General features: G+C 36.8%; 3 protein-coding genes across 4 annotated transcripts; all 3 read left to right on the top strand.

The window, feature by feature from the left end:
- Positions 1-16,488: 16,488 nt before the first annotated feature.
- gjc4b (gap junction protein gamma 4b) lies at positions 16,489-26,408 on the top strand. The gene is made up of 3 exons (XM_056465897.1): positions 16,489-16,685; positions 22,107-23,265; positions 25,376-26,408. Exons 2-3 carry the CDS (start codon positions 22,137-22,139, stop codon positions 25,387-25,389), a joined length of 1,143 nt encoding a protein of 380 aa, XP_056321872.1. The 5' UTR covers positions 16,489-16,685; positions 22,107-22,136; the 3' UTR covers positions 25,390-26,408.
- Positions 26,409-29,543: 3,135 nt separating this feature from the next.
- Positions 29,544-40,641, top strand: LOC130235331 (lactase/phlorizin hydrolase-like). The gene is made up of 17 exons (XM_056465895.1): positions 29,544-30,120; positions 32,626-32,696; positions 32,879-32,962; positions 33,142-33,241; positions 33,324-33,405; positions 33,485-34,166; positions 34,917-35,562; positions 35,975-37,531; positions 37,615-37,883; positions 37,971-38,261; positions 38,339-38,537; positions 38,637-38,839; positions 38,932-39,038; positions 39,108-39,239; positions 39,350-39,573; positions 39,701-39,949; positions 40,208-40,641. The coding sequence occupies exons 1-17, from the start codon at positions 29,544-29,546 to the stop codon at positions 40,429-40,431; spliced, it is 5,697 nt and encodes a 1,898-aa protein (XP_056321870.1). The 3' UTR covers positions 40,432-40,641.
- Positions 40,642-44,446: 3,805 nt separating this feature from the next.
- LOC130235330 (lactase/phlorizin hydrolase) lies at positions 44,447-56,400 on the top strand. 2 transcript variants are annotated; one of them, XM_056465893.1, is made up of 17 exons: positions 44,447-45,026; positions 46,391-46,461; positions 46,544-46,627; positions 46,811-46,910; positions 47,003-47,087; positions 47,191-47,872; positions 47,962-48,607; positions 48,732-50,288; positions 50,483-50,751; positions 50,841-51,131; positions 51,215-51,413; positions 51,513-51,715; positions 54,060-54,166; positions 54,243-54,374; positions 54,457-54,680; positions 54,806-55,054; positions 55,652-56,400. In XM_056465893.1, exons 1-17 carry the CDS (start codon positions 44,447-44,449, stop codon positions 55,873-55,875), a joined length of 5,703 nt encoding a protein of 1,900 aa, XP_056321868.1. In that variant the 3' UTR covers positions 55,876-56,400. The 2 variants fall into 2 exon arrangements, with proteins under 2 accessions (XP_056321868.1, XP_056321869.1); XM_056465894.1 differs by having other exon boundaries at positions 44,785-45,026; positions 46,544-46,621; positions 55,652-56,398.
- The last annotated feature ends 15,689 nt before the right edge of the window (positions 56,401-72,089 follow it).

Genomic DNA, 72,089 nt, shown 5'->3' with positions numbered 1-72,089 from the left:
GAACAAGAAAAACTCAAAACAAGAAAGAGTGAAAAAAGAAAGAAAAAAAGTTCTGATTTTATATAAAACAAGACAACCTTGAATAAAACAGATCAGCAAAAGAGGAAAATTTGTTGTTAATTGTCCAGACAATTTGTAATTACTGATTCTTTCTGTATGATAAAGAAAAAGACTAGGCAGCACAGTGGTAAGCACTGTTGCCTCACAGCAAAAAGGTTGGCATTTCTGTGTGGAGTTTGCATGTTCACCCCATGTTCGCGTGGGTTTCCTTCGGGTATTCTGGTTTCCCCCCCACAGTCCAAAGACATGAGCTATAGGTGAATTAGGTAAACAAAATTGTATGAGTGTGTGTGTGAATGCGAGTGTGTATGGGTGTTTCCCAGTACTGGGTTGTGGCTGGAAGGGGATCCACTGTGAATTGTGTGGAACCCTGCATATTTTTACAGTGTAGTGTAAACAACACCTGTATCTCAAAGGCTTGCAGCTGTATGGATAAATACACTTGAAGAATGAAAGGCATACAGCTTTGGAATTACATTAGGGTGAGTAAATAATTACCCAGTTTGAATTGTTTGGGGGCGGCACAGTGGCTCAGTGGTTACCACTGTCGCCTCACAACAAGAAGGTCACTGGCTCCCGGCTGGGTCAGTTGGCATTTCCTTGTGGAGTTTGCATGTTCTCCTTATGTTGAAAAAACATGCACCAGTTCAAAAACATGCACTGCATTGAATTGGATGAACTAAACTGGCTGTAGTGTATGAGTGTGTGTAAATGCGAGAGTGTATGGTTGTTTCCCAGTACTGGGCTGGAAGGGCATTCAGTGTGTAAAACAAATGTAGGAATAGTTGGCGGTTCATTCTGCTGTGGTGACCCATGATACATAAGAGATTAAGCCAAAGAAAAATGAATGAATTATTTGGGTTTAACTATCACTACAATTTTTGAACACTGTGATATTTTAATCATATTTTCATTATTAAATATGATGTGCATAATTCTTAAGGTGAACCACAGCTACAATTTAAAAAACCCATCTAGCACTTTACCTTTATTTGTTTTGTTTTAGGTTTTTTTAAACCATTTTTTTTTAATAACTTACTCTTAAAACATGTATCAACAATTTTGTAAATGCTACAATAAATAAATTGTGATGTTCTTATTTGTATATATCTTTATAATGTATATTTCTAAATGAAAGTAAATTCATTGCACACTTCCACACTGCCCTGCTGATCTTCTGAGATGTGAACATAAAAAGTATGATGCATCATCCTCATTACTGTAAGCCACATAATCACATTGGGCTGGGACACTTTGAAGTGCCCTTGAAAATAGTAGACCTTTACTTAGGGATTAAACAAAACTGCACGACATCCAAAATAATGACAATTAACATATTATCCCAGAGTACACCCATATTTTCTGCAATTTGGGCAGGATTAAACATGATTACATTTCTACATTACAGCATTTAAAGGAATAAATAACAATATTGCAGGTGTTGTTGTGTTCTAAATTATGCCATTTCTCTATATCATTAAAGCAATTTATCCAAATTAAAATAATAATATTAGCACATAACTATCTATCTATTTCTAGATGTATTTAGGTTAATAGTTGGGCCTAACTAACTAAATTGGGTAAATCACTACAAATATATACAGTAGTCAACATTCAATGTGAATCAAATAAGTTTTTCTAAATTATTGAAACAAGAATGGGTGTTGTTTACTAGTTTTAGGACAATTATGATAAAAGGTGACGATCCACTCCAAATGTTGACTACTATATACAGTACTGTGTAAAAGTCCTAAGCACTATACCAGCTTTGTTGGCCTAAGACTTTTGCACTATATAAACAGAACATATAGGGAATATGTACAAAAAAACAACACCAGCACATTTCCTCTTCAAGAAATGGTCTATGTTCAATGCGGCTTCCCTTGGCACCAAGCACAGCTAAACTGTTTTGTTCTTATTGTCCTGTCATTTTCTGAAATAATGTGTAATATCAGGCTTTTTTAGCACTTTTCAGAGTCCTTCTTTAGGTTTAGAGTGTCATATCTTTCTTTTTCTGTCCATGTGATCTCAAACAGCATCTATAATATTCAGGTCTGGATTCTGTGGAGGCCATTTCATGACTGTCTGTGTTTTAGCAGCTGTTTTCTTTCTCCAAATAGGATTTCACTGCAATTAGCAGATCATTATCATGCTAAAAAATGAAAACTATTACCACTGAAGTCCTTTCCAGAAGGAATGGCTTAATGGATTAAAAACTATCTGTACTTTTCAACATTGACACTTTCATCAATTCAGACAATATTGCTAACAACCAAGACCAACAGCCTCTCCCCGGCATTGTCTTTCACAATCAATGCAAAATAATCCAAACTCTAACCTAACTCCTATCGTAACAAACCATACATCAACTGAAAGTGCTAATCTGAGAGAAGAACAAAATATTAGGAGGTTGAAAACAAGGAAAACTTTAAAAAGTTTGTGTATGTCTGTCTGTGATGTGAAATTATGGAAGAGTCTAGATCAGGCTCTCAAACAATGTCAGGATAATAATCAATTTAAAAAGTTGTATAAATATATACTATTAAAGGAATATAATGATGAAGGTGATTGAAAAAGGATAAAATGAGAAAGGTATGATGAAATTTTAATTAATGGCTATTTGCAGTATTATGTATTATTATTATTATTATTATTATTATTATTTTGGTCTATGTTACAAAATGTAAAGGTACAAATGAAATCAAACATATAATTTGTCAAAGACGCCAAAAGGATAACATATGTCTTATGTAAAAAGAAGAGATAAGTAAAAGAAGAAATAAGTTTAAGTAATAGATGAATTATGTATATGGTAATTGGGAATTGGGTGGGAAAATAACAAGCCTGTGCTTCATCCCACTCCATCTCGACCATGTTGAAATGTATTTGTTTTTTGTTATTGATATTTTGTGTATGATATTTCTGTTCGAAAGAAATAAATCAAATCAAAGATAATTTATTTACTCTGTATGAATCTCAATTCCAAAAAAATGTACACCAATGTGGTTTTGTGGTAAAGGGTGATGATATCCATTATACCATCAGTAAATCAGCAGATTTAATGTTGGCCTAAAACACAGTGCTGTATATTAAATTATGTGTACCAAATGTTATAATATTGAAACATACTTTTTATCCTCATTATCAATAGTTTGTTCCTTTCTTTTTCAGGTAACAGAGTCAGTGACACAAGAACTACACAGGAAGAAAACTTTTAATGAGGATCTTTGCGAAATTGCTGGTTTAACCCACCCCCCCAAAGAGCTCTACCTCCAACCATCTGTTACAATGGGTCGGGGGAGTTTGAGGCCAGATCTGTCTGTTTCTATGGTTATGTGCCACCCTTTTACGTAAAGAGGCTGGGGGTTTCAAATCCTGTATTTCTCACCTTGTAGCCGACAAGTACTTGTCAAACCACACTATCCAGCCTTTAACTTTATTGAAATAGGAGATTCACCACCACCACCCCCATGCGTCATCTGTAACACAAGGGTGAAACAGCACAAAGTGCCCAACCCCCATCCACTGGTTTGTACCCCAACCCCCAAATGGCTAAGCATTCCTGTTGAAAATCCCCGCCAGACAGACACCATATCATTTGCCTGGCCAACGGTCTTCGTTTCAGAGCTTAATGAGTATGTTGACACTCTTTTGTTATGTTAAAGGTATGTTTAAATTCAAGTTAAGTTATTTACGCACCCTATTTACAGTATTCATATATTTTTAATTGGAAAATCCAAGACAGAAATACACTATAAAGCAACATAAAATAAATCAATATCACTCTCACAGTTGAATAAATAGTCCTCCTGTTGAATTTACTTTCTTATTTTAAAATATTATTTTAAAAAGTGCTGTTTAATAGAGCTGTTTAATTCTTATAACCTTATTTTGTACATAATATTTGACTATTTGTTATTTTGCAAGATATTATTATTGAGCTTAAAGTGCAATTAAAAGGCTTAAAGACTTAACTAGGCAGGTAAGGATAATTAGGCCTTAAGTCACAGGATAACAGTGGTTTAGTCTGTAGACTATTATCTAAAAAAAAATATATATATATATATACATATATTTCTTATAAGGAGGCTATTGCGGCACAGTGGATCAGTGGTTAGCAGCAAGAAGGTCACTGGTTCAAGCCCTGGCTGGGTCAATTGGCATTTCTGTATGAAGTTTGCATGTTCTCCCCATGTTCACGTGTGTTTCCTCAACACAGGCTCATTCTGAAAACGTAGCCCTATATACATTTCTGGAGATGAATTATGTAGCCAGAAGTACGTATGGCTGCATTTCATCTTTAAAACTAATGCTACGGGCCGTTATGATGCCGTTCCTTTTCGTGCTTACCTCTGTGGATGGCTTTCTCTCTGTTACTAGTTTGTCTAGTTAGCTCGCCATGTACTTCAGTGGACCTGAGATGCAGAGAGGAGTTGACCACGACGACGAGGTTTGAGTCCGGCAAGAACAGTTCCAGAAAACAGGTAAGACAAAAAACATTAAAATAAACAAGTAGATAACACGGTGAGAGTGTGGTAAAATCTGAAAACGTGGTAAAAAATCAGGCAAGGGCTTTTATTTTTCTGGATTGCTTTTTGAAACTGTCGGTTGGCTTTAGGGAAGTGGGTGGGCGGGTCAATCTGTGCTTTTGAAAACACTTTCGGTTGGGTTTAGGGAATGAGGAAGGTGGGTCAGTCGATCTGTCAGTCAGTCATTTAGTCAGTCAGTCGACAGCAGCCTCTGGTGGATTTATGCGAGAGCGGCAGCCACGAATGGCACTCACAAGATAAATTTGAGATCTCAAAAAGCATACACAGCAGCCTCTGGTGGATTCGCGAAAACAAAAACTGCAAAAAAAAACGTAGCTCCATGGACGTATTTGGCACTCTCCAGAAATGTATATAGCGGTAGGTTTTCAGAATGAGCCTGGGTTGAATAATTTTGTCATTAAAATTATATATATATAATTTTTTAATATATATATATATATATATATATATATATATATATATATATATATATATATATATTATATATATATATATATATATATATATATATATAATATATAATTTTTATTTTATTTTTTTTAATTAATTTTTATTTAAAAACTGCTTTTATTTAGGCCAAAAAAAAAAATAAAATAAATAAGCCAGGTTGCAAACTAAAAATACTGTGAACATTTCCTTGTTAACATTCGTTAAACATCACTTGAGAAATATTTGAAAATGAATACAAATTTGGCAGGAGGGCTAATAATTTTGCCTTCGGCTGTATATTCAAGTACTTTTAAATAAACACATTAGAGATTCAGTTTGGCATTCAGTGTAAATCCTCTGTTTAGTTACACCTCTCTGTATTACAATCTAAAGCACTGCCAACCTAGTGTGTGTACTTAAAAGCTGAATGTGAAAGGAAGATTATCAGGGAATAAAAACTTACATTTTGGCTTGTCCTTCACACAAACGGTTCTTCGAAATATCTTCTTGTGTTCCCCTGTGGAAATAAATTAATAAATATAAATAAAAGTGCCCAATAAGTCAGAAAGACAAGTTGAGATGTCGGATTTTGGTGTCAGTCTCAAATTAAATTTACATGCATTTACAAACATAAAGATAAGTGTATATACTTAAATGTTTTGAAATATTAGGGAAAACCATGTTCGATTGTCATCTGGTATAACAGACATATTAATGTAAAAATGCAACAGCATAATTAATCGGACATGTAGTCAATAACATATTTACAGTAAATAAGAACAAGGGAAAATCTCAATTATATTTTACTTTTTAAAAATTATTAACTTCTTGGTAACAATAGGGAATAAGCAAGTGATTTGAGGCACAGTGGAAAAGTATAAATAAATAAAATATAAATAAATATAATATAAAGATTTAACATTAAGATAATTGATTATTTTGGCTTTGCTTTAAGTTTTAAAATATGAAATAATATTATGAACTTTGGAGATCTTTATATATTTTTGCTTTATAAACTATTATTACACAGAATCATATTGTCACGCAAGTCTTTTGTAAATCATACCAGCAGGCACAGGACGTCAACATGACATCAGATTGACTTTGTACCCTTAACATTGTGGTATGTTGCATTTTGTCGGGTTGACATCAAAACCCAACATCAGGCTGACATCAATGTCCAACGTCTGACAAATGTTGCATTTTGGTTACTTCCCAACATAACCTAAAACAATAAAATATCAACGCCTAATGATGTTGTGTGGAAGTTACCAATATGACGTCTATCACACATTTGATTTTGATAATCATACATGATGAATAAATGTCAGAATTTGGCGTCAATATGACGTTGGTTTAAGATGTTGGCTTGACGTTGGATTTTGGTTGCCTTCCAACACAACCTAAAATCAACAAAACATCAATGTCTTTACACGTCATTATTGGACGTCAAAATAACATTGTCCTTGGACTTTGGTGACCTTAATCTAACATCATATATTAAAGACTTATGACATTGTGTGTCTGCTGGGATGGTAAAATGTAATGATAGTCAGCGGTAATGGTAGTTTATTTAAGCATTAATAAGTACAACAATTCTTTATTTACAGCTTTATTTAACCTTTATTATTCTAAATTTGGCGGTTCATTCTGATGTGGTGACCCCAGATTAATGAAGGGACTAAGGTACGAAAAGAAAATAAATGAATGAATTTTCTTTTTAAAAAAACTTTTTGTCTTTGATCCACATCCAGGTTTATTTACCTTAATGGTGGTGTCAGCAATTGCAACCGCAATGTTAAAGTCAGCAGTACCATAAAACACACTATTAAAACACTTATTAATGAATTGAATAACTTATATAAACAGCAAATGAATTTCCTAAATTACAAACTGCCAAAACCTAAAAATCCAAGTGTTAAGTCTGAGCGAACTGTAAATGATTTTATGTTACAGTAAAGGAAGCAGTATAGTGAGCCAAGCACAAATTAACGCTCAAACAGGTGGTAAACATTACAGCAGTTGGCACTTGATTTCACTTCCCTGCAGAACTGTAAATTAAGCTCTAACAACTGTGTGTATGTTTATAGTATTAGTTAATTAACTAACACTGAATGAACGCAACTTAAGGAGTTATAGGCCATTTGTGTTTATTAAACAATAACCCCCCTCTGGAAAAACTAGTAGTGGAGGTTCACTTCAGGGTGCAAGTGATTAGATCTGCACATGTTTTGAATATGGAGGTCTGTTTTCTTGTCAAAAGCGTTGTGGGTAGCAGTAAAAATACCATGAAACAAACCACATTAGACCGTTGCATTTCTCTGAATGGCAGGCTATTGGATTCTGCTACGGCCCAGCACTATAAGAGATTTATTTGAAATAGATTTTTAAAATTGCTCTGCCAAAAATAAAACACAAAATATGTTTCCGGAGCAAAGAATATTCTGAGGAATTACTGCTGTTCTATAGTTAACATAGTTCCATAGTGTAGGGAATATTATGACAAAGGCTCAATGAATGGTTTGGATTTTTGTTTAGGGTTTATTACGTCTTGAATGTTGTAGTTTGTGATAGAAAAAAATAGTTAAGTCTCATAATTTTGTGCTAATGGTATTATAAACAGATTTCTATGGATTTTCTCCAAAATAAAAAAAAATTTAAATAATGCATTTAATGAATACAAAATACAGCTGTTCAGTAATGGCATCAGGTTAGGCCATCTTATAAAAAATGCTGGGTTCCACTGAATGTTCTCCCAACACAAATTAAGTCAACTTGATTGTTTTTACAAATTTAAGTTGATTTAACATGAAATGATTAGGTTGTCCTCCAAAAAACTCAAGAACTGTGTTGAATCAGCTCATTTTAAATATGTAGTTTAAACAAACAGGAAAAAAAACCCATTTTTGAGTACACTTGAAGTGACTTTTTCATTAGCATAATTACATAAAACTAATCCTCAAACATGGATTTATTACACTGTAAAACTCAACAGTTAACTTTATCAAATGAATGAGTGTGGTTAACTCAAAATTTACTGAAAGTTAATTCCACTCATTTGAAAAGAGTTTTGAACTCAGTGTTGAAGGTAATGAGTTAATTAAATACCTCATTACTTCAACTTGAATAAAGTAAATTCACAGTACTTATTAGGATTAGTTTTTTAACTCAAATGGTTTGTAGCAATTGGTTTCCTCAAATGGTTTGAGTTGCCTCAACTTATTGGGTTTTACAGTACTCAGCTGGTTTGAGTTCTCTTCATTTATTGGGTTTTACTGTGCTCAATTTGTGTTGTTTACTCAGATGGATTAAGTTCACAGTAGTCATTAGGATTAGTTTTTGAACTTGAATGGTTTGTTGCAATTGGTTTCCTCAAATGGTTTGAGTTACCTTAACTTTTTGGGTTTTACAGTGCATGAAAACAATTTGGTACTTCCAAACTTAAAGCTTCACAAAACACAGGGGCTTGCATTTGATTAATGACTGCAAGTAATTTGTAGGATAAAATATGAAAGTGTGTTCATTCACTCATTCCTTTTCTTTTCGGCTTAGTCCCTTTATTAATCCGGGGTCGCCACAGCGCAATGAACTGCCAAAAGTGTGTTCAATTTATTTTAAACCCACTGTAAAAAAAAAATAATTAGTTGAATTTACTTTGAAAGCGAGTAAATCCATTGCCTTAAAACTAATAAGTTAATGAACTATGAGCATAATTCTAAAAAATTAAGTTGTGTCAACTTAACACTTCCACGTTTATTCACTTTTTTAAGTAAAGTCAACTTGTTGCTTTAATCCCTTTGTACAGACATTATTATTTGAAAATGCCACTCCCCTTTGGTTTTAAGAACACTAATGGAAAAGCTCTCTAATATATACACCACACACAAGAACAACAAAGATTATCAAATGCTTTCAGTACTAAGAATTTAAATAAGCCTGTCAGCGCATTCATTCATTTCCACATAGGGCTTAATGTAGTGAACCTCCCATCCAACACTGTAAAAAATGCTGGGTTTCACACAATTCCTTCATGTTCTCCCAACACAAATCGATTAGGTTAACTTCGTAATTTTTACAAATTTAAGTAGATTCAACATACAATAATTTGGTTGTCCTCCAAAAACACAAGAATTGTGTTGATTCAGCTTGTTTTAAGTGAAGTTTCATAAACCAATTTCGAGAGGAGCACGTGATATGATTGAGCACGTCTGGCCACTCATCTGTAATCAGTAATAATCCAATCAGAGTGATCCTAGTTTACTATAAATGGATCATTTTCTCCCTAATGTTTTATCTTCGTTTGGAAGAATACCCCCTTCCACCCCTTCTCCTCCTTTTCCTCCCTTTTCTAAAAGGGGGAGCTCTCGAGACCTACCTGATCTCGGATCTCCTGATATGCTTATCGACCGGGCGGGAGCCCTGGGCTCAAATATCTCCGAGCTCAGGGTTTTCTCCCGGGACAGCATGCCAAACCTGCTTTATACGCCAAGCATATCTAAGTGGGAACCCTTGAAATAAGTAGTTTGAACAAACAGCAAAAAACATTTTTATATACTTGAAGTGACATTTTGTTTAACATAATTACATAAAACTAATTCTCAAACATGAATTTATCAGGAACACAATTTTTGCACTTCCAAACTTAAAGCTATAAGTAATTTGTAGTGTAAAATATGAAAGTATAACAATTATATAACAATTAGTTGAGTTTACTTTAAAAGAGTGAGCAAATCCATTGCATTAAAATTATTTAGTAAATGAATTAAGAGAATAATTGTAAAAATTAAGTCAAGTCAACTTATAAGTTCAGAGTTACAATGGGTTTATTCATTTAAGTAAAGTCAACTTGTCGCTTTAATCCCTTTTTACATTATTATTTGAAAATGCCACTCCACTTTGGATTTTAAGAACACTAATGGAAAAGCTCTCTAATATACACACCTCACACAACAACAACAAGAATGATCTAATGCTTTCGGTACTAAGAATTTAAATAAGCCTGTCAACGTATATTATTCCATTCATTTCCAAATAGGGCTTTATGTAGTGAACCTCCCATCCAACACAGTAAAAAATGGAGGGTGTCACACAATTCATTCATGTTTGTTCACAAATTTATAAAGCTAACTCAGTTGTTTTTACAAATTTAAGTTGTTTGAACATAACACAATTAAGTTGTCCCAATAAAAATCTCAATAATTGTGTTTTTAGCTCATTTTAAATAAGTATTTTGAATAAGCAGCAACATTTTTAAGCAAACAAAGGGTTTGCACTTATGTCAAACTTGACATGTTTTTGTTTTTTTATGGGTTGTGACCTCGCTGTGTAGACGACTTTTAGTTTGAACAGAAATAGAGTGCAAGTGAACACAATTATTCCTTCCTTTTACTCAGTACTAATAGCACAAAATATAAACATTAATTCCTTCATCTTTGTTTCAGCCTCAGAAAGATGTCAATAAAATGACTTGTAAACAATGACTATGTTTATATGGACATCAGTAATCGAATTATTTATATCAATCTGAATAAAACAAAAATATGGTTAAGGCATTGAGTTGCTTTTTGAATGTTTCCTTTCATGATCCCGTTTCACATGTTATAGCACATAATTCGATTAAGGCCATTGCGTCTCCATGTTATCCACATTTCCTCTGGGAGTTTCGTGTAATTTTGAATGTTTCATTTTTAATTTGTTGACTTTAACTGCAGTTTGGCACTTTCACTTTCATTGGGGAACATTTCATGCATGCCCCCTGTACAAAAAGACATATTGGATGTGAGTATGTTTGATACTGCACGCCGTATGGGAGAAAAAAAAACTCTCTATTTCATGATGCAGGTGTTCCTTCACTGATTCGGCAGGTGCAGAGAATAGTGTCATGTCATGTGTCTATAGACTATCCTGAGGCAAAATGCGGCAAAAATCCTACATGCCGGTAATAGTTTTATTGCGGTGTTTACATGTCTGTACTGCACTTTAATACTGCGAATAAAATCAGCATACTCAACATGTAATTCGATTTCTGTTTAGTTTAATTATGACTTTAGTCAGATTAAGGTCAGTAAAAATCACTATTTACATTGTATACACTTAATCAGAGCATTGTCTTAATTGTATTGAAATCTGATTATTGGTGGCTATGTAAACATACTCAATGTCTGATACACCTTTGGTATAAAATTTAAATGAGACGATAAATTCTGTCAAGACTTATTATTGCCACATTGCTGACAAATGCAAAAACTAGACATGAAAACAGCATGCTGCAAGTTGCTTGTGGTCAAGCATTTCCAGAAGCGTTTCTCTCTGCTGGTAATAGAACTCACCCCTTGTGCAAACATGCCTGCCTTGTCACAGAAACGAATTATTGGCAATCCTGCTTCTTAAAGAGTTTTTCCTGAGCATGTAATGAAATGTTATAAAAAATAGCATTTATAACACGATCAATGATGGGTTATGTGTCAAATGTAACACCTCCCAAAACTTCCAAATTGGATATAGCTTGAAAATTTTATATACTGTCAGGGGAAAGATCACATTCCAAAAGAATCAGCATGCTAATTTTTACTGACTGACTACTGAACTAAACGAGCTGCACCTGGGTTGAATTTCAAAAGAATGTCAGACAAAAACATGATAACAGCTCCATGGGAGAATCGAATTCCAGAGCTTCAGGCAGTGCAAACTTGTGAACATCTCTCACATTGCCTTACAAATGTAAATTGTTTGCATTTGTTCATCTGATTGGATGTTGATTTTGCCAGAAGTCACAGCTGGTTTGTCTAAAGTCTTTCCAATGGCACTAAAGTTAGAAGCATTGGGTCTTTATAAAGTTTTATTTGAACATTACAACCTAGTATATGTCTAGCAAATCACACATACTAAACACGGCTCATATGTTGGCCTGTTAAGTAACATACACAGAAAAGGATGCCCCCCCTTAAAGCCTCATCCTGAGGAAAACGCAATGGAGGAAAGATCTTTAATAACAACAACTTCCGAGCACCATGCTTGGCAGGAAAAAGGAAAGCTGTTGGTTACTTATGATGAAATGTTCTGACAGTGCTTTTATTTCTTGTTCTTCCTTTTCCTTTTTAGGAGAATTCAATGCCTGTAATATACCACTCTCAGAAATAAAGGCCAAAATCTGTCACTGGGGCAGTATGTTTTCAAAAGGTGCATTAAAGGATTCATACTGGTGCCTTAAATTTATATTAGTACCTAAAGGGCCCATATTGTACCCTAAAGGTGCATATTAGTACTTTAAAAGAACAGAGGTGTACCCTTTGAAAAGGTACTCCCCCCAGGGACAGCTTTTGTACCTTTATTTCTGACAGTACTTTCTTTTTTATATTAAAAAAAGGGTCTTTAAAAGCCCTTAGAATGGGAGTTTAGGCATTCCTCAATCCAAACTTGTCTGTATGGCTCAACAATAAATGTATTGTTTGTGCACTACATGCTTTGAGAAAATGAATGTCAGCATGACTGACTTATTGTCGTTAAATTCGTCACCACATGTCAATCTGACAGAAAATTGTCACAATGAAACAAGACTATCTAGTCTCGTTTTTTCATTGTCTGAGCCACAGTAAAGGAAGCAAAAATCTAAATAACATCAACTATAAAACTTTACAGGAAAAAGGAAACATGACACACAGACAAACACACACACACACACACAAACACACACACACACACACACACACACACACACACACACACACACACACACACACATTAATTAAAGACCCTTATATTAACAATGATTCATTAAAATGGCTAAACATAATCGGTCAACCAAATTTGTACTTTTTAGTATTGTTGTCAGGGTGCGAATTGCAGGGGGGTTTGGGGGGAATTGACCCGCCTAGTTAATCTGATCCCCCCTAAAGGATGTCAGAAGAAGTTGTACGGGGAATCCCTATATGAATCTAAGAAAAAGTTCACTCTGATGTGTATTTTAAATAATAATGTTAATAATTCAAATAAGGCGGGCGGGGGTGCAGTTGGTGGCACAATCGCCTCACAGCAAGAAGGTCACTGGTTTGAGCCCTAGCTGGGTCAGTTGGCAGTTCTGTGTGGAGTTTGCATGTTCTCCCCGTGATTGCATGAGTTTCTTCTGGGTGCTCCGGTTTCCCCCACAGTCCAAAGACATGCACTATAGGTGAATTGGATAAGCTGAATTTGCCGTAGTGCAAGTGTGTGAATGGAAGAGTTTATGGGTGTTTCCCAGTGTTCACTCTCAGAAAAAAAGGTACACGGTGGTACAAATAATGTTCCTTGAGGAACAGTTTTGTACCTTTTTCAAAGTTGTACCTTATATGATACAGAAAAGACCTTATATGATACTGTTCTGTACCTTTTATGGTACACTTGAAATGAAGGTACACAATTGTTTTTATACAAAAGGTACAAAAGTGTTGAACAACCTCTTCCTTATTGCAATATCTATGAAAATAAATATGCCTGGAAAGGCAGTGATTTTACGAACAATTTCTATATTAAAACATGAATCATCATTTAAAAGCATATGTTTAAAGAAACTCATAAACATTAATTATTAAGTTCTAAAACACAAAACAACTGGTAAAACAAAACTACAGGTATTGTAAACTAAACATTTAGGGCATTTTAAATAAATGTTTTGATACTGTTAAGGTACAAAGTGTTTTGTCACTGTAGTGTTACCTTTATGGATCAGATTTTTACCTTTGATGAAGGTACAATGTTGAATCTGCAGGTTTTAAAAATCAAAGGTACATTTTGGTTTCCCATGGTACAAATCATGTCCTTAAAGGTACAAACTGCAACGGTACAAATTTGTTTCTTTGTATTGAGAGTTTGTACCTTCTTTGGTACAACATTGTACCATTTTTTCTGAGAGTGTTGGGTTGTGGCTGGAAGGGCATCCGCAGAGTAAAACATGTGCTGGATAAGTTGACGGTTCATTCGGCTGTGGTGAGCACTGAGTAATTAAGGTACTAAGCCGAAAAGAAAATGAATGAATGAATGATATCCATTTGATCCCCATACCGATTCATACAATTGTGAATGCATAATCGCGCCAGTCTATGCGAGAAAAAAGTCATTCAACAGTCTGAAACTGGCAGATTTAGAGAACCATAAGAGTTCACAAGACTGATTTCTCATAAAACCTAAAAGTTAAGTCAAAGTAGATGCATAGTTAGTATAATTTGACCTAAAAGCCAAAAATAGTTAATCAGGTCAGAATACACAAAATTGCCTAAAAAATGTATTTTATTAATAAATTAGATGTAATTTAAATGAATACATACATTTTATTCACAGAAGAATGTATTACAAAAACTAACATTACCGAAAAAGTTGACCTCACCGATCGTCAATTTTTATTTCACACACTGGTTGTTGTTGTTTACCTTAGCGTTACTGTAAAATGCATATAATCACCAGACTGCAATCATGTACTACTTTTAACAACAGATGCATTTAAAATGGATGCAAAGAAAAAAGAAAAAAGAAAGAAAGAAAGAAATTATATATATATATATATATATATATATATATATATATATATATATATATATATATATATATATATATATATATAAAGTAATCATTCACTCACCCTGATGCCATTCCAAGCCTGTAACTTCCTTTCTCACAAAAGATGTCCAAGTTGTCTAAACATTGTCTGAAATAATGTGAATAGTTAACGCTCTCTTGGCAATTTGTAACTACTTTATGTTTCGGTCCCTAATATTTGATCATATTTGGTTCTGATTTCACCCATACTTAGATTAAACTCTAACCTACTTGTGTTGGATAGAGCCTTCTGCCTACTTTGGTAAAATGCTAACTTTTTTATTAAGGCTGGAATGGAATAGTTTGTATCTTAAAATAGATGCATTGTAATCACTGCATGTTTTAAGCTGAAGTTGCACACTAGCACTTTGGCTCACAAGGAGAACCAATGGGCTATATGCACAGCTAGTGTTTTTCAGCCAATGATGAACTTCTGGTGAGAGCTTTATGTGACTGTTTTTAATTTCATGAGGTTCCTTTTACAGCATCGATTTTGTAATGTAATTTAAATATAATCAGTTAAAGATACGATACACCAATAAAACCCAGGCGCTGTCATTAGCAACAGGCTATCGCTGAAGCTCCATTGAAAATACTGGGGTAAAAGAAATTTCCATATTTTAAAGACATGGTGTAGAAAAATATAATTGAATGCAGTGCTTCTTGTTTAATCTAGTTCCCACTTTATAGTTGGCTGACTGAAATTAAAATTCCATGTGCATATACCCCATTTAAGTGCTATATAGAACCTATTTGAACCTGTATTGGTTCTCCAGTGGTTCTGTGGAGTGAAGGTGCTATCCAGCACACACTCTATAAAAGATGGTGCTTCCCCTCTGATTACAAGCAAAAGAACCACTTTTAGTGATACATAACACCTACATAGCACCTTAACCCCCCCAAAGAACTGCTGGAGAACCAAGCACTTAAAATCAATTATCTCCATAAACCATTTTAGTGTACATTTAGCACATTTATATATAACTTACTTACTTACTCCCATGGCCATTTTCATATTTAGCCACACCAGGACATACTCAAATACACTAGAGAAAAATTAATTAATTAATTAATTTAAAAAATTAATAAATTAATTAATTAATTAAAAAATAATAATAAAATACACTACGGACAATTTAGCTTACCCAATTCACATACAGCACTTGTCTTTGGACTGTGGGGGAAACTTACATGAACACGGGGAGAAAATGCAAACTCCACACAGAAATGCCAACTGACCCAACCGGGGCTCAAACCAGTGACTTTCTTGCTGTAAGGTGACATCGCTACCCACTGCTCCACTGTGTCGCCACTGTGAATATATAAACAAATAACAAATATTGTGTGTCTTCTCCACACAGCATGAAAGTATCACATCAGTGTCTATCCATCAATATGTGTTTTTTAAAAGAAGAAAGAAGGGCTAATTTTGATTAAAGATTACCTAATCAATTCTTCATTTCAATGGACTAGCTTAAACTGATAAATTGTTCACCTAAAGAATAATGTGCGCTAGCAAAATAAACATTGTAAATTTAGATTTCATGCAGACCTTAAAAACAAGTGGGCTATAAGTCTTCTCTGAAAGTATTAGTGTCTACCCGTCCATCACTGTGTTTTTTTAAAGAAGAAAGTTAACCTTTAAAAATAAACTTATAATACATTATGTTGAACAAATAGCCTGTGTTAAAACTATATATTATTTATTATATATTTGAACAGAATAATAATATTACGGGGTGCAAATCAATGATGTGACAACGATAAATGAATAAAACAAATCATAAAAAAAGGATGATCAGATTTCATACTCTAGCTTTGAGAAAGGGGGTGGGGAGCGGAGGCGGGAGGAGCAGCAGTACATTGGTAAACCCTCTCTTTGTCCTCTCGCTATATGAACCCCGACGGCGCACGGGGAGGAGAAAAACGACCCACATGCTGCCATACTCCGAATGGGTTAATGAAGAGCGTGTCTTTCATCGTCAAAGATAGCTGAGAAATGTGGTGATATTAAACGCACCAGAGCAAACTCTTGCGTAGGACGTAGCTGAGGAAAAGAGTGGAAATCTACTTAACGAGGTATGTTTTTCCCGCTTTTCAACTGACTGAAATTCGCCAGGGACGCGACCAACGGATTCTTTCGGTGACATTTCGCGCTCATACACCAAAAAATAAAAAAAAACTGCTTTAATGAATGTTTAGTCTTAGGTTTTACGCGTATTTATTTTCACAGACTACGCCGTAACAGTTGAGGCAGTGCCTTTAAGTTGTTTTATAAGGAACTGTCGCGTCTTTCTTGCGTCAGACGGAGAACAATAGTAAACTTGTACGCTTCGCGCAGCTGGATGAAACATTTTCTAGAAATATGGAGGGATAACAGACAAACCTTGCATCACTGTGTAATGAAACGCATCTTTGCTAGCAATTAAGTCGTTATCAGGTTTCTCTGTTAAGTGGCGCTGGACAGCCACGCTGCTCTTCGGAATGTTGGCTTTTTTTCTAGGAGCGAAAGAATCGCCCTGCAGGTAAAAGCGCGCCACCGATCCACATCGACACGTTGTTGATTAGAGTTCAGTGGTTATCGAAATATTTGGTTGTTTCCCTCCAAGAAGTCCCAGATACTATATTATAGTTTAATTTTGTGCTAATATTTAAGTATTATTCACAAACTAAATATTGGACAAGTTTTTGGATTTGATTTTTTTTAAGGTTATCTCCTAAAATGTATACTGAAATATTGTAAACTGCTTGGGGCTCCAGAAAACATGTGGGCCCCCAATAAATACCCAGAATAGTCTATCTATCTATGTTTATCTAACAAATAAAATTATGTAATTATTACATCCATGCAATTGTTTTCCCCTTCCTGGATCATGGATCAGTCCAGCAGTCAAATCAGGTTTACTTTTAAAAACAAAATAATTGCTTATGGCCCCCAAATCACTAAATCCACTAAACATGGACCGGTATTAGATTCTGACAATATGATAACCTGGCATAAAAATGTCATGGATTATTCCTCTAAAATATCATCTTTTTAAATGTCTGGGTAAAAAGCAAAAACTTGTTTTCACGTTGAACACAATACATTTTATTTTGTGAAACGTTTAAAATATTTTGGAGCAGTAAACATGTCAGATTAATAGTTCAAATTAATCATTGACTTCTGCTGTCTTTATTTGTTTCAAAAACACAAATTTCTTTACAATTTATAATGGCATCTTTGGATATCTTTTCTGCTGGAGAGACTGTTGTCTTAAAAAAAAACTAAAAAGTAAATAAAATCTTACACAAACCTTACGAATGGTATTACAGAAAATTTTGGCAGTTTAAAAACCTTGACTTTTAAAAACCGCGATATACCTTGAAACCCATTATCGACCCATGCCTAAAATCCGCCCTGTGTATATAATTTATTGTTAAAGTTTAAGTAACTGACGTTTTCATTGAGAAAAATGGATGTTGTTGTTGTTGTTTTTTTTTTATCAATGATTATATTGCTTGCTTTTTATAGGCAAAAATCCACACCAACCTATAAGTATATTGTACACTGCACTTACCCTCACTTAAGTTCTTTCATGGCAGTATATATATATATATATATATATATATATATATATATATATATATATATATATATATATATATATATATATATATATATATATATATATATTAGTTTAGTATTATTTTTGTAATTCGTAATTATTTTGGTATTTTGGTCAGCGTTTTAAAAGACAAAACTCAGATTTATAAGCAAATGTTTGGTGAGTTTTACTTGATATGTATAAGTGGAAAAGGTAAAAAATACAATACAAGCATGGAAGAAATGAACATTAACAGCAAATACACAGTGGATATTTATGATCATCTTTTTATTTAGCAACTCCAAAAGCCAAATAAGTGTGACTCCGCATCAAACCAAAAAAGAGATGATGATGCTTTGGGGTAAGTTCCAGTCTCCTGTCCTTCCCCCAGAGCTGAAGGAATCTGGATTGGAACGATAACTACTTTCTCAGATGTCTCCACAAAGCCACTCTGTTCTCTCTCTCCTGAAGTTAATGTCTGACGTGGTAATGGTTGCTCTGTGTGGCGTTGCTTGACTTAAGAGGAGTTCAGGGTTAGGCTTGAGGTATTTCTGAGGGTCTCCCAGTCTCTGGATAACTTTTAAGGGATAGTTGATCCATTTATGTGGTTCCATTTGTTGTTGTTTTTTTCTCTGTGGGAATGTTGATATTACAATGAAGGTCAATAGGGTCCAGTGTTGTTGATTTTCCAAGTTTATATAGACTTTTAAATTAATTCTGTTTTGATTATGTATGCTTTTAATGTAGAATTTACAAGTATGTTCCTAGTATTCATAGGTGGCATGGTAAAGGTGTATGCACTTTTGTTTTAAGATCACACCTTCATAAGATCTCCAAACTAGATGTTTTGACTGCTGTTTGGGGCCTTGCTGTTGTGTAATTTGAGGGCCAACTGGGCACCAGCTGTGGAATGTTGCAACCACACAATTGTACTGCTGCTGGCAATCGGATATAGCTCTTTGTAGAATACAAATTACAGTGATTTGATGACTTTAAATGGCACTTGCAGTCCCTGTTCTTTTACCACAACAGCGTGGCCCTCACTTCATGCAACTGTCTCTAATAAACCTTTGGTCAGAAGTTGTGGCCATTGGCAGCTCGTCACCACCATCTCCTTTGAGCTTTATTAGGCTTGGGCTGGAGTCTGAATCCAGGTTCACACAATTCTGGGATAAGTGGTTATATTAATTAATTTAAAATGTAAATTAGGCATTGAAGATGTTTTTTTTTCCTCTACTTACTGGCTGGAAATTTACATTTAAGAGTTTGACATGTCACACTTAAATGTTTATACTGAAGACATTTGTATAGCAGTGTATTTTAAAGGGTAGTTCACACAAAAATGAAATCTAATTATTTATTTACCCTTGACTTGTTCCAAACCTTTTTTTCTGTTTTGAACTATGTTTGTTTGAGAGCTGTATGTGAAGAAAAAACACATAATATGTAAAAACACACTATGACACATACTATGAATGTTAACAGAACAACAAATCTCAAACTGGTTTGAAACAAGTCAAGGGTGAGTAAATCATGACAGAATTTTCATTTATGGGTGAACTATCCCTCAAGTTAAATCCATAAATTCTCTTGGTTTTGAAAATCCACATCCAGTAATTAAAATCATGGGAAATCAGTGGTCAGTAAGGACTTGGAACCCTAGAGAATCATTGAACTTTGTGGAAAAATCAAGTCACATTCATGCCTGAAGCGTCTTTTGTTTACTTTGAGCCAGTGAGGATTGCACAGTTTGATTAGACCTGTGGATGACCCCATCCTTTTTCTACATTTTAAGCACTTGGACTCCAGTTTGTGACCAAACCATGTTGAACTGGTTGCCTGTTTTGAGTTTACTTTCTTACAGCTGCCAAATCCACAGTGTCTTTTTGGGACTTGGGTTGCAAAGTAATTTATTTTTGTGTCTCATACATTAAACACCGGCTCCATTTGCTCAAAATAACAGCAACTGACTGTTTTAATAAGTTGGTGTTATTCACCAGGGGTCTTATCACACAGAGGTGGTAAATTCCTCATGTTAATGAGATACCACCCCCCATCCCCCTTTTTTTAATTTTGATCTTGTTTAAATGTGGTCATTATCTTGCAATTTATCACTGATTTTAATTAATGGAATGCCTTCATACAAATTGAGATGATTTTTTTTTTAACTCCAGAACTTACCAAATGCTGACTTGTGAAAGTCAGTTAGAAAAATTACTATTTAGCTCCATCTAGTGGATTAATGCAGGTTCCAATTTTTTTCTGATGGGGGAAATAACCCAGCTGTTACAGATTGTCAAAACATTTTGCAAAGACGTGCATGAAATTGTAAGATTCCCTTGCCTCCATTTATTTTTATTTATTTATTTATTTTAAATCATTGAATCCAAATAGAGTGGACGAACTATGACGGCATCTTGTAGGCTAATCGGCTGCTAGCATAAAACTGATTCCCTCAATAAAATCCCTATAGGATTTTCCCTTAGGCTTTTTGAAGATGGCAAAATAATAAGCTCTGTGTTTAAACACTGTTCATTACACTTACATGTTTTGTCCAACCGGATAATCCTCACACGAAAATATAACATGGCACTTTTTTTATCTTAAATGGAAATGCAAGAATTGAAAAGCTAATATTAGGCTTTGAACAGACTACAGTGACTTCTGGGCGCTCGCCTGTGACGTCAGCACTACGCTGCTACAGACAACTTTTCAAGCTTATTTTAAGAAATATAATCTATGACAAAGATTTACTCTCTCGATTTATTATATTATAATCCAAGCTATATATTATAAATCAAATATGCAAAAACACATCTGTATATAGACCTAGATGCCTTTTGGTAGTTTTTTATTTGGGAAATGTATTACAGTTTTGCAAACGTTACAATCGTTGTGAAAGTTTTAAAACTGTATGCACAAATGTACCTGCATAGTATTACCATAAGACATTTAAATAAGTGTATCATGCCTGTGCATACAGCCCGCTTGCCTTTAGTAAAAGACGACAGAAATGAGGCATGAAGGACAAGTTTTTATGCCTGCAAGCTCCATGGATGGAGGAAAAAAAAAAAAAAGAATATTGAATGTTTTTGTCACAAAATACAGTGAAATGCAGGCCATACCACAAATGCCATCAATTTTAAAGAGGAGTGTAAATATTGCCGTTATAATATAGAGTTAAATGTGTTCAACTTATTTTTTATCGCTTTTTTTTTTCCCCCTCATCTGATCACAATTAAATGACAGTTTGTATTTGTACAAATTTATTCACACATTTGCATTACTGAGAGCAGAAAAGAAACAGACTGCACTTGTAAGCAGTATCCCCATAATATCGTTTAATTAAAATAAATCATCAACAAAATCTCTTTTGTCTTTACAAGTTAAGCATTATCTACACACAATATGAATTCCCAATTGGAAAAATACTACAAACTATAAAATACTATTCATGAAAATACTTCAATAACAGACAAATCCAAACGCAATCGGGCTTGTGATCCAGACCAGTTCAGCTCGATGACGTAAAATGTCTCAGACATCGCCTGTAGTCCCATTTACCAACATTATAGCAACCGTCTTTTTAAAGAAGCGTAGTCTATTTTAAAACTCGAGCGTGATGTAACTGATGTATTTATGTAGTAGAAGAAAACGTAAAGTATGTTGAGTTTAATCGAAGTCCCATTTTAAAAAAACCATTGACTTTGGGACAAGGGAACCAGAACTCGCTTTCGGGTTTTTGCGTAATAATTGACGTCATAGTTCCTCCACTCAATGGTGATACTATTGTCAGGCTTTAAGTAGGAAGGTAGGCTATTTTCATGTCATTTATATGCTATTGTAACATACTAATTTAAATAATGTGTTGTTGTTTCCAACTACTAATAGTTAATATCTTGTTTTCTTGCAGGACTGAGACGGTGGTACTTCTTGAAGCACCATGAGCTGGAGTTTTCTCACGCGGTTGTTGGATGAAATCTCCAACCACTCCACCTTTGTGGGCAAGATATGGCTCACGTTATTCATCATCTTCCGCATTGTTTTGACTGTTGTGGGGGGAGAATCGATATACTACGATGAACAGAGCAAATTTGTGTGTAATACCCAGCAACCTGGTTGTGAGAACGTTTGCTACGACGCATTTGCACCGCTCTCTCATGTCCGGTTCTGGGTTTTCCAGATCATTTTGATCACAACCCCCACTATCATGTACTTGGGATTTGCTATGCACAAGATCGCTCGATCAAATGATGTGGAGTACAGGCCAGTGAACAGAAAACGCATGCCAATGATCAACCGTGGAGCCAACCGTGATTATGAGGAGGCCGAAGACAACGGTGAGGAAGACCCTATGATTATGGAAGAGATCTTGCCTGAGAAGGAAAAGGCTCCAGAGAAGTCTGCTGTTAAACATGATGGCCGGCGGAGAATAAAGCGAGACGGGCTTATGAAGGTGTACATCCTGCAGCTTTTTTCGAGGATTATTTTCGAGGTGGGCTTTCTCTTTGGCCAGTATATCCTGTATGGTTTCGAGGTTGCCCCATCATACGTGTGCACTCGCAGTCCCTGCCCGCACACCGTAGACTGCTTTGTGTCACGTCCGACAGAGAAAACCATCTTTCTGCTAATTATGTATGCCGTGAGCTGTCTCTGCTTGTCTCTTACGGTGCTGGAGATTCTTCATTTGGGCCTCAGTGGAATCCGTGATGCTTTCCGACGACGTGCACGCCATCAAAATGTTCAGCGCCCACGTGCTCCCATATGCAGACAGGTGCCCACTGCCCCGCCAGGGTACCACACTGCCCTGAAAAAAGACAAGCTCTCCATGGGAATGAAACCAGAGTATAACCTGGACTCCGGTCGGGAGTCTTTTGGTGACGAGTCGTCATCGCGAGACATTGACCGCTTGCGCAGACATTTGAAACTGGCCCAGCAGCATTTAGATTTGGCCTATCAGAATGGCGAGAGCAGTCCTTCACGCAGCAGCAGCCCAGAGTCCAATGGCACCGCTGTAGAGCAGAACAGACTTAACTTTGCTCAGGAGAAGCAGGGGAGCAAATGTGAAAAAGGTAAGGATGATAGATATAGGAGATGAACACACAAGCATTCATGCAAGCATACAGAAGACAAGGTTATTAGCCCTCCTATGAAATTTAAATTAAAGCTGATTTTTTTTTAAACACAAATTTTAATAACCCGTTTCTTTTGTGGGTGACATGGTAGCTCAGTCGTTAGTGGTTCGAGTTTGCTTTTCTGTGTGGAGTTTGCATGTTCTCCCCGTGTTAGTGTGGGTTTCCTCTTGGTGCTCTGGTTTCCCCACAGTCCAAAGATGTGTGTTATAGGTCATTGAATTAACTAAATTTGCCATAGTGTATGAGTGTGCAGCTGGAAGCACATTTGCTATGTAAAATATATCTTTGATTAGTTGGCGGTTCATTCTGCTGTGGTGATGCCTGATGAATAAAGGGACTAAGTCGAAGGAAAATAAAAGGAAATTAATTTTAGTCTTTGCCATGATGGCAGCATATCTATTATTGTGCATTATTTTGTAGCATACTATCATTAAGCTTAAACTAGGTTAGTTAGGCTATCTAGTCAAGTTGGTTCATTTGATTATTGGACAACAGTGGTAGTCAATCTGGGGTAAAAAAAAAAAGCTAAAGGGGGCTAATAATATAGATTTTTTTTTCCAAACTAAAGAAATCAGACTTTCTCTAAAAATAGCACTTGGAAATAATTTCACAGGAAATCTAATAATTTTGTCTTCAAGTGTGCGTATATAAGTGAAAAAAAATTGATTGGTGATGGAAAAGCTGATATTTACCAGATTCAATCTTCAGTGTCATATGATCTTTAAAAATTAGTCTAATATGCTGATTTGGTGTTTGTAAATATAAATTATTACAAATTGTAAAAATGTTGGGCTGCATAATGGTTTTGTGGATAATGAATGTGTCTAAGGTTCTGTCAAGTATTAAGATATTACAGGATTACACATTTTTAGAATGTCAGCAATTTGCCACTTCTAATGGTAGTATAAAACCTGTTTGATCTGATTGCTTTTGTAGCTTCATTACTGTTTCCAAATTGACACGTGATCATTGTACACTGAAAAAAAGGATTAAATTGAATTTACTGAATTTTATTAAGCTGAGTGGTTGCAAACAAATTATATGGGCTGAATTTAAATAAATTACATTTAGTAATGTTCAACTTTTAATTAGTTTATATTCAGCTTATATAAATTGTTTGCGACAATCTGCAATGAACTATTTTTTTTTTTTCAGTGTATGACTAAAAAGATGTTCATACTTGACTAAATTGTACCAAAATGCACAAATACCCATCAAATTAGTCATTTTTATGTTCTTTCTTTTTTTGGATTTTGGTGAAACCAAAGTGACTAAATTAAACACCTGTCAGTACCAACTGGAAACTGAAATGTATCCAAGCTAGCCACTTTTGATTGACTCCATGAAAACACTGTAGAGACGGCCTAATATTCAAAGGTTTTGGATGACGTTAAAAAATGTTCCACTGATCAAATATGACAGCAGATACATGCTATTTATTTTGTACCTATTCAATTCTGGAAATGTTTTTCACAATAAAAAAATGATAGTAAAAGTATATTTCCATACTCCGTGTCTTAAAGCAGGGGTGTCGAACTTATGGAGGGCCAGAGCTCTACAGAGTTTAATTCCAGACCAGCTTCAACACACCTATCTGTAGGTATCAAACAAGCCTAAAGCACTTAATTAGTTTCATCAGGTGTGTTGAAGCAGGGTTGGAACTAAACTGTGCAGAGCTCTGGCCCTCCAGGAACTGAGTTTGACACCTGTGTCTTAAAGCGATTTTTGAGTTTCTTTCTCCTGTTGAACACCAAAGATATGTTGAAATAAATGCTGGTAGCTGGCACCAATAGTAATTTGCGTTCCTACTATGGAAGTCAATGGGTGCCAGCTGCGAGCATTCCTCAAAATGTCATTGTTATGTTCAACAACAGAAACAAACTCATTAAGGTTTGAAACTACATGTGGGAGAACTTATGATTAGGTAATTTTTCATTTTGGGGTGAACAATCCTGTTTGATTACAAATGAGAAGTCAACCTGTATATTGCTTGATGTAAATAAAGGTTTACATGTTTTAATTTTATGTTATTCTTTCTCCCTCTCAGGGATCCATGCTTGATTGAGACTCATAGACTATCATTCGTCTGCTTTCCTTTGCAATGGAGCGCCTCACCTGGGATTAGCAATGCTCATCTTGCAAAGTGGAAAGAGTCCAGTTTGTGTGTGTGTTGTGTGTATTTTGTGTTTGGCTGCTGAACATTGAGCGAAGCATCAAGAGACTGAGTGTGGAACCTGTGTCCTACGCACACTGGTGAATCTGTGAGAATGTGTCATGCAGTATTATGGCAAGTGAACGCCATGTAGAAATCTCAGAAGCAGCATTTCACCAGCCAGTTATACTTGACATCGGCCAGTCTGCCTGATACTCCAAAGTGCCCAAAAGGTAGTTAGGAAAATGTTTGTTATACTCCTCTCTTTCTAGGCGACTGTGCAATGTCTCGTCTTTTATCATCTCTCTTTTTATTACGTAGGGGAAAAAAAATCAGTGGTTCTTCCATTTGTTTACCACACTTCTAATGAAGTGCCAAGGGTTGCATCTCAAAAATGCCTTAAACTGGAGTTTACATATTATCTTTGCCATTCCAAAATGAGATGGATGAGCCAGTGTAAAACCACATCAGAAATGTAGTTTAGTGTAGTTAGAGCATTTCTGTAGTTCTGTGTTTTGAGTAGTGTGTTTGTATTGAACATAACGGAAACCTGGAAAATGCTTGAATACTTGTGAATCAATTATTGATCTGCAAAGAAGCTTTTGATTATTTTATTTGCATATTGTGTACTTGGTTGTATATGAGAAGAATTTTTGTTACTACCCCTATTGGAACGGAAAGTCACGGAGGCGAATGTTTTGTATGGTACCAATGCAACTTTGTTTTTCCTTTTGTCTTGAAACTGTTTAAAGTATAAGAGTTTAATGTCTGTCAACACCCAGGTTTTCCAACTTTTGATACTTTTTTCAACTTTTGATACTTTTTCAACTTTGATACTTTTCTTTTATATCTTCCAAAACATTTTGTACGATTTTTTGTAAGGTATTTTGTACACTGTCCAAATAAATCTTTTGTTTAAGAATTGCAATCATGCCTAATTTTTCTGTGCTTCTGAAATGGTTGTTTTGGTGTTTTTGGCAACAATTTGATTATAGCAAACATGTAAAAGAACTAATTTTGTTCGTTCTTTTACATGTCTGTGATCCCAGAAATAATATTCACATTTTATACTTATGATGGGATGGTTATACACTCCCTTAAAGGGATCGTTCACCCAAAAATATTCTCACTATTTACTCTCACTCAAGTCATTCCAAACATTTGAGATTCATCAATTGAACACAAAAGGTATTTTGAAAAAAAGCTGGAAACCTGCAACCATTGAATTCCCTAGTAAAAATAAATAAATACAATGGAAGTCAATGGTTAGGTTTTCAGTATTCTTCAAAATGTTGCTTTTGTCTAATTTCACATCATGTCACATTATCTCATTAATAATTTTAATATCTGTGGATTTATTGTTATTGTGTATGGTTTCTACAAGTCTTAAAACAGTTTCCATTTCACAACGTAGTCCCTTTAAAAGCCTAAATCAGAAAGTTCACAAAACTCATGACATGAACAGCCTTTCAAAGTATTTGTTTTATTTTTCAAATAAATGAAAATAAATTATCTATTTGATATTCAAAATACATGATCGGACATTAATTTTAAATGACATTTTTAATGTTTAAACATTTGGTTGGGAGTTAGAATAAGCTTTTTTAAAATGCTTCTAAAACATTGAAGCCACGGTCACACTGGACTTTTCGCCCCTAGACTTCCATTCATACTAGGTTGGGGCCAGTAAACGATGCCATCGTCTATCGCCGATGGGCAATAGACACAATAATACTGAGCCAGCATCGCGATCCTCCACCCCGCCCCTGTTGCAAATCCGCTCTCGAAAAATACACACTGAGGCTGTTTACACTAATACGTCTTAGTTTTTAAATGGCATTTTAGAAAGAAAAGATCCACATCCACTCTGGCGTTTCACCTAGCATTTCTGAACAGCCCTCCATCCACAGTAGTACATTTAAATTCAAATGCAGTACCTACTGACTAGTAGGCGGTTTGGGACGCAGCCACTTTCATGCGCTTGAGACAGCGGGTCCAAGCATTCATCGGATCAGTACACTGCTTCAATCATTCACTTTCACGCTTGTACTTAGTAATTTTAGTGAAAACCTCAGATACTGTTAGTTGGTTGTGCACCTTTTTTTTTACCAACGAAGTTTGTCGATGCCATTATAACAACACAGATCACTCTGCCTGTTTGTGTGTAACTTATCTTTATTTATTTATAGTTTGGTTATGAGTAAAACTAAGACCATGCGGGTCAGGTAGTTAAAACGGTAGGCTACAAATAATTAATTAGGTATGAATTAATTATTCATAAATAATTATTTCACAGCCGCCTATGATGACGATGCCATCGTCCATCGCGATGTTTCACATTAGACATTGTACGATGCCAAATTGGTCAACATCGCCCAACCCTACTTTATACGCAAGCGAATACAACAGACCGGAAACGCAAGCTTGTGCGACAAGTTTCACAGTTCGCTGTGTTGCAAAATTCAAGCTTGGTGAACTCTGACCTGCGAAATCGCATCATGTGACTGTGTGAGACCAATCAAAGATTAAAAGATGTCCTCTTTGTATAGAAATTTAAATTATAGACCAATCGCTTGCTTTTTTTAAATGTCTACTCATCTTGTTTAATCCTGCCCCTTATTCCCAGGGCCGTACGACAGAATTCAACGTGCTCAAACTCTAGTGTGACTGCGGCATAAGTGAAGTTTTTTATAAACCAATTTCGAGAGGATCACATCATACCTGCCAACACTCCTGTTTGTCCCGGGAGTCTCCTGTATTTCCCGGAATTTAACCCCCCCACCTGGTCCTCAGCTCGTCTCTGCACGGCACCTACACATTCCCACCACTCCCGGATTTCAGAAGCAAATGTTGGCAGGTATGGATCACATGCTGACAGGGTTGGTCCCGCATTAGCTAACATATGATTCTCCAATCAGATGATTCTTAAAAGAATCCCCCCTCCCAACCCTACTCCTCCATCCTTTTTCTAGATAGGGTGACATGGCAGCCCAGTGATTAGAACTGCAAGAATGTCACTGGTTAAAAGTTCTTACTGGACCAGTCCACATTTCTGTGCGTGTTTGCATGTTCTCCTCGTGCTCGCATGGGTTTCCCTGGTTTCCTCCCACAGTCCAAAAACATAAATAAGTAATAAAAGTAATTTGACCACACCAATTGGCACTAGCGATGAGCTCTTAGTAAGCATATAGCTATCCCTACAATTTGTCATTAGCCGTTAACAAATTAGGGAGTTCATCGAGATCTACCTGAGCCCAAACTCCCCTCTCACCATCTTAAGCTCAGGGCTCTCTCCTGGGACAGCATGCCAAACAAGCTTTATTATCAATCATCAGCTAAGTCTGAACTCTTGAAATTTTATTTTTATTGCGCTGACTTTAATTTTAGTGTTCACTTTAAAATGACCTTCATAGTACCTGTTACTCTCTGTGGGGAAAATGTTTTATTGATCACCTATTTGGATTACATTTCTCTAACATAGGAATTTAATGGATAAATGAGCAATTCAAAAAACTGACACGTCTTTTTAATCCATTCACAAGCCACCATAACCAACTTAATGTCACTCCTGTACAAAGTACTCAGATTGATTTTATATGGTTTGTCAGGTAAGCTTTAATGTCTTTGCATAACCAATATATTGCCGTCTTATGTGATTCCCTTATGCTCTTGATTGATATTATTAATTGTATAACTTGTTTTATAACAATATGTAACATATTGTATAACTTAGCTTTGTCACATTTGCTTCTTATAAGCGTGACTGCAAGTTTTGCATAAATGGACAGGAGAGATACTTTTAATACAGTATTTGTTGAAGTGTGGAACACATGTTTGAGAGATATATTTAGTGTTATAATATATTTTGTGTTTCTTAAAAGGAATGGTCTACATAACAAACTTATCTTAGTCCAGAGTCTATATCATTAACACTTAATGACTATCATAAATTTTACTACTAAAGATGACCTGTGACTCTTATGTGACACTGTTATGTGTTTGATTATTAGATTAGCAGTGTTTATAAAGAGCCTTGAGCACTGAATTCCTTTGCAACACTCTCATGATGAAGTTCCTAGGGGGATTTCTTTCTGTAGGTGTGTTGGCTATTCTCTGGAGCTACAGTAATGCAAATGAACAGGAGTTCATGCTACTTGCAGGCCCTCTGACCACCAGCAAGACTTTACCTTCAGACGAACAATATGTGTTTAACTGTGGAGGTCAACAACAATCCAAAGACTACTTCTTGTACCTTCAAAGAAGAGGAGTGACCCACTTCAAAGTTCTCCTGTCTTGGTCTCATATTCTTCCTACAGGTGATGCCAACCAGCCACATGAAGAAACTGTGATGTGCTTTAAGACGCTTGTGCAACAGCTGACTGATTCAGGCATCAAACCTCTGCTGGTTCTCCATCGTTCTGCAGTACCAGACCTCTTCAGAGCCAAATATGGAGGCTGGGAGAATCCATTGCTAGTGCAGATGTTCGAGCAGTATGCGGGATTTGTGTTCAGTACATTTAGGGATCACGTGGACACGTTCGTCACATTCAGCCACCTGCATGAGCTACAAGATGAACAACTTCAAAATGCTCTCCAGTCCCATGAAAATGCTTACAAAGTCTGTCATCAAAGGTTTACAGGTAAGACTTGAGATTGATTTATTAACTGTATCATGTACACAAAACATATAAAGGTTAGTTGTCAAATGAAAACTCAGTAATAGAAGCCAGTTGCAACAGAAGTTCAATTATCACAGCATGATAAACACACCAGCAAGAAGATATTACATCAAGTCCCCAATTATTTTGTCACATAGTTTTTATGCTAAATATTATGTCTGTTGAACATAAAATGTTTGAATATTTCTGCATATGATACCTTTTACGTAAAATTTATAAATAGCATTTTTTAAATTCTGTTTTCGATTATGTATTCCAAGAAAAAAAAGAAAAGAATCATGAATCCTGAAGTGCCAGCATCCTTGTTAGCACATCTGCTTCCCAATTAGGAAACACTGCTTCAAGCGTTTTATGATCTAATTTCAAGAGGATCATATGCTTATTATTGAAGGTTGGTCTCGCATTAACAATCACATGACCAACCAACCAGATGAATCCAAACGCACAAAAATAGTCTGCTCTCCTTACCTTAATCATCTTTGTTTTTGAAGAATCCCCCCATCCACCCCAACTCCTTCCCCTGTTTCCTAGCTACATAACGGGAGTTCTATAGACCTTCCTGAGCTCAGACTCTCCTCTCTTCTGACTAAGGAGAAGGAAGCCCTAGGTTTGAGGATGTTCTGAGCTATGAGAACTCTCCCAGGACAGCATGCTAAACATGCATTTTACCTTATCAAGCATCAGCTATGTGTGAACTCCTGAAATCCTGCTTCGAGTATAGAAATGTTGAATATGTAGCATTGACATTGGTAATAATAATAATTTCTTACGTTTATAAAGTGCTTTTCTGGACACTCAAATCACTTTGCACATTGGGGGAGGGGGTGCACCTGATTGGTGGAGAGGAGACAGAGTGATGAAGCCAATTAACATATGCGGGATGGATAGGCAGCCATGACGGACAGAGGCCAGTGGGCAAATTTTGACAAGGATGTCATGGTTAAACCCCTATTCTTTTTTTGAAGGACATCCTGGGATTTTTAACAACCACAGAGGTTTCGATTTAACATCAGAGAGATGGCGCACACTGAGCAGTATAGAGTCCCCTTCACTATACTGGGGCATTAAGACCCACACAGATCACAGGTTGAGCGCACCCCCTGCTGGTTTCACTATGACCACTTCCGGTAGCAACCTAGCTTTCCCATGTGGTCTCCCATCCAGGTACTGACCGGGCGCAGGCCTGCTTAGCTTCAGTGGGCGACCATGTTAGAGTTGCAGAGAGCTAGCTGCCACCGAGAGGTGTCCCAGGCAGGGATGGCGTTTAAGTGTGAGCGCAACAAGCCTACCAGTAGGATCTATGCAGGCAAACTTCACTCCCTAGGCTTCAAGAGGCAAACTAAAGGCTAACACTAGTGTGTGTTGGCTAGGCTAAACCATGATTTCTAATATAGGAAGTATACATGATAACAAGTATCATATATACCTCCTGTGGCAGCAGTAATGCGGTCGATATACCGGTCCGTTGTGGTAAAGAAGGAGCTAAGCCGAAAGGCAAAACTCTCGATTTACCGGTCAATCTACGTTCCTACTCTCACCTATGGTCATGAGCTTTGGGTCAAGACCAAAAGGACAAGGTCTTGGATACAAGCGGATGAAATGAGTTTCATTCGCAGGGTGTCAGGGCACACCCTCATAGATAGGCTGCTCCTCCACATAGAGAGAAGTCAGCTGAGATGGCTCGGGCATCTGTTTCACCTGCTTCCTGGACCCCTACCTAGGGAGGTGTTCCAGGCATGTCCAACTGGGAGGAGGTCTCGGAGAAGACCCAAGACACGCTGGAGGGACTATGTCTCTAGGCTGGCCTGGGAATGCTTCTGGCGGAAGTGTCTGGGGAGAGAGAGAAGTCTGGAGTTCTCTCCTAAGATTGCTGCCCCGATGACCCGGCCCCGGATAAGTGGACAAAAATGACATGGCATGATGATATCTACCTCCCATATTAGAAATCCTGGATTAAATCCTGCTCTTTGTAGGAAGATTAACTATGTAGGGCGAAAACTATAAAACTATAAAAAATTAATAGGCTGCACCAACACAGGTATTTCAAAATATATTATTCATTTATTCATTTTCTTTTCGGCTTAGTCCCTTTATTAATCTGGAGTCGCCACTGCAGAATGAACCTCTAACTTATCCAGCATATGTTTTTACGCATGCCCTGCCAGCTGCAACCCATCACTGGGAAACATCCACACACACTCATTCACACACATACACTACGGACAATTTAGCTTACCCAATTCACCTATACCACATGTTTTGTGCCAACCAACCCAGCCAGGGTCGAACCATTGACCTTCTTGCTGTGAGGCGATTGTGCTACCCACTGCGCCACCGTGATATAAAATATATATTATTATTATTAAATTCAAAATAACAAATCTGACTGACCCAAAGCCTTTGTCTTCAATAGCATATTTCTTTGTACAACTAGGCTGTCACTTATGCTGTTTATTTGGTTTTCAGGGCTTCGTTTATCTCTTGGAATCAGAGCCAATGATGTTACCTCCATTTATCAAATGGGGTCAAAAATCATGGTAAAAGCTCAATGCACTTTAACTGCATTGCTCAATGGAATATATATATATATATATATATATATATATATATATATATATATATATATATATATATATATATATATATATATATATATATATCACTGGTTAATATGAAATATTATGTAATTTACCACACACTTCACTTATCGCACTTTCAGACACATGTGAATTTCCTCTCGGTGCACATGCAGTTCAACTGCAAATTGCAGACGCATCTTTCTGAGGAATTGAGAAAGGTACAGGTAAGTGGCTTATCTGGCTAAGCAAGGATTATATAATTACCTTCACAATAAATCAGCCTAGTAATTAGCCATAAGATTTCATAAGAAATTTTAGCAGTTTTTAATACTGAAACACTGCTTAAATTGTTTTTTGTGACATTTTTCAAGAACACTGAAATGACATTTGATAATCTTTGCAGATTGTCAGCAGTCAAAAGTCCCTCCTTATTTATCAGCTGACAGTGAATGATTGTGATGGATATGAACATAATTTTGAGCCACAAACTGGAATTCTTGGAGGTAAATGTTGACAAAAATCTAAGATGCTGTTCGTGAAATTAAACGGTCAGTTACTAACCCAATTTTATTATATTTATGTCAGTTTTACAGAACGAAGGCCATCATGTCATAGGCTGTGACATCACACACATGTTTGAGAAGCTAGGTCATGAAGAAACACTCAGGTAAGACTGAGGTGAAAAACATACATATTGTATCGTGTATAACTGTTTTTAAGTCAGTTAAATTATTGTTTTCATTTAGTCTACAGAAGGAAAACACTAAAACTGTCATCTATCAGAAATCTGCTACTGCATTCTCATACAAGAAGGTTTGGGAGAAATTTAAAAGTCAGACTGAAGCTGAACGTGATCAGTTCCTCAGTGGCTCGTTCCCAGTTGATTTTCAATGGTCTGTCTCCAGTGAGAGTTTCAAAGTGGAAGGTGGATCAGCAGAACACGGGAAGGGTGAGACCATATGGGACCATTTTAACCATGAGGCCGGGGTCAACGAATCCATTTTGGGCTGTGATAGTTATCACAAGGTGGACTATGATGTGTATCTGCTTAGGGGCATGATGGCACCAAATTATCAGTTCTCAATTTCCTGGGCTCGCATTTTCCCTACTGGACGCAAAGAAAGTTTTGTTGAAAAGGGGGCTGCTTATTATGACAAGATGATTAATACACTCCTGCAATCAGGAATCGAACCCACTGTTACCCTGCATCACTGGGACCTTCCCCAAGCTCTACAGGATTCAGGTGGCTGGACTGATGACTCCATTGTGGAAGCTTTCAAAGAGTTTTCTGACTTCTGCTTCTCTCGTTATGGAGACAGAGTCAAAACATGGATAACCTTTGGCAGTCCCTGGGTAGTGAGCAATTTGGGATATGGAACAGGGGAATATCCTCCAAGCATTAAAGACCCAGTAACGGCCTCTTACAAGGTGTGTATATTAAGTTAAGAATCCTTTCAGACTAGCACGTGCGGTCCGCACCTGGGTTTATTTGACGTCAGAGTTCAGTACGTTTAGCTAGTATGAACGCTGTCTTTTCTGTACTCGAGTCCACATGAAAGAGGTGGTCTTGGGGTATGGTTCACTTCTAATATAAAAGCAATCGTACCAAATAACGCAAGTGAACCGCCAACTGCGCAACAAACTTTAGTTTTCATAACATTAATTTTTGGGTAATGTAATGTCTGTGTGTCACCTACCTTCGCAACAAGCGGGACTGACCCAGTGCAAACACAGTGATAATGTCAGCTTGTCTCCTGCAAAAATAGCTTTTGTGGACATTGCGTGATATTCTGAATGTTTTTTTACATTTTTGCAGCCGATAGACGCAAGTGACTCTCTGTATTTTGGTAGTAAAAAAACAAAAAGATTCTGTAAAAGCAGAATGACTGTCATATGTGTACATCTTTCTATTTTCTTGCCTTCACTTTCATGGCCGTCACCTAGCAAAAGCTGTACACACAACAGCAACTTTATGACACAATCGTACCAGGGTTGAGAGGGAAATAGTGAACAAAATATATTGTGAACATAAACCAGCTGAGAGGGTGGCAAGAGGGAGCAATCGAACTTAGGTTCGGACCAGGCAATTGAACCAAGTGTGAAAGCACCCTTAGAAAGTACCAAATATAGTATTATTTTAGAAAGTGTATATTGACAATTATTTGCTTGTATTCACAGGTGACGCACAATATTCTGAAATCTCATGCTGAAGCCTGGCATATTTATAATGATAAATACAGGAAACTGTATGGTGGAAAAGTGGGCATTGCTCTGAACTCAGATTGGGCAGAGCCGAGGGATCCCTCAAGTGATCAGGATGTAGCAGCAGCTGAGCGTTATCTAAACTTCATGCTGGGCTGGTTTGCTCATCCAATATTTGTAGATGGAGACTACCCAGCTGTACTGAGGGAGCAAATTGAGAAAAAGAAAGAATTCTGTGGTCAAGATCTGGCAAGACTCCCTGTCTTCACCGAGGCTGAGAAACAAAGAATCCGAGGCACAGCTGATTTCTTCGGACTAAACCACCAAACATCCCGACTAATTAATGAAACCTTGAATAGCTGTGATGCTGGACCAAATAATGTTGGGGACTTCCAGGCTCATATTGACCCTACATGGGCCCCAACAGCTTCTGACCAGATTCAGTCTGTTCCATGGGGCCTTCGGCGGTTATTGTATTACATCTTTTTAGAGTACACATCTATCACAAAGGTGCCCATCTATATCACAGGAAATGGAATGCCAACTGAGTATACTGGTGACGGGATCAATGACACTCTGCGTGTTGACTATCTTAAAGCTTACATTAATGAAGCAATGAAAGGTCAGTAAAAAGGTATAAATTAAAGATCAATGTTTGGATGACCTGAATCTTTTTATAGATAACATATCTGTCATGGGCGACAAATCAGACGGGTGTTGACCCAATGTCTGTAAGGTCTTACAGATAATAACATTTTTATATTTGAAGAATTAATTATTCCAAAGGCAGAAAATCATTACCTGAGAGACATTTGTTGTGTATGATATTTAATACATTCTTTATTGCTGGGTGCACTTTCATATCAAGACAAACTTCTCTTTTTGCATGGAAAACAGCTAAAATGTTATTTTTTTACTACTGCATGGAATTACTTTATCTTACATTTAAGAGACATGAATTATGCCATTAAATTAATTATACAAAAAAAAGCAAGATTATAAGTTTATTGACAACTTTTTTTGTGTCTAAACAGCTGTGCATTTGGATAATGTTGTCGTTCAGAGGTTTACAGTCCAGTCTCTAATGGATGGATATGAAGGTCCTTCAGGTTACACTCAACGATTTGGTTTGCACTATGTGAACTTTGATGATCCAGACAGGCCAAGAACCCCTAAAGTATCAGCATATTATTACTCACAGGTGATTGAGAGAAATGGATTTGCTGAGACTGCAGCAAGCTCTAAGATGCAAATCCATAAAAATCAAGTTGAAAGTAAAAGACTCCCTAGTATACCTCCATCTGAAGTGCCTTCAAAATCCAAGGTTGTTTGGGAAAAGTATTCATCTCAAACCAAATTTGAGAGGCAGCTTTATCACTATGGAACATTTTCAGAGGGATTTCAGTGGGGTGTCTCATCTTCAGCATATCAAGTTGAAGGTGGCTGGAATGCAGATGGAAAAGGACCAAGTGTTTGGGATACTTTCACTCAGAAACCTGGTAATATCCCAAGCAATGCCAATGGCGATGTTGCATGTGATAGCTACAATAAAGTAGATGAAGATCTACACATGTTGAGGGCCCTAAAAGTAAAGACTTATAGATTCTCATTGTCATGGTCTCGGATCTTTCCAAATGGCTATAAATCTTCTCTTAACCAGAAGGGGGTGGATTACTACAACAGCCTCATAAATGGTCTCATAGCAAATAATATCACACCCATGGTGACTCTCTACCATTGGGACCTGCCGCAGGCTTTACAGAACATCAACGGTTGGGACAACACTGAAATGATTAGCATATTCAATGAATATTGTGACTTCTGCTATGCAACATTTGGAGACAGGGTGAAGTTTTGGATCACCTTTAATGAACCCCAGACGATTGCATGGTTGGGATATGGGCTGGGTCATATTCCACCTAACATAAATCAACCAGGAGATGCTCCATACAGGGTTGCACACAACCTCCTGAAAGCTCATGCACAAGCTTATCACACATATGATGAGAAATACAGGGCATCTCAAGGAGGTCTGGTATCCATTAGTCTGAATGCTGAATGGGCAGAACCCCTGGATGTCAACGTCCCTCGAGAGGTGGAGGCTGCTGATCGAGCTCTTCAATTTCAACTAGGCTGGTTTGCACATCCAATCTTCAAAAATGGTGACTACCCTGAAGCCATGAAGTGGCAAATTGGCAACAAGAGTGAACTGCAAGGCTTGAAAGAATCCCGCTTACCTTCTTTTACTGACCAAGACAAAGCTTTTATCCAAGGAACAGCTGATGTATTCTGCATTAACACATACACTACCAAAGTTGTGCGCCATGTGACCAGCAGACTTAATATCGAATCCTATCAGACTGATCAGGACATTGAGAAGGACAATGCAGACGGCTATGAAGATACAGCTGTAAGCGAGCAGAAAGCTGTTGCTTGGGGACTCAGGAGACTTCTCATTTGGTTGAAAGAAGAGTATGGAAATCCTGAGATTTTTATTACAGAAAATGGTGTAGCTACAAGCACTGCCTTTACAACAGATGACACTGATCGTATATTCTATTTAAAGACCTATGTAGATGAGGCTCTTAAAGGTATGGTAATAGTCATTTGTGATTGTCTCAATGTTTAAATTTTCGAACTGTATTTTTTTTACCTATTTGTGCTCAATTCATAGCACACAACCTGGATGGAGTACGTGTTAAAGGATACATTGCTAGTTCTCTCATGGACTCCTTTGAGTGGCTGAATGGCTACAATGTTGGCTATGGACTTCACCATGTGGACTTTAAACATTCAAGTCGGCCAAGAACTCCAAAGCGCTCAGCTCACTTCTACTTTGATATAATAAGAAATAATGGCTTTCCAATGACAGCAGAGGAAGAAATGCTATATGGACATTTCCGAGAGGGATTTGAATGGAGCACAGCAACCGCTGCATATCAGGTATAATCCATTTCTTCTTATTTTTATTAGCATTTCTTTACTCAGAGTATGAGGCTAATAATGTTATGCTTTGTTGCATCACCACAGATAGAGGGTGCCTGGAGAGCTGATGGAAAAGGTCTAAGCATTTGGGACAAATTTTCACACACTGATTCAAAGATAACGCAAGATGATAATGGTGACATTGCCTGTGACAGCTACAACAAGATCGAAGAGGATATCAATGTTCTCAAAACACTGGGGGTCAAACATTATCGGTTTTCTATTTCATGGCCCAGAATTATGCCAGATGGAACAAACGGGAAAATTAATGAGGCTGGGCTCAACTACTATCATAGACTGACAGATGCTCTTTTGGCAGCCAATATCAAGCCACAGGTAAATTATTTCACAACAATTTGAATGCAAAAAATACCTATTTTACTCATTTCTAACAGTCTATTGATCACTGGCAGGTGACTCTTTACCACTGGGATCTGCCACAAGCTCTCCAGGATGTTGGTGGTTGGGAGAATGACACTGTTGTTGATAGATTCAGAGACTATGCTGATGTTGTTTTTAACAGTCTGGGAGAAAAAATAAAATTTTGGATCACGTTAAATGAACCCTTAAATGTTGCAGCACATGGATATGGCTATGGAAGCCAAGCACCAGGTATGATTAGCATTAAAAAATAACCTTTTCCTCTAATAAAAATTGCTTGGCTTATCAGTGTTAATAGTTAAATCTGCGACATACGGCTGTCCTGTTCAGGTCTAAGTGATAGTCCAGGCACTGCGCCATATACTGTGGCACATAACCTCATTAAGGCTCATGCTGAAGCTTGGCATCTGTATAATGACCAATATCGTGCTAAACATGGTGGAATGATTAGCCTCACTATGAACTCCGACTGGGCTGAAGCAAGAAACCCATACAAACAAGAAGACGTGGATGCTGCCAGACGTATGATTCAGGTGCAATTTCTATGTCAATTTCCCATAAATGTATCTGTAAATATGTTCATTAATAAATAATGTGCCACTTCACTTTTTATCTCTTTAAACAGTTTCAGCTTGGTTGGTTTGCTCACCCAGTGTTCAATGGAGATTACAGTGATTTAATGAAGGATATTGTTCGAGAGAGAAGTTTGGCAGCTGGCCTAACTAAATCAAGGTAAATACTGATATGTTTTGTGAGGAATTCACAACTTTGCATGCCTCTAAATGCCTTTACATTTGACAGGCTTCCAGAATTTACCCCTGAAGAAGTAGCTAGGATTAAAGGTACTCATGATTATTTTGGATTCAACCACTACACCTCTGTTTTAGCCTTTAACGTGGACTACGGTGATCAACAGCACATTGATGCAGACAGGTAACCTTTTAGTTTTGGAGGTTTAGGTCCGTGTTGCTAAACACAGACCTAAAACACTACCATCAATAAAACACAACCATCAATATTTATTGAGTTGCCATCTATTCCAGGGGTGCAGGAGTTATTAGGGACCGTACATGGCTAGATTCTGGATCTTTTTGGTTGAAAATAGCTCCTGCGGGATTCCGAAAGATTCTGAATTTCATTAAGGAGGAATATGGAAACCCTCCTCTTTACATTACAGAAAATGGAGTATCAGAACAAGGTCCAGTGAATCTGAATGATGTCACCCGAATCCACTACTATGAAAACTATATCAATCAGGCCCTAAAAGGTAAAGATCTTTCCCCTTAAAGATGTCAAAAAGAACAGTATTAAATGATAGATTTCTGTAATACTTTTTAAATTTTTTTGTATATCAATTTTAGTTAATTGGTGCTAATTGCAATTTTATTCTTAAGCATATATGCTGGATGGTGTGGATATTCGTGGCTACACTGCCTGGGCATTAATGGACAATATGGAATGGGCAGCGGGTTATACTGAAAGATTTGGTCTTTTCTATGTAAATAGATCAGATCCTAATTTTCCACGTATTCCTAAGAAATCTGTCTGGAGCTATGCTACAATTGTCAGCTGCAATGGTTTCATAAGCCCAGAAGAACGTCCACATAAATGTGAGGTCCATGAACCTGAAGGTGACACTCCAGGTATCTATCTATCTATCTATCTATCTATCTATCTATCTATCTATCTATCTATCTATCTATCTATCTATCTATCTATCTATCTATCTATCTATCTATCTATCTATCTATCTATCTATCTATCTATCTATCTATCTATCTATCTATCTATCTATCTATCTATCTATCTATCTATCTATCTATCTATCTATCTATCTATCTATCTATCTATCTATCTATCTATCTATCTATCTATCATAATGAGTCTTTTCTTGTTTACAGGAATTATTACTTTACCTCCTCTTGTTGAGGAACTGTCGGTCAGTTTCTTGGGTTTGGAAGTGTCTGTTTCTGATGCTGAACTGGGTCTTAATGTCCTCTTCAGTCTCACCGTCATCGCTGCCGTCGCTGTTATCTTCTTGGTGGTTGGACTTGTCAGGACATCCAAAAAACAAAAACGTCCTGCAGGGGAACACATTGACCTTGAGAAAGAAGACAAGTTCTAAACATTATACTGTTGTTAATTTAAAATATGCATTTTATTGTAAAATCTGTCATCATTTAATATATTTTATGTACCTAATGACACTACTTTAACTGAAACATAATTATGTAATGTTAGCTTGTGTAAATATATTTACAATAATCTGTAAAATATTATCTTTGTATGAACTGATTTTACAAACCAAGTCAAATAAATGTATTCAGTTGTTCCATTCATCTTAGCACTTTGCTGATGCTACTTTTAGGGTGTAGTATAAGTATGCGGATTGGGACGCAGCATCTGTGACAAACAGATAATATCTGCGTATGCATCACATACTTCCATACTATATAGTGTGCTAAAATCAGTATGCAAGCCAAGTAGTATGTCCAAATTCACAGAATTCGAAAATCAGTATGCGAGAAGTACCCAGATGACCTACTACTTCCGGCGAGATTCTGAAGTGTGCATCAAATGGATGCTACGCTATCTCATGATGCCCCGTGAGAGAATTCATGAATTGGAGTGATGCAGCGCAACTCACGTGGGTAGGTCACTTGATCATGACAAAATGCCGGATGTAGTACATCTTTACTCGCATCTGCTCGCATTCTTACTGTATGGAACGTACTTTTCTAACGGCCAAGTAGTACGTTTAAATTCAAATGCAGTACCTACTGATTAGTAGGCGGTTTCCGACGCAGCTGATAATTCTGCCTAAATCCCCTTTGTTGCCAATAATATAACTTTGTTTTTACAAATTGAAATCTGTAACCCTTTGTTACAGAACTAAAGTCATGAGAACCAAAGAGTGTGCAGGACAATTTATCCAAGCCTCCTGCTAAAGGGGTTTACAAACTGTGGGGCGCCAGCACCTATTAAGGTGGGCGCGAGACATTGAGGCGTGAACTCGAGTAAATTCTGATGTTGATTTTTATGCATTCACTAGAGGGAGTAATATGACTTACATTACTATCAGGCACCTTTAGAGTTAATGCGTTCTAGTAAAATATATACAAATAAAATGGACCCGGTGCTTTTTAAAACTAATGAATGAACGTAAATGACGGTGAATGAATGAAAGTAAAACAGGTAAGCCGTCTGACAAAAAAGTGCCCTTCTGAATCAAATCAGCAGGATGCCCATCTGGATCTTTCACTTACTTTGAAGACACTACTGACTACGTTTACATGGACATCTGTAATAGTTATTTGCCTTTATCTGAATAAGACAATAATATAATTATGTAGTGCTTTTTGAATCTTGCTACATCAGACTATTCACGTCTGCAGAGTAATTTTGGGTGTTTCATCTTTAATTTCTCGACTTTAACTGCAGTTTGGCAGTTTAACTTTCACTCATTAATATTTAATTTATGCCCTGTGACACACTGGGGTATTAGACGCAAATATGAAGGACTGGTGGAAGAGTGTTGCTTTTATTGTTACCGCACGTTGAATGGAAAGAAAAAACTTCTGTATTTCCTGATGTGTGCGTGTGTGTGTGTGTGTGTGTGTGTGCGTGCAGTCCTTTACTGTCAGCAGCATGTGTGGATCTTGTCACAAAATGCGGACAAAAAAGTCCTACATGACGGTAATAGTTTCATTGCTGTGTTTACTTCAATAATGCCACTAATTTATGCATAATCCACGTCTTAATTCCATTTTATTTAGTTCAGTTATGACTTTAGTCAATTGACTTAAAGTATTGTTGCCCATGTAAATATACTCAATGTTCGACTCAACCACACTATCAGGGCTCTGCGAACTTGGCTTTGCGAAGCAGCATTTTCTATACGTACATCAAAAGCAAGTGTGCTCAAAAGCAGAAAAAGGCTCAGCCATCACACTGAATCGGGTAAGCTCGGGCCGCAGCTCTGCACTGTTTTGCTCCAACCCTAATTAAACACAGCTGATCCAACTAATCAAGGTGTTCAAGACTATCGAGACTTTTAAGCAGGTGTGAGTTGGAGGTGGTTGGAGCTAAACTATGCAGAGCTGCGGCCCACCAGGAATTGAGTTTGCGACCACTGCTATAGACCATAGGTCTGAAACTCGATTTCTGGAGGGCCGCAGCTCTGCACAGTTTTGCTCCAACCCAGACCAAGCATAGCTGATCCTACTAATCAAGGTGTTCAAGTCTATTAAACTAGAGACTATTAAGCAGGTGAGATTCTGAGTTGGATGGAGCTAAATTGTGCAGAGCTGTGGCCCTCCAGGAATCAAGTTTGAGACCATTGCTATGAACCACAGGTGTCAAACTCAGTTTCTGCACCCCTAATTAACCCTAATTATACACACCTGATCAAACTAATTGAGTGCTTTAGGCTTGTTTGATATATACAGATGGGTGTGTTGAAGCAGGGCTGGAACTGGAATCTGCTATAGACTGAGGGCTGTCACCCTCTAGTGGCCAGTGTGATAAACAGCCAGAGACTGATCTATCTCATTCATTCATTCATTTTCTTTTTGGCTTAGTCCCTTTATTAATCCGGGGTCGCCACAGCGGAAAGAACCGCCAACTTATCCAGCCTATGTTTTTACGCATGCCCTGCCAGCTGCAACCCATCACTGGGAAACAATTCACAATTCCCAATTCACCTGTACTGCATGTCTTTGGACTGTGGGGGAGACCGGAGCACCCGGAGGAAACGCAGGGAGAACTCCACACAGAAACGCCAACTGACCCAGCTGAGGCTCAAGCCAGCGACCTTCTTGCTGTGAGGCAACAGCACTACCTACTAAGCCACTGCGTCGCCCCTGATCTATCTCTCAGTTCTTTATTTTTATGTTGTTCTTGGCTCTCTGTGCCCTCAACATTGAGCCTGATACTGACAGAGGGTGTTTTATTTGCTTTGAACAGAGAAGCTCAAATGCTTTGTGATAATCTACTTTAGAAATTGACATTGGTCGGCGCCAGTAGCCTAGTGCTCTGACATATAGCAAGCAACATGGTGCTCATGGAGACCCGAGTTCGATTCCCAGCTCGAGGTCCTTTGCCAACCCTTCCCCTCTCTCTGCTCCCAATACTTTCCTGTCTGCAACCTTTACTGTCCTTTCCAAATAAAGGTGAAAAACCCCTAAAAATAATTATAAAAAAAAAGAAATTGACATCCATGTAACATTTTAAATCAGTTCAGTTTAATACAGATCAATTTAATGCAAATGTCACTACTGAAGGCCAACGCACTGGATGGTCCACAGGATGGCGATGTAACACCACAAAAGTAATAATGGTTCATTCACATCTTATTTTTATTTGTCAATATTTCTGATAGCTTGTTTCTAAGAACGCTTCTTTATTTACATGACATTACTTGGGTCTATCATTCAGAATCATGGCTTTTCCTACCACTGCTATGCCGATGACAACCAACTCTACCTCTCATTCCAGCCGGATTAATCTATTTATCAAATAAAGGAATTAAATTGATGAATAATCTTATTGAGCAACTGAATGCTTCATTAAAAAGCTGACACACTGTGTCCTGTTAATCCATCCACTAGCCGCCATAACCAACTTAATGTTACTCTAGTACAAAGTACTTTGAGATTGATTTTATCAGATTGTTTGGTAGATAAGATTGAATGTTTTGCACAGTGAATATATTGCTGTCTGCTGTGATTTCCCTTATGCTCTTGATTTTATGACAACTTATGGTAATCACAATTACTTCTAATGAAGCATGACTGCAAGCTTCATTCAGATGTACAGCAGGGACTGCTTTAAAGTTAAAATATTTTAATAAACTGAGACTAATGTGAAACATTAGAAACTAATGTTGAACTGAGAAAATTTTTTTCGGTGACTTAATAATGTTATGCTGTTATTTGTAGCCCAGTGTTTCTTTAAATGAATTATATTCTTACTCTATAGCAAACTTATCTTAGTCCAGAGTCTATATGATGAAAACTTAACGACTACCATAAATTGTACCACTAGAATTGACCTGTGACTCTGATGGGTATGTCTCTCTCTTAGATTAGCAGTGGTTATAAAGAGCCTTGAATGCTGCATTTATTTGCAACACTCTCACAATGAAGTTCCTAGAGGGATTTCTTTCTCTAGGTGTGTTGGCTATTTGCTGGAGCTACAGTAATGCAAATGAACAGGAGTTCATGCTACTTGCGGGCCCTCTGACCACCAGCAAGACTTTACATTCAGAGGAACAATATGTGTTTAACTGTGGAGGTCCACTGCCACAACAATCCAAAGACTACTTCTTGTACCTTCAAAGAAGAGGGGTGACCAACTTCAAAGTTCTCCTGTCTTGGTCTCATATTCTTCCTACAGGTGATGCCAACCAGCCACATGAAGAAACTGTGATGTGCTTTAAGACGCTTGTGCAACAGCTGACTGATTCAGGCATCAAACCTCTGCTGGTTCTCCATCGTTCTGAAGTACCAGAACTCTTCAGAGCCAAATATGGAGGTTGGGAGAATCCATTGCTAGTGCAGATGTTTGAGCAGTATGCAGGATTTGTGTTCAGTACATTTAGGGATCACGTGGACACGTTCGTCACATTCAGCCACCTGCATGAGCTACAAGATGAACAACTTCATAATGCTCTCCAGTCCCATGAAAATACTTACAAAGTCTTTGATCAAAAGTTCAAAGGTAAGACTTATGTACTCTTATGCAGAAATATACTGTAGGTATGAGCTCTATCACTGGGGCTGGTATCTTTTCAGTAGGTCCACATTTTACCTGAGCTCCAAAAATACAAATTTATTAAATTAAAAAGGCTGACACAAAGCGTGTGTAACGTTTCGAGCCACACGGCTCTTCATCAGACAGTTTTCATCACAATCAGGTGTGTCAAACTGTCTGATAAAGAGCCGTGTGGCTCGAAACGTTACACACGCTTTGTGTCAGCCTTTTTAATTTAATAAATTTGTATTTTTGGAGCTTTGGTGTTGCTGCCTTTGATGAATATTTTATGTTGCACTTTTTGCATTTTTGGCTGAGCACCCAGTTAAGAGGGATGTGCGTGCTTTTGTACAGTTTTTCCACATTTTACCTGAAGCATCAATATTGTTATCTCAAACTAAGAAATTTTAATGAGGTACTCTTGTACTTTTTAGGTTCTAATATGTATTTTAAAGTACCAATATGGAGACTTTCAGATACAAATGTGTACCTTCTGAAAAGTTACTGCCCTAGTGACAGCTCATACCTTTACCTTTTAAATTTGACAGTGTGTACATAAAACAAACAAGGGTTAGTTGTCAAGGGCTAACAGTAACTCTAAAGGTTCTTATCTCAATTCAATTCAGCTTGATAAAAACGACACTTGTGAAAAATCAACTAGAGGCTGCATTCTTGTTAGCACACCTGCTTCCCACTTTGAAAACAATGGTTTAAATTCTGCTTGTAGTGGAGAGGTTAGACTTATAAGGGTGACACTTGTGGACAATGGTGGCCAGATAGTAGGAGCTATGTAAGCAAACTTCACTCTCCTGGTCTTAAAAGACTAACCAGCTAGTAACACTTGAGGCTGTATCCTAGTTATGTCTGCCCCCCATATTAGAAATGCTGGTCCAAATTCTGCTTACATTTGTTGCATACTTCAAACAGCCAAAATTGAAGAAACTGACTATAAGAAACTTTGCAAGTACATGTCAACTTACACTAACCCTAACCCCAACCTAACAGTCTACTTATAATCTAATGAGAATTAGTTGACATGATACAATGTAACAAATAGACCATCAAAATAAAGGGTGACCCAACCCTGACTACTGCAGTGCATGTGTGCATAGCGTTCCTCAGCCTTTTCAAACTTGTGACAACTTTAAACATTTATTTCTGAGTGTAAAATAAAAAAAAAAATACTTTAATAGGCTGTACCAACACAAACATTACAAAATATATAGAATTATTGTATTCAAAGTATAAATTTACATAGCATCTGTCTCCAACAGCATAGTTAATTTGTACAACTAGGCTGTAACTTAATATGATATTTATTTGGTTTTCAGGGCTTCGTTTGTCTCTTGGAATCAGAGCCAGAGATGTTACATCCATTTATCAAATGGGATCAAAAATTATGGTAAAAGCTAAATATGATTATCATGTATATTGTTGGTTAATATTATGTAATTTATCAAATGTTTCTCTTATCACACTTTCAGAACTATGTGGATTTCCTCTCTGTGCACATGCAGTTCAACTGCAAATTGCAGACAGCTCTTACTGAGGAATTGAGAAAGGTACAGGTAAGTGGCTTCTCTGGCTGAGCAAGGATTATATAATCATCTTCACAATAAATCAGCCTAGTAATTAGCCATATGATTTCATAAGATTTCCTAACTCAGCTTGTTTTTAATACTGAAACACTGCTTAAATTGCATTATGGCATTTTCCAAGAACACTGAAATGGCATTTGATAATCTTTGCAGATTGTCAGCGGTCAAAAGTCCCTACTTATTTATCAGCTGACAGTAAATGATTGTGATGGATATGAACATGATTTCCAGCCACTTACTGTAGTTCTTGAAGGTAAATGTTAGCATACTTTTAACCAATGCATTCAAATTCTGTTGCTCATGAAATAAAAAATTCAGTCGCTAACATAGTCTCAATAATGTCAGTTTTACAGAACAACGACCATCATATCATAGGCTGTGACATCACACATGTTTTTGAGAAGCTAGATTATGACAAAACACTCATAAGGTAATACTTAAAATTAAAATCCTACATGTATACAGTTATAACTCTTACTGTTATACAATATATACAACTGTTACCGTTATACAAACAGTATGATTTCTTTTAGTCTGCAGAATGAAGATGCTAAGTCTGTCTTCTATCAGAAATCAGCTACTGCATTCTCATACAAGAAGGTTTGGGAGAAATTCAAAAGTCAGACTGAAGCTGAACGTGATCAGTTCCTCAGTGGCTCGTTCCCAGTTGATTTTCAATGGTCTGTCTCCAGTGAGAGTTTCAAAGTGGAAGGTGGATCAGCAGAACACGGGAAGGGTGAGACCATATGGGACCGTTTTAACCATGAGGCCGGGGTCAACGAATCCATTTTGGGCTGTGATAGTTATCACAAGGTGGACTATGATGTGTATCTGCTTAGGGGCATGATGGCACCAAATTATCAGTTCTCAATTTCCTGGGCTCGCATTTTCCCTACTGGACGCAAAGAAAGTTTTGTTGAAAAGGGAGCTGCTTATTATGACAAGATGATTAATACACTCCTGCAATCAGGAATCGAACCCACTGTTACCCTGCATCACTGGGACCTTCCCCAAGCTCTACAGAATTCAGGGGGCTGGATTAATGACTCCATTGTGGAAGCTTTCAAAGAGTTTTCTGACTTCTGCTTCTCTCGTTATGGAGACAGAGTCAAAACATGGATAACCTTTGGCAGTCCCTGGGTAGTGAGCAATTTGGGATATGGAACAGGGGAATATCCTCCAAGCATTAAAGACCCAGTAATGGCCTCTTACAAGGTGTGCATGTCAATTTAAGAAAGTACCAAATATACTGTGATTTCTATTGTATATTGTATATATTGGCAATGATTTGCTTGTATTCACAGGTGACACACAATATTCTGAAATCTCATGCTGAAGCCTGGCATATTTATAATGATAAATACAGGAAACTGTATAGTGGAAAAGTGGGCATTGCTCTGAACTCAGATTGGGCAGAGCCGAGGGATCCCTCAAGTGATCAGGATGTAGCAGCAGCTGAGCGTTATCTAAACTTCATGCTGGGCTGGTTTGCTCATCCAATATTTGTAGATGGAGACTACCCAGCTGTACTGAGGGAGCAAATTGAGAAAAAGAAAGCATTCTGTGGTCAAGATCTGGCAAGACTCCCTGTCTTCACCGAGGCTGAGAAACAAAGAATCCGAGGCACAGCTGATTTCTTCGGACTAAACCACCAAACATCCCGACTGATTAGTGAAAATTTGACTAGCTGTGATGCTGGGCCAGATAATGTTGGGGACTTCCAGGCTCATATTGACCCTACATGGCCCACTACAGCTTCTGACCAGATCCATTCTGTTCCATGGGGGCTTCGGCGGTTATTGTATTACATCTTTTTAGAGTACACATCTATCACAAAGGTGCCCATCTATATCACAGGAAATGGAATGCCAACTGAGTATACTGGTGACGGGATCAATGACACTTTGCGTGTTGACTATCTTAAAGCTTACATTAATGAAGCAATGAAAGGTAAGAATAAAAGGTGAAAACTTTTTTACTATCGTTAATATAGCCAGAGATGTTGGTATGGCATTAAAATAAAATCAAGTTTACTATTTAAAGTATATTAACTATCTTTTTTGTGTCTAAACAGCTGTGCGTGTGGATGATGTTGTCGTTCAGAGGTTTACAGTCCAGTCTCTAATGGACGGATATGAAGGTCCTTCAGGTTACACTCAACGATTTGGTTTGCACTATGTGAACTTTGATGATCCAGACAGGCCAAGAACCCCTAAAGAATCAGCATATTATTACTCACAGGTGATTGAGAGAAATGGATTTGCTGAGACTGCAGCAAGCCCTAAAATGCAAATCCATGGATATCACATTGAGAGTAGAAGACTCCCTAGTTTGCCTCCATCTGAAGTGCCTTCAAAATCCAAGGTTGTTTGGGAAAAGTATTCATCTCAAACCAAATTTGAGAGGCAGCTTTATCACTATGGAACATTTTCAGAGGGATTTCAGTGGGGTGTCTCATCTTCAGCATATCAGGTTGAAGGTGGCTGGAATGCAGATGGAAAAGGACCAAGTGTTTGGGATACTTTCACTCAGAAACCTGGTAATATCCCAAGCAATGCCAATGGCGATGTTGCATGTGATAGCTACAATAAAGTAGATGAAGATCTACACATGTTGAGGGCCCTAAAAGTAAAGACTTATAGATTCTCATTGTCATGGTCTCGGATCTTTCCAAATGGCTATAAATCTTCTCTTAACCAGAAGGGGGTGGATTACTACAACAGGCTTATAGATGGTCTCATAGCAAATAATATCACACCCATGGTGACTCTCTACCATTGGGACCTGCCGCAGGCTTTACAAAACATCAACGGTTGGGACAACACTGAAATGATTAGCATATTCAATGAATATTGTGACTTCTGCTATGCAACATTTGGAGACAGGGTGAAGTTTTGGATCACCTTTAATGAACCCCAGACGATTGCATGGTTGGGATATGGGCTGGGTCAGATTCCACCTAATGTGAAGAAACCTGGAGATGCTCCATACAGGGTTGCACACAACCTCCTGAAAGCTCATGCACAAGCTTATCACACATATGATGAGAAATACAGGGCATCTCAAGGAGGTCTGGTATCCATTAGTCTGAACGCTGAATGGGCAGAACCCCTGGATGTCAACATCCCTCGAGAGGTTGTGGCTGCGGACCGAGCCCTTCAATTCCAACTAGGCTGGTTTGCACATCCCATATTTAAAAATGGTGACTACCCTGATGCCATGAAGTGGCAAGTTGGCAACAAGAGTGAACTGCAAGGCTTGAAAGAATCCCGCTTACCTTCTTTTACTGACCAAGACAAAGCTTTTATCCAAGGAACAGCTGATGTATTCTGCATTAACACATACACTACCAAAGTCGTGCGCCATGTGACCAGCAGACTTAATATCGAGTCCTATCAGACTGACCAGGATATTGAGAGGGACAAGGCAGATGGCTCTGAAAATACAGCTGTCAGTGAGCAGAAAGCTGTTGCTTGGGGACTCAGGAGACTTCTCATTTGGTTAAAAGAAGAGTATGGAAATCCTGAGATTTTTATTACAGAAAATGGTGTAGCTACTGGCACTGCCATTACGACAGATGACACTGATAGAATATTCTACTTGAAGACCTATGTTGATGAGGCTCTTAAAGGTATAGTTACACTGTTCATGTTAGTCCAAATGTGACCCTGGACGCCAAAACCAATCATAAACGTACATATTTGAGATTTGTACACATCTGACAAAAATATACCCCTGCAACATAAGACTGGTTTTGTGTCCCAGGGTCAGAGATGTGTATAATATTGTCAAACTGTAAATCATTTATATGTGCTCTCATTTTAGCGCACAACCTGGATGGAGTACGTGTTAAAGGATACATTGCTAGTTCTCTCATGGACTCCTTTGAGTGGCTGAATGGCTACAATGTTGGCTATGGACTTCACCATGTGGACTTTAAACATTCAAGTCGACCAAGAACCCCAAAGCGCTCAGCTCACCTCTACTTTGATATAATGAGAAACAATGGCTTTCCAATGCCCGTGGAGGAAGAAATGCTATTTGGACATTTCCGAGAGGGATTTGTATGGAGCACAGCAACTGCTGCATATCAGGTACAATTCAATTTGTATTTAGAATTATTATTATCATGTACTTGCTCAGAGATAGAGAAAATATTGTATGCAATGCTACATCATCACAGATAGAGGGCGCCTGGAGAGCTGATGGAAAAGGCCTAAGCATTTGGGACAAATTTGCACACACTTCTTTAAAGATATCCCAAGATGAAAACGGTGACATTGCCTGTGACAGCTACAACAAGATCGAAGAGGATATCGATAATCTCAAAACACTGAGAGTCAACCACTATCGATTTTCTATTTCATGGCCCAGAATTATGCCAGATGGAACAAACAGGAAAATTAATGAGGCTGGGCTCAACTACTATCATAGACTGATAGATGCTCTTTTGGCAGCCAATATCAAGCCACAGGTAAATTGTTACATAACACAATAGAAATATAAACAAATATTTCACTAATTTCTAACAGTCTATTGATCAATTTGAACTTGTAGGTGACTCTATACCACTGGGATCTGCCACAAGCTCTCCAGGATGTTGGTGGCTGGGAGAATGACACTGTTGTTAATAGATTTAAAGACTATGCTGATGTTGTATTTAACAGTCTAGGAGACAAAGTAAAGTTTTGGATTACTATAAATGAACCCTACAATGTTGCAATGGTCGGACATGGCTATGGAAGTGCAGCACCAGGTATAATTCTCATTAAAAAGAAATCTTTTCCACATACAAAAGTTGCTTAGTTTATCACTGTTAACAGTTAGTAATGCAATATATGGCTGTTCTGTTCAGGTATAACTTTCAGGCCAGGCACTGCGCCATATATTGTGGCACACAACCTTATTAAGGCTCATGCTGAGGCCTGGCATCTGTATAATGATAAATATCGTGCAAAACACGGTGGAATTGTTGGCATCACTATAAACTCTGACTGGGCTGAACCAAGAAATCCATACAAACAGGAAGATGTGGATGCTGCCAGGCGTGTGGTTCAGGTACAGTTTTGTTGTAATGCAACTTCTACATCAAGAGTTTTATGAATAAGTCTAAATATGTGCATAAGTCATCCTAAAGTTCCTTTAAGGCAATTTATTTCACTCAACGGCCATATTTAAAATTCCTCACAGACATGCAAATGCCTTGAATGGGAAAACGTCATCTTCTCTCTATCCGAAATATCAATTCACCAAACCTGTTTGTCAACCTTACGATTAAATTACATTTTGTAATCACCAATGAAATTTAGCAACAACTGTCTCTTAAACTTCATTTCTAAACATTCAAATCAAATTTTTAAAAATCAGGTTGCCCAAGCTAATGCGCAATCGCACTAGATAGGAATTTGAACCCGACACCAGCTTCCTTTATATCATTTTCTGGAGGACACGATGATACATCATCCTTTCAATCAAACTATTTAACTTCTGTATGAACGTGTTATACATGAATAATGCTTCATCCAATTGCTACTTCTGCAACTCAATCTTGATGGCAAATCTTTTCCCATAATGACAGTGACCTCTTTGTTTACAAGTTTGTGGTTGCAAATGAATGGTGGAGGCTGGAATTCATAAGGTCAGATGGGACAGACTTTACCCTATGTTTGTTTCATACAGGTTACATTTAAAAGTAGAGATTTCAAGCTTTACGTATATACTGTTCTCATATCTTTGAGGCAAGAATTCGCTGATTCCAGCATACTTAATGACCTCAGAAGGTTCATAGCAATGAAGCTGCAGAAACTGTCATTAAAACTGTCATCTTTTTCTTTGGCTCTCGGTCAAAGGCGGTCACACTTTTTTCCTCTCTGTCCCATATCTCTCTTGGCTGGCTCCTCTTGTCTCGTCTTATTCTATCTCTGAGGCTCTCTGTGTCCTGCTATCCAAATAAATTTTCCGTATAGGAAGATAAGGAGACTCCCTGAATTCCTGCTCCCCGTATCCTACGCCTTCGTGTGCTTTCACCGACTAGAGTGGGTAGGCAGGTCTGTGACCAGAGCCGCCTGGCTGCAGGACCAGATGGCTGGCCACCTTCACCGGACTATATCCACATCCCATCTCCTGTTGCAATGTTATGTCTATGTGTTTATGTGCTTTTTTTTTCTCCCTGATCTCACACTGCCCTAATTCAAGAGCAATGTGAGAGGGAGTTTTTTCTCGCCTCTCTCTCCCCATGTATCTATTTCCTCTTTCTAAACGCTACTTCTCTTCGACATGTTTTCCCCTGAAATATGATGTTTGTGTATGGTCGGGGGGTCCAATTCCACTAGCATGAAAGTCTATGTGACAAATAAAGGCTTGATTGATTGATTGAGTCTGGACCAGGCCCCTCCCCCAGAGAATTGTCAGTCTACAGCACAGGTGTCAAAGACAGTTCCTGAAGTGCCGCAGCTCTGCACAGTTGTTTCAACCCTAATTAAACACTCCTAATCAAACTAATTGAGTCCTTCAGGCTTGTTTGAAACCTTCAGGTAAAGCAGCAGTCACACTGGACTATTCTCCCCATAGACTTCCATTTATATGCATGCGACCGGAAGCAGACCGGAAACGCAAGCTCATGCGACAAGTTTCGCATGCGGTGTAAAGTTCAAGCTCTGTGAACTTTGACCCACGAAATCCCATCACGTGACCACGTAGGACCAATTGAAGATCAAAACATTACCTCTCTGTAAAGAAATTTAAAATATGGACCAATCACTCGCTTTTTTTTATTGTCTAATCATTGTGTTTAATCCGGCCCCTTTTCGCAGCACCATACTAAAGAATTTCACATGCTCAAACTTGAGTGTGACCACGGCATAAGTGTGTTGAAGCAGGGTTGGGACTAAACTGCAGAGCTGCGGCCAACCAGGAACTGGCTTTGACACATGTGGTCTATAATGATGGATAATTGGCTCCTTTACTAAAAGGCGAGGCTCCCTTCACTAGCACTAGTCATAAAAACACAAGTCTGGACCGGGCCCCTCCCCCAGAGAATTGTCAGTCTATAGCACAGGTGTCAAATCCAGTTCCTGGAGGGCCGCAGCTCTGCACAGTTTAGTTTCAACCCTAATTAAACACACCTGATCAAACTAATTGAGTCCTTCAGGCTTGTTTGAAACCTACAGGTAAGGGTTGGAACTAAACTGTGCAGAGCTGCGGCCGACCGGGAACTAGATTTGACACCTTTGGTCTATAGTGATCGATGATTGGCTCCTTTACTAAAAGACGAAGCTCCCTTTACTAGAACAGCCATATTGGCGATTACATTTTTCCCTATTTAAAACTACACAAGTTACATGTCTTGTGTATTCTATAGTCGTTGGTAATGTACCACTGCTTTTTTTATCCCTCGAAACAGTTTCAGCTTGGTTGGTTTGCTCATCCAGTGTTTAATGGAGATTACAGTGATTTAATGAAGGATATTGTTCGAGAGAGAAGTTTGGCAGCTGGTCTATCTAAATCAAGGTAAATAAGGATATTATTTTTCTCAAGACTTTGGATGCTTCTAAAAGACTTAACATTTTCATTTTACATTTGACAGGCTTCCAGAATTTACCCCAGAAGAAGTAGCAAGAATTAAAGGTACTCATGATTATTTTGGATTCAACCACTACACCACTGTTTTAGCCTATAATTTTGACTACAAGGACCTCCAGCACTATGATGCAGACAGGTAACATTTTATTTGTAACTGTTTCTGGCACACTTTGCTTGGTTTACAAGCATCGGCATTATAATACTGCCATCTATTCCAGGGGTGTAGGAACTGTTACAGACCGTACATGGCTAGATTCTGGATCCTTTTGGCTGAAAGTAACTCCTGTGGGATTCCGAAAGATTCTGAATTTCATTAAGGAGGAATATGGAGACCATACGATTTACATTACCGAAAACGGGGTGTCAGAACGAGGGCCAGTGAATCTGAATGACATCTCTCGAATCCACTACTATGATAACTATATCAATCAGGCCCTGAAAGGTAAAGATTTTTTCCCCTTTGAGAAGTAATTCAAGACAGCATTAAATGATAGATTCCTGTAATACTGCTCATTGCATTTTCGTTGATCATTTTCAGTTAATTCTTATGTAAATTTTATTCTTTAGCATATATGCTGGATGGTGTGGACATCCGTGGCTACGCTGCCTGGACATTAATGGACAATCTGGAATGGGCAACAGGTTTTGATGATAGATTTGGCCTTTTTTATGTAAATCGGTCAGACCCCAATTTACCACGTATTCCTAAGAAATCTGTCTGGAACTATGCTACTATAATAAACTGCAATGGCTTCATAAGCCCAGAAGAACGTCCACATAAATGTCAAGTCCATGAACCTGAAGACGACACCCCAGGTATCTATCTTTCATCCATTCATCTATCTATCTATCTATCTATCTATCTATCTATCTATCTATCTATCTATCTATCTATCTATCTATCTATCTATCTATCTATCTATCTATCTATCTATCTATCTATCTATCTATCTATCTATCATTAATCTTTCAGTCTCTCCGTTTAACCATCTATCTATCCATCCATCCATCCATACATCTCCCTCTGTCTATCCATCCATCCATCAATTCTTCCATCCACTCTCACATCTCCCTGTCTATCCATCTGTCCATCTATCCAGTCATCCATCTATCCATCCATCCATCCATCCATCCATCATTCATTCATTTATCTATCTATTCATCTTTCCAACTATCCATCTATCTATTCATCTATCTTTCTGTCTGTCTATCCATCCGTCAATCCATCTATCTTTCTGATCATCCATTTATCTCCATTCATTCATTCATTCATGCATTTATTCATTCATTCATTCATTCATTCATTCATTTATTCATTCATTCATTCATCTATCTATCTTTCCATCCATCAATTCATCTATCTATCTATTCATCATCTCATACATGTAACTGAGTATTTTCATGTTTTTACAGGAATTACTACTTTACCTCCTCCTGTTGAGGAACTATCGGTCAGTTTCTTGGGTTTGGAAGTGTCCATTTCTGATGCTGAACTGGCTCTTAATGTCCTCTTCAGTCTTTCTATTATCGCTGCCATCACTGTTATCCTCTTAGTGTATGGACTTGTCAAGGCCTCCAAAAAACAAAAACGTCCTGCAGGGGAATACATTGACCTTGAGAAAAAAGACAAGTTCTAAACATTATTCTGTAGTTAATTTCAGAGTATTATACATTATGATGTAGAGATGGCTGTTGTAGAATATATATATTTTTTGAAATTGAATACCATTCATAGCATTAAATTATTATTTAGATTTAATCCCTCAGAAGCAGTATCTACAAGACTGTACCATCAGGGAAGAAGTACCATCAGGGAACATATTTAAGTATGTACATAGTGACACTCTGCTTTGAAACATTATTATATAATGTTAACCTTCTTATAGCTCTACATAATTTTAATTTATCATTAGTTTGCTTGTGCCACATATATATGAAACTCAGTTCAATGTGTCAGTATGTCTTTTTAAATGTGTTCAGTTGATTGTTGTTATTTGTGTTCATGCAATAAACATTGTCAAATTTTACAAAAGTCAAATGAATTCATAGAGTTTATATATACCTCTCGCTTTTACCTGACACAACATAGCACAGTTTAAACACCACCAATGCTATGTAATAATAAACATATGCACAGAGATGCATTTAAACAAGACATAGGATGGATTTTTATTTACGTGATTGCCAGGTCATAACACTGTCACGATAATTGGATAATAAGATACTAAAGATTTGTATCAGTGCTGCAATAACCTAAACACACACATTTGCTCTTTATCTTAACAATAATAATTTACTGTTTGGCTGTACCCACTGAGTGTAGGGAGGAGGGGGGGTTATAGCAAACACACACACAATGATAACAAGTGTTATAAAAAGTACATACTAGATACATCTTGGCTTAGTCAGATTTTTTTATTATAATTTTACATTTAAGTCTGTTAAACTGGTCAATATTATGGCTATATTATTTAGTCTTTAGTTTATTTGTTTTTTAAGAGAGATCTGATTTACAGGATTTTTAAGGAGCAGATTAATGGATATAGACAAATATTTTAACCTCTTGCACCTGGAATTAGAAATATATATATATATATATATATATATATATATATATATATATATATATATATATATATATATATATATATATATATATATAATTAAAAAAAATCTATATATATATAATTGCTTTTTTTTTGCATAAATTAAGAAGTTTTTTTGTATAAAGTACAATTAGGAACAGAATTATTTTTTTTTCAGTCGATTTTTTTTCTCTGTCTGCTACCATTTTAAGATTAAAAATAAATATCTCTGTCTTTTCCATATTTCTGACAATTAAAATTACCCTTTCATAATCCAAGCCTCTGATGTCAGTATATGGTTAATTTTAATCCTTGAAAAGTGATTTAATGCTGTTTATTTGCTCCCTGCACAATCATTAACAGTTTTATCAGTAACATAAACTTCACCTTTCCCTGCTACTATCAGAAACTCTCTTATCTTGCTGAAAATTGCTTTTATCACAGTTGCACTTTTGTGTTATCGGATGCAGTCTTTTATTTTTAAATTAAGAAAACCACATGCTTTCAGTCAACAAGGTCTGATCTTTGTGGATTATAGCCTGCATGGTGACTAATGCCTTTATATACAGGGTTCATAGGGTCAAGGAAAACCTGAAAAAGTCATGGAGTTTTAACATGGCATTTTCCAGGCCTGAAAAAGTTTTGGAAAAGTCATGGAAATTAGTTTAACAAATATCTGTATATTTGAATTAGGGCTATTTATATAGGGATATTTTGTATTTCTGTGATATATATTGCGATGTGAATACTTCACCAGATGACTTAACAGGTTTATTTGAATTGATTGGGGGGATTTTGTAGAGTGAATGATAGATTCCCTATTCAGGTACAGATATTGAATAATCAACACTGCATAGTCTTCATTGTATATTATTTAATCTTTATTAAAGTTACAAAAAAATTCTTGTGGCCCAGATGTTTTAAATTTGAAATATTGAAATGTTCACACAGTCACAGGCCTTAAAGGGACAGTTTGCTCAAAGATAAAAATGTACTTACTATGTACTCACACTTCACTTGTTTTAATACTGTAGGAGTTTTTCAATTATATTCTTTTTGTGTTCATTAAAAAAAGAAAAGAAAAATCATAAATGAACTATCTCTCTAAAATGCATGCAGATAATAAACTTTTACTCCATTATGATTAAACTCTATATTAAACTGTAATTCCAACATTGCAAATCCTGTGACGGGACTATTGCAGATCATACCTGTCAACATTGGGAAGTAAAAATAAGGGATATGCCCACCATAATAAGGAACCCCCCCCCCCAACCATAGCAGCAAATACATTAGCAAACAGTTCAGCTTATTAAAATTGATAGCTATTATAACGAAATAGAATCAAGCTATCAAATCTCATTAGCCATTTCTTCACTGTATGACGGAATGAATCTCTTATTTATTTAGATTTATAGGTAGTAACTTTAAAAATGCACACATTTAATGCTATCATAAAAGCATTAGATTGCTTTCCTAACATTTTATGCTCATTTAGGACGAAATTAGTTGTGTTTGAAAATAATAAAAAAAAAACACCAAAGATCGACATCTTTAGATATTGTTATTATTAATTATGTGTATATGTCTGTTTAAACACGCACCCAAAATCCAGACTTTCACCCCGCTTCAAATCGAGTACAGAATCAGTTTGGGAAACAGCGTCCATTTATAACTATGCGCATCAGCTGACAGTCATGCACCACTATGTGACTGTTTTGAGAATTGCATATGAAGGGGGGACGGCACCTGTAATGGAAAGGGAATCCTGCTGTTTTTATATTTTTATTTTAAAGTCTTTCCATTTTATGGCATTTAAAAGTAATTTCATTGAAATCTTCGGGCTTCTTATTGATCTAGCTACATCTTTTCTGTAATGTCTGTGAGGAGAAGGTGGAGTTAGGCACGTTTTCTATCTCATCTTATGTTACTTCTTCTCAGCCAATCAACGTGGAGAATGGCTCTCTCACGAGTTAACGCTCCGGCTGCACGTGCCCATGGTTAGGTCAGTTTGAGGTCGATCTTTTAAGCAAAATGTTAACACAATTAGCGCTGTAAAGGAAGGTGAGAAGGACAGGGGAGTTTTCCCTTGATGTTCTCGTTTTCCCTATTCCAGTGCGTCATGTGAATGTGTTTTTTTCCAAAGTTAATCTCATCAAAACAAAGTATGCACACAAGTGAGTTAAAGTCGGGAGGGTGTACTGCTTTCAAGCCAACCAGCATTATTTTGCAGTCCATGACGGCATCCAATTTGTACAGCAAAAATAAATCACCCAACATCTGGCAACATGCAACATTCGATGACAGCAACTCAGAGGTGGAGAGTGAACCCTAGTTTTTTTAAGGGATTGTGGTAATATGCACGTTGTGTCAAAACGCTGTCTAGATCAGTGGTTCTCCAACTGTGGTGCGGCTTCCTCCTAGTGGTACGCGGAGGAATCGCTGAATAATGAAAGAAAAAAATAACAACACTTAATCCTTCGATGCGTACGATAACATTGATGTGATCAGCATTGGTTGTACCCTGAAGCGTACGATCACAGCGCTACTTACTAATTCGATTCCGAAGCGTTGATTTGACTGATGTGAAAACTGGCCAATCACAGTCGACCGTGTCTAGTTTTGCGTGAAACGTAAGGGCGGGACAAAGGCCTTTCTGTGTTGCAGTGACAGAAAAAACAAATGTTTTATTGGAATAATGCTTCTCTGATGTTTTCACGATTGAGATGTCTATGTTATTAGCAAGAGTAATTAAACCGCGGACATATTTCCTGCCATTTCGTCGATCTACATCAACGTTTCGCTCTCTTCTCCTCGACAGCGAGACCTATCACTCTTCTCAATTCTGTCTGAATGTCGGCGCGGGAATGCAGGTATTGCGCAATTACTAATTTCAGCAAATGTCGGCTTTTTTAAATGAACTGCAAGTCCTCTCATCATCGCGTCTGTGCTCAGACTGTATAAAATCACGATCTCTAAGCTAATAAAGTACACATTGTTTATCTTTGCACCTTGACTAAATTTAGTCAAAAACTGTCAAGTAATTAGATTGATGTATTATCGATGACATATTCTTCTTATTTGGCTGTATCGTGAAATGAAACTTACTTTTAGCAAAGGTGGAACTTTTTTATTACTTTACGACAAAATAATTATGTTGGAAATGTTTCTGTCGAGGTATTTGTGTGATTTATACTTAATAGATGCATTCTGATCTGTCTTAAAGCATCACAAAATTGTACAGGTGTTATTATTAATGGTTTTTATTTGTATAAATTCTTATGCAATGTTTTTCTGGGTTGCTGAGAATACATTTCAGGTGTTCAATACGTTGCGTGTCAGTCTTGAAAATAAAAATAGGTGCTGGAAAAGTGCTTAAAAGTCTTTGATTTTCATTAGGCTGTGCCTGTGTGAACCCTGTCATATGTACATGCAACATATATTTCAAAATTTGTCACAAAGTGTGTGTGTGTGTGTGTGTGTGTGTGTATATATATATATATAGATAGATAGATAGATAGATAGATAGATAGATAGATAGATAGATAGATGAATATAACATATAGCCTTTATTAATGAGGTCCAAGCAACATTTTCAGGTTTTGATGAATAGGCTACTAAGTTAATACTTTAGATTTAAGTACAGCAGTTTTCCTTTTACTTTTTAAGAACAGTGCCATTTTTAATGAACTTTTAAATGTACATTTTAATTTAAACGTTTTTTTTTGTTTGTTTTGTTTTTTGTTTTACCTGCAACCACAGTTAATGTTCAAACTACTTATAATGTTTAAAGTGGCTGACCATAAAACATATTCCTAATAATGGGAATTAATCTGCCTCGTTATTTAACTTTGCACAACTTTAGCTGCTTAATTAGGCCTATAACGCTACTATATTTCAATACTGGTCATTATGATGATACTTGGAGAGACATTTTTTTCTGAGGTGGTACTTGGTGAAAAAAGTTTTAGAGCCACTGGTCTAGATAATAGCTGTATACTCTCCGTTTGACTCGTGTACGATAAATTTCCTCCAAATATGATAATTTTGAGGTTCTGGTATGATACGTTGACATTTCCAATCTGGCAACACTAACTTCTTTTCTGTCCTTGGCCAAAAACTTGCTCTCACATTGTTAATGCTGTGTAAGAATGTAATTTTACATAGATATAAAAATAAATTTAAACAAAATAGATTGCGTGCTCTGTAATATGCTGAAATAAATTTGAACGTCATTGTTTTTCGTATTATTTACCATGGAAATGTAGATTACATGAAAATTACATCATGAAAATGTACTTGAAAGTTGTGGAAAAGACATGAATTTTAGTAGGTCTAGTAAAAATGTGTTTGAACCTTGTATATAGGGCCCATGCAAACAGTTTTCGAGTCCCTCAAGAAAAATAGTTATAAGAAAACTTTAAGAAACTTTGGATGTAAAGCACTTAATTTTAAACAAATATCTTTCGTATAATTCAGTCCTACTCACACCATTGCTTAAAACCTTCTGGCAAATTTTTTGACCTTCTTAACTGAGTTATTATTTAGTTAGTAGGCTACTTCCACACTTTGCCCTAAAGTAGAATGAACAATTCTTTTTATTATTTACTCAGGTAAATCAACTCATCACCTCTCAACATGTTTCAGCAGCACAGAAAAAAGCGAGAAAAAAGAGAAACCGGCTCGACTGTTCCAAAGAATTGCTACAAAAGTGTGTGAATAATTTTCCAAGAAGGCATCCTGTCTGAAACCTGTAAGTAGGCCTAAACTCAACGACATTTAAAACGCGATGCTATGCTAATTTGCTAATTTCTCCACTAGTTGACTTTAAAAACGCTATGCTATACTGATTTCTAAGCTATGTGGACAATTTGTGATTAAAGTCTATATATAGACAATTTCGTATACATTTAGGCTATATCAATGGTTTCATTTCACAATTTTTTTCTTTAACTTATATCACAAAAAAGAAAGACTGAAGTTGTGGAGACCACTGTTGTCAGATGTAGCTGACTGATTCCAGCCCAAAAACTGTCGAAAACCCGCTGAAAACCAAAAAGCGCCGCCCAACAATCAGTAGACTATAATAACCTGTCGTGAGGCTGAGGAGCGGGGGTGGGGGTATGGGTTGGGATGTCGTTTCGGGGAAAGAGATCACAAGCGTTTCTACTGTGTTCTAAACGTTTGTATGCGAAGAACGGGGGCTATGGCATCTCTTTGGGAGATCATAACAGGTTTATAAGGGCAGTCCGGGGCTGGCGGGCGCACTGTTGCAAAACCGCCCAAATTTTTACTACCCGCCTATGTCATTTTTTACCCGCAAAAATAAATTCAAAACCGCCCAAGCTGGCAACACTGGTTAAGAACTGTGACATAAAAAGGGTAACTGTCACAAATTTTTATGTGACAATAATAAAAAAAAAAGAAAAGTTTTTCATAGTAGAAAAAAAACATTTTTAAGTCAAATTCAGTTTACTCATATTGCTGAGCCCTTTGTTCAGGGCCAGATTAACCAATGGGCCTTATGGGCACAGTCCAGGGGCCCGTGCACACTTGGGGCCCCTGTGAGGGGAGGAACAAAAGCCTCGGAGTGTCTTTTTAGGCTGAGTGCAAATAGCGCACCTTGTTGGAATAAGCTATATTCACGGTTTCTACGCATCAATATCTGATTGACAGAGACAAGATAAGTAAAGAGTGCAGGAAATGACATCATGAGTGGCGTACCTTGTAAAGCGCACGGCAACATCTTTTGACGCAATCGATCATTAACCGAGTTCAAGTCCACTGTCTGCTGAACTCGTGCTACTTTTTCTCTCCCCATTACATATCAGATTGGAAATATATTTATTTTTAATTGGATGGAAAATGATATAACATCACAATTGCCTCGTGGGTATTTAATAATGTTTAGCCTATTTCATATGTGTATAATATTATAAACAGTTATTTTCCACCTGGTGTTAAATGTTAGCAACATCTTAATAGAATTGATTTGTATCTACAATGTTAGTTGCCCTTTTCCGAACTCTGTTCGTCATCAGTGAGGGTACAGAGGAGGACATTATGGTAACGTTAGATGAGTAAGCTAACCAGGATTCATCGTATCGAGACAGACAGAAAAGGGAGAGAGAGAAAAGCCATGAAGAGGAGAGAGACAGGGGAGAAGAAGAGGTATAATGTGTGTGATTTCGGATATTTTAGGTTTATAATCAAGCTGATTTATGCTGTTTGCCTCCTCTTCATCACGAGGAGAGTAGAGAAAATTGAGGAAGAGGAGGAGAGAGACAGTAAATCTTTAATACGTGTGTATTATGAAAGAGTCAGATACATAGAACTGGATTGGAGAGGCATTGTGTGTTATATGCCATGCCAATAATATGCTTTGTAAGTTTGTAGAAGTTATACATTAAAAATACTCTTTAAAAACACACACACACGCACACACACACACACACACACACACACACATATATATAAATATATATGCATATATATATATTCACTAGTTTTATTAGTATTTTTTTCAATGCTTTAAAAAATAAGTTAAATCTTTGTAGACTATAAATATTTGTACTATAAATCATTTATTTAAATTACACAAATTATAGATTCATTTTATTAAAAAAGTATTATATTATTCTTATTTTTTAATTCAACCATAGGGGTGCGGCTGGGTAGGGGGCCTTACAAGACAATGCGCCCAGTGGCCCCTGAGTTCTTATTCCGGGCCTGCCTTTGTTGAACGTTTTATTTGCTTCAGTATAACATGCAGCCCACTTTAGTGTAGCTATATCCCTATATTTCTTTTTCATAAGTTCATAACACGTTATTTAATTAATAAAGAACTGACTCATCGAGTTTAATGTTTGAAAATCCACGAGTGGATTTAATGAACCTAATGTGTACAGTCCATCTGTTGTCCACAGGATGGCGATGTAACACCACTGTCTCAATTCACATTCAATCCCTATCCATCATCTGAGAGTCTGTGGGGAGCAAAGTACTACTACACACATACATTATTATTTAAGAATACCACTATATATAAATATATATTGAATCTACAAAATAATTATATGTCTTAGAGCGTTTCCTACAATAAAAGAAATTATGGTGTATTCACATTTATTTTCTCAGCTGCCAATTTTTCTGCAAGTCTGTTCCTATTTAATAGTAAATCGTTAATAGTAAATTACTGAGGGATGACATCTTATATTAATTGCTGTATTTTATTTTTTATAGTTCTGTCACTTAACCAAAACCAAATATAACCTGATTTTTTTGACAAGATCCACATTTGAAAACATTTGATTTCATGATGCTCTCCTTTTTTAGATTTTTAATCTTTTATGCATTTGAAATTCATGAAATGTCTTTTTTAACATCTATTATCAACCCTGACCATGCAGGGGTCTTCTCTGAGACACTGACTATGGCTTAACACGCAGAAACATGCCACATCAGATGTAAAGCTGCTATAGATAGATACATTTGCATGGATGTTTGCCAGCATCTGTTGGCCCAATGTTTAGCAACCCTACTGAATACCATATTGTGGTGTAGGTGGTATATATATATATATATATATATATATATATATATATATATATATATATATATATATATATATTAGGGCTGCACAATATTTTTTTTTAGCATCAATATTGCAATGTGCGCATCCACAATAGTCACATCGTTAATTTTCATTGTTAATATTCAATGTTAAGTCTGGATTATAGTTGACCAGGAGCTGCAGAATTGTATTTAATCACTGTATTTATATGGAATTTATATGATTTATGCACCAAAAAAAAATATGTCTCTTATGTAGAATTTTTAAGCAAAAACATAATAATTTCATTTACCCCACTGGCAGATTATTTTGCTTGTTTCAAGAAAAATAATAAATTTTGCCATGTTTTATCTGAATTTTAAAACAAAACTTTATTTTTTCTTGATCTAAGAATTTTTGCAATATGATGATTACATTTCTTTACCTGAATACTGACTCCCCAGAAAACTGTGGAGTATATAGAGCTATTCAACTATTTTGTAAAACTATTTAGATCACAATATTTATTGCAGATTTATTGTTAACCTAATTAACCTAGTTAAACCTTTTAATGTCACTTGAAAAATATCTAGTCAAATATTATTTACTGTCACCATGGCAAAGATAAAATAAATCAGTTATTAGAAATGAGTTATTAAAACTATTATGTTTAGAAATGTGTCGAAAAAATCTTCTCTCCGTTAAACAGAAATTATAATTCAGGGGGTCTCATAATTCTGACTTCAACTGTGTGTGTATATATATATCCTCTGCTTGTCGGTGTATGAGTATTACACATGGGTGAAGGTTGAGGAGGCGGTACGATTGCTGTTACTGGCAGAAAATTGCACAGCTATCAGCCAATCACACTCAAGAATCAGACAGAACTGTTATATATATATATATATATATATATATATATATATATATATATATATATATATATATATATATATATATAGGCATAATATTGTCAAATAATAGTTTTTTTCTTGTTTAAAATAACAGTTCTTTCATGTATAATACATTTTAAAATATATTTTTTAAATGTTGCATCATTCTTTTAGCTTTCAGTGTCACATGATCCTTCAGAAGCCTTCAGATATCTCAGTTATTTTGGATAATTTTTGGAACTCTGATTTAAATGGTTTAGATCAGGGGTGTCCAAACTCGGTCCTGGAGGGCCGGTGTCCTGCATAGTTTAGCTTCAACTTTCTTCAACACACCTGCCTGGAGCTTTCTAGTACAGTGTTTCCCAACCCTATTCCTGGAGGCACACCAACAGTTCATGTTTTGGATGTCTCCCTCATCTGACCCATTAACTTCAGGTTTTGGAGTCTCTTCTATGTTCTGATGAGTTGTTTCAGGTGTTTTTGGGAGAGAATGAAAATGTGTACTGTTAGTGTGCCTTCAGGAACAGGGTTGGGTAACTCTGTTAGTATACCTTTAAAGAGCTTGATTAGCTGGTTCAGGTGTGTTTAACTGGGGTTGAAACTAAAATAAGCAGGACACTGGCCCTCCAGGATCGAGTTTGGCCAACTCTGGTTTAGATTATTATTAATTGTGTAAAACATAAACATAATTCTGAATCATAAGCTTGAATCTTACTTGCATTCAGTTTCCACAGAAAATACCAAGTGGAAAATTGATCGATTAATATGGATAATATAGCAAAATTGATTCTTAAGCAGAAAATCATCATATTAGAATTGGTTTGGGGGAATCATCCCAGCAGGCGCTACACATCAACATGACGTCATATTCTTGTGCCCCAATGTTGTGGGGACGATGCATTTTGTTTAGATATGAATGTTGGGTTGTCATCAGAACCAAACATCAGGGAGACATCAATGTCCAACCTAAAATCAACTAAATATCAACGTGTAATGATGTTACAGCTTGACGTTGTGTGGATGTTACCACTATGACGTCTATCAGACGTTGGATTTTGGTTGCCATACCTGACAATTAAATGTCAGAGTTTGATGTCAATATGACATTCGTTTAAGATCTTGGCTCGAAGTTGTATTTTGGTCACTTTCCAACACAACCTAAAATAAACCAAATATCAACGTCATTTGACGTCATTACTGGACGTCACAATAACATTGTCCGTAGACGCTGACTAGACGTAGAATTTTGGTCTCCTGATGTCACCACCTAAATCTAACCTAATATTAACATCTTATTACAATGTGTGCCTGCTGGCATGTGACCCTGAGAACTTGATTAATGGAGTGAAACTGAGATTTGCAATTTCAGAAATTAATTGCGCATAAAAATGATTAGAGATTTTTAATTGTAAAAAAAACCCCACAATATTTACTGTAATTATTTTATTTAAAAAGGAACAGATACCTTTTTAGCCAGCATATTTGATATATTTTATATTAATAATAACATTAAATCCAATGTTTTCATAATGAGACCCAATGTTTAGAATTGTAGTGTATATAAAAAGATTCTCTCTGCAGTGACATTAAGAGTTAGCCATTTCCTGCATCATAATATGTAAAGTGACATTGGCAATGTTGGTTGATTCAAATGAAATAATGTAGAACAAAGGAATCAATCAAGTGATACAGGTGAAAAACCATGACAAAAGCATGAGCACAGACTAATTTCTGTCAGTGCAAATAGGCCTTTAGACATGACAAAATGCAATTGTGACAAGAGCGGCCTCGCAGGACCCTCATCTGTTCTTGCTTTTATTAGTCTTGTTCGAATGAGTGCCTTGATGCATATTTTGAAGAGAGCTTTTAACTCCCCGCCCAGGAGGTCACGACTGCTCTCCAGAGCAAGTTCTGTTGGAAGAAAAGATCACATCAATTAAGCACAGGTGGATGATGTGCTGGAAGTGAGCTCCTAATCACCTAATCAGGGCTGTAAACATGCATGACAGCACTGCTTTCCTTATTGTTTCTAACAGAGGATTAAAAAGCTTGCTGTGACTTTTTATCCCCCGATTCTAGTGTTTTCACTCTTTTCACATTTAAAAGACTGAATATGAATTTGCATAAAAAGTCAGAATTTATATCTTGTATTTATATCTAATATACAGTTAAAGTCAGAATTATTAGCCCCCCTTTGAATTTTGTTTTCTTTTTTTAATATTTCCCAAATAATGTTTGACAGAGCAAGGAAATTTTTACAGTATGTCTGATAATATTTTTTCTTCTGGAGAAATTCTTATTTGTTTTATTTTGGCTAGAATAAAAGCAGTTTTTAATTTTTTAATAACCATTTTAAGTTCAAAAATTTTTAGCCCCTTTAAGCAATTTTTTTGATAATCAACAGAATAAACCATCGATATACAATAACTTGCCTAATTGCCCTAACCTGCCTAGTTAACCTAATTAACCTAGTTAAGCCTTTAAATGTCACTTTAAGCTGTAGAAGTGAAAAATATCTAGTCAAATATTATTTACTGTCATCATGGCAAAGATAAAATAAATCAGTTATTAGAAATGAGTTACTAAAACTATTATGTTTAGAAATGTGTTGAAGAAAATCTTCTCTCTGTTAAACAGAAATTGGGGAAAAATAAACAGGGGGGCTAATAATTCTGATTTCAACTGTATATATACAGTGAACATTCGAAGTGGATCAATAAAACCCAAGACAAGAATGGTTGTTGTTCCATAGTTTTTAAAGGGCACCTATTTTACCCCTTTTTCAAGACTTAAGATAAGTATTTTAGTGTCTCCAGAATGTGTCTGTAAAGTTTCAGCATCAGATTATTTATTATGCCTTTCAGAATGTTGTTTTTTTCTGCTCTGAACACAATGTAGCGGAGTGTCTCCCAGAGTGTGCTTTAATCTCCGGTTGCGTGCGTCAGATAAACAGCACAGTGACAGACATGAAGGAAGCAGATCTCGCGTAACGTTTGTGAGAAATACTACAGTAAGAACTTTCCCAATGATTATTTGATGTATTTGTTGTGGAGTTAATTCAAGCCTTACTGTGACGATGAGTCATCGTTACAAAATTCACACACACACACACACACACACACACACACACACACACACACACACACACACACACACACACACACACACACACACACACACACGCACACACACACACACACACACACACACACACACACACAGATATACACACAGCGCACATATTTAACTTTGCATTGTTTTTGCATGGCAAATGTGACAGGGTACACGTTAATATCCACTGCTGTATAGATATCCATTATGTTAATGTACAAAATAAACTTGATTTAACGTTCACAAATCGGGATTGAAGTGTGCTCTTTTAAAATAGCTGTAATTCATTACAAACATGCACTGTTTTAAAAACCTTTTAAACTGGTAAAACTCATTCTTGACCACATTAGATGACGATTGATGATCACAGAGAGCTGAACAGATCTTTTAGTCCCGGTTGCTTTGCTCACGTCCTGTCTTGTTGATATGATTCCCGTTACTATGACATCTTAATATGCGGCTATCAATCAATTCAGTGGGTGGGGAAACTGCACTCCTACGTCATGTTGCTGTCGGCCTCAAAATGGGAGAGATTTGAATCCTATTTTAACTTCAGGAAATTAAAAAAAGAGACTTATTGTGTTTATATCACTCCAGTATGACTGTGGACACACTGTACCTACACACAGTTCTCTCCAAAAGGCTTACAAAAGATGATTTTCATCATAGGTGACCTTTAAGACAACTTTGATTGAAGGCTTTGATTAGCTTTTTCTTTCTTTTGTATCTTGCAGTTTTTTCCCCTTATTTCTCACAATCTCAAAATTCTGACTTTATTTTTGTAAAAATTTTAAGTTTAAATATTTATATAGTTTCATTTACGCAAGTGACTGTAATTCCGACAATTTTCCGCAATTTTACATTTTAGAGTTGTGAAAAAAGCAGCCTGATCTCCGGAGGAACTATTTTACGTTTTGTTAGTTTAGTGCCAAATTTGTATGTGTTAAGTTGTACTAAAATATGCGATTTTAAAAGGAAGGCATGCCACCCAACCCCTCCCCTAAACCCAACCGTCATTGGGGGATAAGCAAATCATACTAAATTGTATGAGTGAGATCGTACAAGTTCATGTGAATTAGCCACTCAAAACAAACAGTTACAAATTGCATTAAGAATGTCTTGGAAAAAAACACTGAATTTCAAATAATGTGACATATTATCACAGTTCTGACTTCAAAAATCTTGTCATTATGTCTTTTTTCTCAAAGCTGTGATTTTTATAAATTGACTAGTAATTGCAGAGAAAAATAAATAAAAAAAGTATTACAAGATTTTTTAAACCTGCAATTCAAAATGTACATTTAGAAATTTGAGACAACAAAATAGTAGAGACAGCCTATAAACATGCAGAGAATACTGACAGAATAACAAAACCTAAACTCTTATAATAATTTAAAGAAGTCAGAATTTTAGGCAGTGGGGGAAGTTGTGATTGCATAATAATAATAGTAATAATATTAATTATCATTGTAATAATAATCATAATTCATTCATTCATTCATTCGTTTTCTTTTGGCTTAGTCCCTTTATTCATCAGGGGTTGCCACAGCGGAATGAACCACCAACTTATCCAGGATATGTTTTATACAACGGATGCCCTTCCAGCTGCAACCCATTACTGGGAAACACCCAAACGCACTCATTCACACACATACACTACGGACAATTTTGGTTACCCAATTCACCTAAAGCGTATGTCTTAGGACTGTGGGGGAAACCGGAGCACCCGGAGGAAACCCACGCCAACACGGGGAGAACATGCTAATTCCACACAGAAATGCCTACTGGCCCTATCTATCCATCCATCCATCCATCCATCCATCCATCCATCCATCCATCCATCCATCCATCCATCCATCCATCCATCCATCCATCCATCCATCCATCTATCTATCTATCTATCTATCTATCTATCTATCTATCTATCTATCTATCTATCTATCTATCTATCTATCTATCTATCTATCTATCTATCTATCTATCTATCTATCTATCTATCTATCTATCTATCTATCTATCTATCTATCTATCATTAATCTTTCAGTCTATCTGTCTATCTGTCTATCTATCTATCTATCTATCTATCTATCTATCTATCTATCTATCTATCTATCTATCTATCTATCTATCTATCTATCTATCTATCATCTCATTAATCTTTCAGTCTGTCCATCCATCCATCCATCCATCCATCCATCCATCCATCCATCCATCCATCCATCCATCTGTCTGTCTGTCCATCCATCCAATCATCGAATTATCTCTCTGTCTGTTCATCCATCCATCATTCTACCAATCTATCTATCTATCCATCTGTCTATTATGAAAAAAATTTACACATAATATGAAGAGTTAAATGTATATAAATTATTATTTTGCAGCTCATGTTCAAAATATAAGTTGCTATACTTGCATAACCTAAAGTAATTCAAATTTTTGGAACTGAAATCTGAAGTTTTCCGCTTATATGCTTAAACTTTTTTGCTTTCTGGAATACACAAGCATTCATTCATTCATTTTCTTTTTGGCTTAGTCCCTTTATTAATCTGGGGTCGCCACAGCAGAATGAACCGCCAACGTATCCAGCACATGTTTTGCACAGCGGATGCCCTTCCAGCTGCAACCCATCTCTGCGAAACATCCATACACACTCATTCACACACTCATACACTACGGACAATTTAGCTTACCCAATTCACCTATACTGCATGTCTTTGGACTTGTGGGGGAAACCGGAGCACCCGGAGGAAACCCACGCGCCACCATGTCGCCCGGAATGCACAAGCAATTTAGCAAAGATATTCTTGTTTAGTTTACAAATGGAATGTTAGAGAAGAAATATTGAAAGTTGTTTCTTGCATGTTAAAGTCTATTGTATTTTTTTTCCATTTGTTGTGCTTTTATGTACAATGAGCACCTCTCACTGCTGTGCCATGTTTTTCTTTTTCTTCCCCAGTGCCACACAACACTAATGTTGTGTTTTCAGGATGATGTGTCAAGTTAAAGATGCTGTAAGTGATTTTTTTCACCTCATTTTTTTGTGCTATACCTCACATGAAATGTCCCCACCTCCTGACAGCTATCACTGAAATGGGTCTCCTGGGAAATCATACCTGTCTCAGTGACAGCTCTGAGCTCTGGAAACTGCAAACACAAAACTGACAGCGGGTCACCGTTATTCAGCCCAACACATTTACAGTCTCTGTCTGCCTGCTTGTGTTTGGGTTTCGCTGACACTGAGTTTTCAAGTATGTGCTTAAAGTTGTCCAGTAGAAATTTTGGAGGGATCAGTAAGTCTCAAGTCAGACTCGCACTGTACGATTTTTAATAATCCTTAAGATTGTAGCTTGTCAGACTGCAAGAACATGATCCCTATGTCACACTGTAAGATCTCAGTTGTCATAATGCCAGGATGTGCCAAACAAACATGGACATACGCAGGATTTATTCGCAGTTTGACATCATCAATCCATGATATGTTCAGTAACCCGTGTTCTGAAATGATACTACACACAGTAAACATAAACAGTCTGTAGTGTTACTTTTACTCATAACATGCTTTGAACATTTCCCGAGGTGGTTCATGTTAAACACTCTCGCTGGTTCTTGGTTTGATGTTACATTAGGAGAAGTCACACTACAGGAACGTGTCTGAAATCTTTTGAAAATGCAGCCATTAATCTGGTATTGGTGAACATCTCAAACCAACA

This window comes from Danio aesculapii, chromosome 9 (assembly GCF_903798145.1).
Source record: "Danio aesculapii chromosome 9, fDanAes4.1, whole genome shotgun sequence".
Classification (NCBI taxonomy): Eukaryota; Metazoa; Chordata; class Actinopteri; order Cypriniformes; family Danionidae; genus Danio; species Danio aesculapii.
The sequence above is the reverse complement of the archived record's forward strand: the minus strand, read 5'-3'. Positions and strand labels throughout refer to the sequence as shown.

Bases quoted from the DNA above. Each gene is read 5' to 3' on its own strand.
- gjc4b (XM_056465897.1), top strand. From the start codon at position 22,137: ATGAGCTGGAGTTTTCTCACGCGGTTGTTGGATGAAATCTCCAACCAC.
- LOC130235331 (XM_056465895.1), top strand. From the start codon at position 29,544: ATGATGAAGTTCCTAGGGGGATTTCTTTCTGTAGGTGTGTTGGCTATT. The intron at 35,563-35,974 runs GTCAGTAAAAAG...GTGTCTAAACAG, and splicing joins CATTAATGAAGCAATGAAAG to CTGTGCATTTGGATAATGTT. The intron at 38,538-38,636 runs GTATGATTAGCA...TGTCCTGTTCAG, and splicing joins CTATGGAAGCCAAGCACCAG to GTCTAAGTGATAGTCCAGGC.
- LOC130235330 (XM_056465893.1), top strand. From the start codon at position 44,447: ATGAAGTTCCTAGAGGGATTTCTTTCTCTAGGTGTGTTGGCTATTTGC. The intron at 46,462-46,543 runs GTAAAAGCTAAA...TCACACTTTCAG, and splicing joins AAATGGGATCAAAAATTATG to AACTATGTGGATTTCCTCTC. The intron at 48,608-48,731 runs GTAAGAATAAAA...GTGTCTAAACAG, and splicing joins CATTAATGAAGCAATGAAAG to CTGTGCGTGTGGATGATGTT.